The 62,338-nt window shown below is 39.7% G+C and overlaps 2 protein-coding genes and 1 long non-coding RNA gene across 7 annotated transcripts in view; 1 reads left to right on the top strand and 2 right to left on the bottom strand.

The window, feature by feature from the left end:
* Window positions 1-22,661: 22,661 nt before the first annotated feature.
* On the bottom strand, window positions 22,662-30,722 carry LOC133270003 (uncharacterized). Of its 3 annotated transcripts, XR_009743640.1 has the most exons (5): window positions 30,592-30,722; window positions 29,105-29,209; window positions 27,321-27,559; window positions 25,923-25,954; window positions 22,662-22,759 (listed from the first exon to the last, which is right to left on the bottom strand). It is a non-coding gene; the product is annotated as an uncharacterized LOC133270003 (long non-coding RNA). The 3 variants fall into 3 exon arrangements; XR_009743639.1 differs by lacking the exons at window positions 22,662-22,759; window positions 25,923-25,954 and adding an exon at window positions 26,007-26,739; XR_009743638.1 differs by lacking the exons at window positions 22,662-22,759; window positions 25,923-25,954 and having other exon boundaries at window positions 26,779-27,559.
* A 2,189-nt stretch (window positions 30,723-32,911) lies between these two features.
* METAP2 (methionyl aminopeptidase 2) lies at window positions 32,912-50,168 on the top strand. The gene is made up of 11 exons (XM_061454576.1): window positions 32,912-33,130; window positions 33,984-34,085; window positions 37,404-37,469; window positions 37,813-37,915; window positions 42,430-42,591; window positions 44,317-44,498; window positions 44,583-44,677; window positions 44,759-44,855; window positions 45,344-45,447; window positions 47,913-48,028; window positions 49,375-50,168. Exons 1-11 carry the CDS (start codon window positions 32,950-32,952, stop codon window positions 49,625-49,627), a joined length of 1,461 nt encoding a protein of 486 aa, XP_061310560.1. The 5' UTR covers window positions 32,912-32,949; the 3' UTR covers window positions 49,628-50,168.
* A 6,900-nt stretch (window positions 50,169-57,068) lies between these two features.
* Window positions 57,069-62,338, bottom strand: part of USP44 (ubiquitin specific peptidase 44) — a 20,986-nt gene continuing 15,716 nt past the window's right edge. For 2 of the 3 annotated variants that reach the window (XM_061454574.1, XM_061454573.1), the window contains exons 3-6: window positions 60,416-60,614; window positions 59,840-59,948; window positions 58,843-59,048; window positions 57,069-58,460 (exon numbers count right to left, since the gene is read on the bottom strand). In XM_061454574.1, the coding sequence (XP_061310558.1) occupies window positions 58,261-58,460; window positions 58,843-59,048; window positions 59,840-59,948; window positions 60,416-60,614 (714 nt within the window). In that variant the 3' untranslated portion in view covers window positions 57,069-58,260. The remainder of the gene's footprint in view (window positions 58,461-58,842; window positions 59,049-59,839; window positions 59,949-60,415; window positions 60,615-62,338) is intronic. The other variant, XM_061454575.1, reaches the window with a different exon arrangement.

Genomic DNA, 62,338 nt, shown 5'->3' with positions numbered 1-62,338 from the left:
TGCTCTTCATCCTAGGCCTTGCATCTATGCTTGAATGGCTGATTTCTCCACAGGTGTCTGTTGATAGGTGTGTATGACTTTCACCACTAATGGCAAATGCAGCAGGTGTTACTGAGGGCAAGCCTTCTCACCTTCCCACTTGGTTTCCTTCTTATTTTTCCTCTTCTAGCTTTCTCGTGTATTTGGGGGACTTCTGTCTGTGTTTCATGCTTAACAGGCTAGCAGTGGCACAAGCCAGGCTCACGGCTGCTTGCTGGAGAGGCCAGTTACCTTTGCTGTTGGTTTGGATAAACAGAGAATCTGGACTAATGAACTGGAATCTAAACCTACTGCTTTCCATCTGTGACTACATGTCCAGGCCGCAAGTGAGAGCTAAGTAAATGTATCTTTCACAGCTCAGGTTGCATTCTTTAAGCGCAGGAACACATTTCCAGACCCATGGCTCTGGTTTTGACTTTAAGTTGCCTTCTCCTCTCCATTGCATCCCAGTGTCAGTCTGACACTTAAAAATGCAATTGTTAAGAACTGTGCTGTTAGTGCTCAGTCACATCCAGAGATGATTATAGATCTAGAAATGTAATCATTCAATGGCAGTTGCTCTCAGCCAGCTCGCATGATATTTAACCATCAGTCATAGATGAAAACAAGTATATTGGCTTCATTCTTAGACTGGAACAGCAGTGTGTTTGCGTGTGTGTATATGTAAGCACACCATGCTTTGTTATTGTTAGGTTCATATGTTTGTTATCCTAGTAATTTCTTCACAAATAATGTATGATTATAAGTTTGTAAACTACATAGAAAATACATCCACATTGGAAGAAAAAGGAATGAAAATCCTATGGGAAAGAGAACAGCAAGAATGTTTGGTGTTTGGTGGTTTTATTCTTTTAACTCAGCACAAACAACGCTTTTGAAAAGCCACTTCTTCCAAATAAAATAAAACCTTTGGTTCCCTTCTGCCTCCTGCCCTCAAACACACAGCTCCCTAACGTTTTGAAGGCACAGGCATTAAGTCCTGGCTGAAGATCTTTAGATGGGGGGCAGGGGGAGAGAGTGGGATTGTCCATATGGCAGGAAGTACATGCCACAATCAGAGAGAAGCAACTGCCCTAGGAGCAACTAAGTTATTGTAATGCTTCTGTAAAACCACTTCTTTGAGGCATCTAAAATACCATACAGAAAGCTGTCTAAAAGCAAATGTTTAATATCATACAACATTTCCTTCTTACCAAATATGTTCATTAAATCTTGAACTTTAAGGCCGTGAATTCTTTCTCTTCAACTCGCTTGTATTTGTTTAGCTGAACAACAGTTATTTTAATAGGAAATTAAGGATGGACTCTGTCCTTCTAAGGGTACTAAGGGTAGTGTTTTGATTCACTAGACACAGAGGATAATTGTGCTTCATTTTGAAGTTCTTTTCCCTGATCATCTGAGGAAATTCCCACGGACCAGAGGAAATCATTTATCTGCCTCAAGAAGAGAGCATGTAAAATTAAGTGACATTTTAATCCTACTTTAACACAGTTTGAGGAGACCTTACCTTCCTGGGAATATTGATTTTGCTTTATTGAAGCTTTACTAATTAAAATATATACAAAACTGTTTGATATATGCAGCTGAGGCAAAGAACCTTCTTCTCATGAACTCTCTGCATTTCCCCCCCTAATCCTTCTATTAAAGTTTAACCCTGATAAAAGCAACAACCTTGCACATACTTGTGTCAAAGCAGCTGTGCAGGATTATTCCAAAGGCTCATCTAACCCATCCAGAATCCTGTTCCTGTGAGTGGCTGGTGGCTGGGGGAGGAGTGCAAGAGCATTTATGAGAAAACCCTACTCTTTGTGACCTGTATTAACCATAAGCAGTTAAAAATTCAGGGATTTCCTCAACCAAATGGCCAGCTGTATCTGGGCTATCATGTTTGATAGCTGCCAATGGAGCCAGCGTTCAGGAATGCATCTAATGCCACTTTGAACATATTTATGCTTTTGGCCTCCACAACATCCTGTGGCAAAGAGTTCCACAATTTAATGATGTGCGTGAGAAAAAGAACTTCCTTTTGTTTTAAATCTGCTGCTTATCTCTTCATTAGTGTCCGATCATTCCTGTGTTTTAATAAATAGTGAGTAACTATTTCATATTCCTTTGCCACACCATTTTTGCTTTATAAAAAATCTCAGATTAGTCTTTTTTGTAAGTTACCCTATTTAGTCCTTCCTTACAGAGACAGCCATTCCATATATATATATCCTTTTTTGAGGTGTGGTGAAGACAGTCATGTGCTGAGTCCCAGAAACTCAGGAATGTTTTATTTACCCTTTAACTAACTTCGTGCTTGCATTATGATCATCGCAGAGCACTGATACAGAAGCTTTCAGGGATGTATCAATGAATGAGTCTTAGATCTTACTTCAGTGTTAGAAGTTATTGTATCTGTCTTTGCATCTGTATAAATGATTCTTTTTCCCTATGTAAATTACTCTGCACGTATTGACAGTGAATAAGACAGTTGTATTCCACCCTGAATGTAGTTACTTCGTTCTCATTGATTACTGCTTCTGAATGGCAATCAGGCCAATCCCAGTTCTTCAGCAGAAGTCATGCTGTTGTCCAACATAAGAGAACCATAGCCTATTTTAGGTTCCAGAACTTCTGAATATTATTCAGTTAAGCTCCTCTGGAAATTACTGTGGCCCTTTCCAATTTGTGACTTCTGGTAGAGATGCATTTGACAGCTTCTTATCTTTCTCTTGGACCTTGCAAGTCACTTGTGCATGCAGATAACATAAGGAGAGCTGGAACTGCTGGCAGTTTTGAACTGTTTGAAATTGGTTTGAATTTCTACTGCTTTAGGTAGATAAAGCTGTTCTAATTGAGCATGGTAACAGCTGCATGAGTCTGAGTAGGAATTGCCTGAGGATGGGAAAACAGCAAAGGAAAACAGGTCCTGAAAACAGCAAAGAAGGCTCCAGCTGCATCTTGTATAGGATGTTAACTGTATCATTTGAAAGGTCATTAGGGATTGTAACCAGATGAAATAGGCTCATACCTTGGGGACTTTTTGTTTGCTTGGATTGATTATTTACCATCTGAGACACATTGATAGAAAGGGCTATTAACACATTCTTTTTTTAAACCAAACTTCATTCTTCCTTAAACAATGGTTAGTTTCTTGTTCAAGCAAAAGAACTAGCCACCTTGCCTTTACCATTCAGTTTTTGAGAGCAGGAATTAAGACCATGCTGACAGGCTAATTAGGTTTCAGGTTTTACTCCTCATGGGTCTTTTGTTTCTATTTCTCTGTATCTGGCTACTGACCAAAACTGAACTTGTACTGGTGGTTAATCTTTGTAGCAGTGAATTACAGGTGAAGAAAATAAACCCCAACAAACTAAACCAAAACACTGCACACAAACCACAGAATGTCTTTACATTAGTTTTGAAACAGAAGTAGTTTGTGAGCTGTTCTAAGGGTTCATCACTTCACCAGCCACAACAATTGCTTGTTATGATGATTTTTCTTGCAAAAATAATAAATTATTTCCATATGGGAATGAAAAAATGTAACCTGGAACAGAATCAGACTGCACCTCTGTAACTGGTTACCTGAGTCCTTAACTGTGGTAACCACTAACTGGGGGGCATTCATACTAAAGCATGTCAACTTCATCTTTTTCCACATGCCCTCGGTTCAGCATGTATTTTGCAGAGGGTCTTCTCACTTTGTCTTCTTCAGCTTTGTAAACTACATGTAGTAGGTTTGGAAGAAGTTTTGGGTTTTCTGCATTTTGTTTTTCCTAATGTTTTATATCCCTTTGCCACCGGAGAAGAAAGAAAATGTTATTAATATTACCAGAGAAAAAAGAAGCTGTGTGGTTAAGAATTTCATCTTCAGGCATGCATTCTGTGGTGCTATAGGCAGCTAAGTGATGTCAGATAGGCTGATGGTGTCACCCAGTGGACAGACAAGTTGATCACATATAGCTAAGTGTCATGTACAGAAATCTGCCTTTCTGCAGGAATAGCTCATTCCTAACTGACAGAAATAGCCTTAATTTTACAGTAGCTAAAATGAGAGGATATTTGAAAGCTCCTCTGTTCTAATGCCATGTCCCGTACTAAAAATGTACAGAGCAAACACAGGAAACAGTACTGGTTCCTTACTGTTATTAGGAAGTGAACAAAGAACAGTGAAACAACAATCAGTAGGTGCTCTCCCCTGCTGAGAGAAAGTAACTAAAATAACCAAACAGAACAGTGTTTGTGTCAGTGTTTATGGAAGGATGTGAGGATTATTATAAACCAATCATAACGCAATTCTGTGCAATGGAAAACAAGACTGCATTTTCTTAGCCTAATGGCAGCTTGTAACAGAGGGAACAACTTGTTGTCACAAGAGGTGAACAAGACCTGGAGAATCTTCTCTTTACAGTGTTATAACAAAAATGTATTTCAAAACACAAAACATATTCTTGTATGCAAAACATCAATAGAATAAATTACCTCTGAAATAATCTCTTACAAGAAATTCTAATGTTCCCAGACCACAAATGAAAACTATACATGTACTTAAAACTAACCTCAGTGCATGTTTCACCTTAGACTTCTTCCTGATTTGCAAAGAGTACTTCTCAGAATGCTGGAAAACACATGACTTTTCTTTTCTTTCTTTTTTCTTTTCTTTCTCTTTTTTTATTTTCTCTTTTCTTCTTTTCTTCTTTTCTTTCTTTTCTTTCTTTTTTTCTTTTTTCTTTTTTTCTTTTCTTTCACAGGTTTCTGCCCCCAACGTGCTGCAAAAAATTATGGTGGTTACTAATCCTTGGGTTTTATTAATTATTTATCCTTTTAACTATCCATTTATAATTATATAATTATATGTAAATTATAAATTGTTATAATTTATTAATTATTAGTCCTTGCACAGTAGTCACACATGTATCCCACAGGGTTTCCTGGTACTGTGCCACAGAGGTAGAAAGCCCCCACAAAACTCAAATCTAGGGATTTTCAGTCAAGGTTTGACCTTTTTGTTCTAGCATTTCTGAACTTTTTTTCCACTTTGGAAATATTTCTTTAATATTAAATTTCCCATAGAGCACATATTTGGAGTTGGTGCCAAATAGACACTTCTGATGAGGCAACTTTTCAGATAGGTTAGAAATCAGATAAACAGAAAATTATGCCAAAAAGACTCTTTGAAGTTTGAAACGTGTTGGAAAAACTATCTACTGCTTGATAAAACCCACCTGAGCCCAAGGCATACTTCTGTTCTTGTTGTTTCTTTCATACAGCTGTCTTCACTAGGATCCTTGTTTGTTTATGAAGATGAGACACAGACCACTATAATGTGCTCCTTAAAGGACATCTGATTGTTCACGAGGTGATCATACTCCAGGTCTGACACATGGGGAATCCAGTGATTACTGCACCTGCACGTTTTTCCTTCCTCCCCCATCATAATTCTTTGAAGCACAGCAGGAGAAGCAGCCTGGGATGTGACCCACAGCTTGGCCCTGCCAGGAGGAATAGAAAACATAGGGGAAAGTGTTGACAAGTTAGATTGTCAAATAAGTCAAGTACAGATTGAAGAATAATTTAAAATCATCTCTATAAATGACAGGCCTAGGGTCAGTCAACCCCTGTTATCTATGGCGTTCAGTCATCTAAATGTTTCAGGTGTTTCTTAAGGTCTGATGTAACCATAAGTGCTGTGGAGCTCAGCCAAAACACAGCCTCTGAAATCAAGACAACAGGAGAAAGAGAGCAGTGCTTTAACTAGATGAGCCAGCCAGGCAGGCTGTGGTAACAGCCAGGAGCAGACTTCAGTCTACTCCCTAATAATTTGAAGGTCTCATAGGCACCTCTTATCTCGGACAGCTGATTGTAGTATACTGCATTTATATTCATGTGTATGTACTGTCTGTGTTGGTCTTTCAGGAGTGTGGTGAAGACTAATTTGTTTGAGAAGTCCTTTGACATTTTGGGGGGCATTCTGTAGGTGGGTTGATCCTGCAAAGCAGGCAGGAGTGCCAGGTTCCAGAGCCTTATGTTCACATCTCTAGTGCAGACATCATGTCATCATTAAGAACCTGCCACACTGCTCTACATGATGGTATCTTTTGAATATAACTTCCTCACAGTGACAGCAAATCCTACGAAAGGTTTGGACCAGGAAAAAAAAAAGAAAATAGGAGACTCTATAGCCCACAGGCCTTCCTGGTGGCCTTCTGAAGTTAATGGGGAGTTTGCTGCTGTATTTGGGGACGTTGGATCAATCCCTAAATGGCTGTGCCAAGAGAAAAGCATTAAAACAGAGAGAGCTATGAGAAGCATTGGCCTGAATTAGATGTTTGCTGAGGGTATATTGTGCTGGAGGCTGCAGAAATCAAAAGGAAAGAAAGGAAAAATAAATGGATCAGGGAAAAGAGACCATAAGTGAATTCAGTGATTCTCTCTCAGCAAGAGAATGCACAAAATTTTGGTTCTCAGTTCCGGATGTATGTAAAACAAGATTATAGTTTTAGCATTCTAGGAGCACTAATAAAATACTTGAGATTTACAGTGTATTTACTTAATCAGTTGAGCTACAGAGAGTCAAATGAAATTAAAAGTACTTTGTTCCTTTAATTTTGCTCATTTTTAGACATAATTGCGCCTGTAAACAAACAGTGTTGCTATTGACCCATAGAAAATGTATCAATAAAAGCAAATGACTCAAAGTCACAAAGGAACCTTGCACCACCAAAGCTGCAGTGAGAAACCATGTCAGCTTGTTTTCCTCTTATGAGAAACTGCAGGCACAGCATGAATGACAGCTGTGGATTACGTAGGTTTGAAAAGTTACTACTGCTTTTGATCCACATGCAATGCATCCTGTGCAACGGTGTAATGGCTTGGAGGCATAGGTAAACTACTTCATCATATCCAGAAATTAACTGCTAGTAAACTACTACCATCAATGTTTACAATTGAGTCATCACTGTCCAATCTTAGCTTAGATTTCCCTTCTGTGAATTAATGGCATACAGTACATTCCTTCTTTTAGTCATTGAAGTGATTCATATGCAGCTTCTCTGATCTGGTATTACTATCTAGTAAAACAGAAGCCCTGTATGAGAAAATAAGTGCAAGTAAGTAAAAGTTCGACAAGACAAAACAAAACAGACAAGCCTCTTACATTAGCAAGATGTGCCATGGATGGTTGAAATCAAGTTTCAGAGAATTGCTAAGGATATTGCAAGCATCTTAGCTTTAATGGATTGAATAGAAAGACATTTATCTGAGACTAGCAGACAATTTGCAATCAAATACAGACCATCTTGCACTTGAAAAGGAAAGGACTCAGGAAAGATGATGAAAACAATATTCCCTCCATTCCTCTGACTTCCCTTACACATTCTTAAGAAGTGAAGCAAAATAGCATGACTACAACTCTAAACAAATTCATAGAAAGCAAGCTCAAATTTCCTACATATACTTGGAAGATAGTGGCACTTGGAAGAGCAGAGCATCATTCAAGAGCAAGATACACTGGGCTTGCATCTTCATAAATCTGGTATGGAGAAGCATACCAGAGAGTTTTGTGGATGTTACTATCACAAATTTAGATGATAATAAGAAAAAATTAACCTTATTTGCTGAAATAATATTTAAAGATCTAACCTGGGCATTTTTCCAAACATTCGCAATTGCTGCTTCATTTTTGTTGCTGCTTTTAGAGTATCACACAGGGATATAGGAAATATCTGAGGTATTGATAGTCACATCTAATGGAAAAAGATTGTATATTCTTACTGTGTGGCATAAGTAAGCAATCATAAAAGGAACAGTCACCTGGGGGAAAAGTAGTCCTTTCATCTGCTCCCCTTCTCCCCATCATTTACCTGAGAGGATAAGAGCACAGTTACTGCTGCATGCTGTAAGGAGGAGCCTACTGCATTTGACCGAAAAGGAGAAGAGTTTCTGACTTTGAAACTTGGCTGTTCTCCTTCCTCTTCCTTCGTGATCTCTGCATACCTGAGGCAACTGGGAGAGATTCTGCAGGCTGAATTATGCCCTTCTTTAAGGGTCACAGAGGAAAGCCAGATAATTTCTGGAGGTGTACACGGTCCATTCCTGAAATATACCACCACTGCTGGAATCAGTGACAAAATAGGCATTGATTTGGCAACTGATGGTGGTTTTGCACTTCTAACTCATCTGCTACGTGATCCAAACTGGAAAATTAATAGTGCAAATTAATCACACAGTCACAGACTGGCTGAGGTTGGAAGGGACTTCTAGTCATCTAGAGGTCATTTAGTCCAACCCCTTTGCTCGGTCACCCTCACAGTGAAAAAGTGTTTCCAGATGTTCAGAGGGAACCTCCCGTGTTTCAGTTTGTGCCCATTGTCTCTGATCCTGTCACTGTGCACCACTGAAGAGAGCCTGGCTCTACCCTCCATGTACCCTTCCTTCACGTATTTACACACATTGATGAGAGGTCCCTGAGCCTTCTCTTCTCCAAGCTGAACAGACCCAACTCTCTCAGCCTTTCCTCATAGAAGATATGCTCCAGTCCCTTAGTCATCTTCACGGCCCTTCACTGGACTGTCTCCAGTATGTCTATGTCTCTCTTGTGTTGGGCAGTCCAGAAATGGACACAGTACTCCAGGTATGACCCCACTAGTCCTAACCAGAGGCGAAGGATCACCTCCCCTGACCTGCTATGGACAAAGTCTTAACTCAGGCGGTAGATCTTAAATCTTATCCTCACTCTTTTATACCTCCCTTTTCCCGCCCAGAACCAGTTCCCTACTGTTGGATGAAGTATAACTAATTGGCAGGTTGGCAGGTTTTTCTGGTGGCTAGATTATAATCCAGATGAAAACATTGTCAGTGTTGGCAAAGATGTTTACAAGGTAGAAGGTAAATTAATCTCACTAAAGGAACATGGGATTCTCAAGCTGTCTTCCCCATAAGAGGATTTCAATATAGCCACAATGTATCTTATGCTAAATTAATCAGCAAAGATACAGAATTCAGGCAGTGCAAATTTTATCAAGCCATGTTCAGTAAACCAGAGCATGTTCTTATCTCTTTTGTTAGTATTATTAAGGAGGCTTTTACATCCTAAGCACTCAGAATGATTCCCATGGCATGTAATGAACCAGCATGAGCTCTCTAAATCAATTTAATTTCATTCAAGGCTGAAATCAAGTTTATATTAGGCTTCTGGCCAGACCTAGCTTTCATGCTGTCGGGTGTTATATGAACTCACAGTGGATTACCTTATCAGATAGTTAATTTAAATGTTATAGCTAATGCATATAAAGCAAGAGTCTTCAAAAAAGGCTTTCCTTTACTACACACTTTTTTTCTTCCTCTTTTCCAACCATTTCTTCCTCCACCTCCACAGTCTCAGTTTATCAAAAGCTGCACTAAGAGCAGTAGGGAATCAGGCAGGTCATTACCTGTCCCATTGTCCCCAGTAGTTTCCTCAGTGTAGGACTGGAATCCACTGTCTGTTCAGCCCAAGTATATCTCAAGGATCTACACAGGGCAAGTCTGTACTGTGCAGTGTACCTCACTGCAGTGATCCCTGACCAAGTCAATGTGCTTGGCTTGTTGCAGTACCATGCAGAGCTGTTAGCCTGGCCCTGGGAACAGTACAGTGTGTTGACATGCTGCTATGTCTGCACTAAATGACCCAATCCTTGTAGAACTGGTCAGTCCAAGTGTGGTGAGACTGATGCAGCTCTACTGCTACCAGTTGTGGAGTGGGCTTCTTTGGTACTTGCCTGGCAATATTAAAACCATGCTGTATGGAAACACTCAGCACAGAAATATCTGCTGACCTCAGAGGAACCATGCATCCCAAGTACCTGCTCAACAATTTGAGTAACACGTTGCCCATTGATCTCATGTCTTGTTCAATGTTCAGGACAGCAGTGTCTGCATTTTCTGGTGGTCGTTTGGGGGCTGACTTTCAGAGGACTATTTAGTCTACTTTGGTACCTGCTGACATAGAAACAAGTTCATAAACTACAGCCCCAACTGTTTTGTGACTATGCCTGACCCAAGGCTATGCAATAATATTGCAGCCGATCATCTACAGTGCTCCAGATCTTCCTCTGCAAATTCCTCAGTTCTCTGGCTGCAGCGATGTTATTTATGTGGCTTTCAGTTGCATCTGGAGCTTCATTTTTCACCAACAGCTCTGTCAACCTTGGCTTTAAAAAATAACAATAGAAAAACAAATTAAAGAACTTAATGATCCCATCTGGTGTTTAATGGTGCTGACACTGACATAACACTATCAAACGCCTCAGGGATATGAATACCATCCCAACACAAGTTATTGATAGAAAGAGGTGTAACTCACGAAGAGAATTTTTATCCAGCTCAGCCACCACTGGGAGAATAGTTGTAATAGTAAATCCTGCTCTGTTGTAGCACTGGAAAAGGAGACGACAAATACAAAAAAGCAGAGCAAATGCTCTTGCTATTTGTCTGCTTGGCTGGGCTCATGAAAACTCAAATGGCCAAAAAGACAGCACTTTGTGCTATGCAGTAAAAAAAAAGCATGAAGCAGATATAAATGCTAGATTTTTCACTGCATCTAGAACCATTTAAATCTTTGCATTCCAAACAAATGCTCTACAGTTAATTTGTTCTGAACATACACAGTAACAGTGTGATACATGTAATAACATTTTACAAACAACAAGACATACATCAATATATGTTTGAAAGAGCCCTTGATAACTATGGAAAATGAAAATTAACAGCTAACAAAGGCTGTTTTGAAAAATATTAATGTAACTTCAAAATAATGTATCTACTTCATACCTTAAATGAAATACTTTCAAATAAAAAATACATATTTTAAACATTGTGCCCCTTGAGACTCCTTTTTTTTTTGTTCCAGACAGAAAGTAGCTATGGCAGGACTGCTGTGGTGATATTTTTGTTTCCCTAATTCTTTAAATTGGAGTAGATACCACATAACCCCCATTTCTGCTTGCACAGGATTCTCTCCAGTTAAGATTGAAGTGTGCTTTTCATTCTATGCAGATTTTGTTCTTGTTGATTTCTTGCATCAATCAAAATCAGCCTAGTGTTTCCTCTTTACTTGCAGTTTGTCAGTTTGCCCACTGAACTATTTTTATTTCTTTTTAACAAAATCTTGGTTTGCATGCCAACATTCTGTATTCCCTAAAACTGTTACAGATTCTACCATGCCACTGTGTGACTATTAGTTTAAATCTCTCTGAAAATACTCATTTTGCAGATTTGCCCCTGTGAATTAGATCTTAGGTAATCCTCCCAGAAGACATTAATACAAAGTCTCTGTGTTTAAACATATTTAAGGGCTAGAGAGACAAGGCTCAGAAGAGCTTTCTCTGAATGAACTTTAATCTCTAAATTTCAGGTCTTTCCTATAGCTTGTCCAAATTATCTCTGCTTTGAAGAGAAGAATTTTCTGCTGGCAAGGGAACTACTAAATGACAGGTAGTGGCAATATGTCTGAGTTTAATGAGCTCTGATTATGTTATGCTTACTTAAGACAGAAGGAACTAAAAGGATTAACTGTCTTCTAAAGTTGTAGCCAGGAGCAGGATATGAATTTTCTACTATTCGGCTCCTTGTAATGAAGACCACGTCTAGTGCAAGAGTGTGCTTGGGGCAAAGAACCCTCATAGAGACCATAGACCTATGTGAAACTGGACACTAATGGGACTCCAAAAATAATGGTATTAAGTCTTGGAATCTACCACTTGAAGAAAGACAAATACTCTATATGCTTAACTGGCTGTAGACAGTATTCATCACATCTGCTAGGATGATCCATAGTTTTCTTCGTGTGGCATTTAAATATTTGTTGGTTTATGGGGTTTTAGTGTGCACTGTAATTATTTAGATTGCTGACAACTGAAAAAAAAACTAGAGCTATTTTAATTGCTATAAAAGGAGATTATTTGATTTTTGGAAGAGATAAAGATTAGTTGAGATAGATTCTCACTGACTATAAGTAAGAAGCACTGTTTAAAATTCAGAGGAAAGATAATTTTCATAAATAAGAAACTAAGGGCAAAGTTCAGACAAATGCTGATTTACTGGGAAGTTTAGACCATTTTTGGTGTTGTCAGGTAATCTATGATGAAATAACAAGTATTTCAAAGGCCACTAACTAAAGCTGATGTTCTGATGTAAGCAAAGGCCACCTTCTCATACCCATTTTCAAAAAAGTCTGGCCTTTTGAAATAATTGGTTCATTTGGACCAGAAGTGTTCAAAATTACGTGACTCTGCTTGGAAGAGGGAGGGCAATCAGATTGCAGAGTACCATATTCATCTGGTGTGTGCTGCTGGAGTATCCCTTAATGAGTCATTGTGGAGTCTTAGAGAGCAGATCTATAATCAAGTTAAAATGACTCAATAAAAGCTTCTGGTCCTACCTTCTTCATAGGTTTTTACTGACACACCCTCTGCCATTAGAGTAAGTGAAGACACAGGTTCTTTCTGATTCAGACCTTAGCTGTCCGCCATATATTTGCCTTACTTTTCCCAGATGGAATTTGCTGTCAGTTATTTAAAGTCAAATCCTCTGAAAGTCAAATTCCCCACCTCAGTGCTGTGTCAAGGAAAATTTTGTGTGTAAAGAAGTAGGTCTGAACTGAGAACTGTATAAATTCTAAACACCTGCTCAAGGGTGTAAATGAGCCAAAAGACTTATTCCTGCTAGACCATTTCTCCCTGTTCCCTTGTAGTCCCTCAGAACAGTGACTCTTCCAATTCCACCAGGGGAAGATAGCCAGTGAATGACATTTCATCTTCTCTAGTTCTATTTTGAAGGAGGCTCAAATTCTCCTTTTTTCCGTACAGGAAGCCTTGTTCTGGTGACATTTCAGATGGCAGTCTTAGAGGGACTCGGGAGTAGCTCTGTTATTATTATGGCCTAGTGATTTTCAGAATTAGAAGGAATAAGGTGTTGTTTCTCATCCCAGTATTACAGAGGGATTACAGTTTATTCAGGAGGTATTCAAAGCTTCTCAATCTTTAATCAACAAACTACCAAACTGTTTAAAAAAACCTAAGGTTTATCTTATGAAAGATTAATTTTTTGTTTCCAAACAAGTAAAAAATAGGTTAGATTTTGAATACATTAATTTACTATTTTTATCTTTCCTCATTTAGAATGTTTCCTTGCCTGTGCAAGCAGAAATGTGGGGTTTTCTGTCAATGATGGTTGTGTTAGTTGTAGTAGTTTCATGGATTGTGTTCTAACATCTAATCCTATGAGCTACACATTGTGAAACCCTTACAAAATGTCACTTCATAACTCTGACAAATGTACTTTCTCAAGTCCAGGAGTTAATCTAAATTTCTCTTGAAATCAGTCAGACATGTATACATGCCTTTTACAGACCTGCAGTGTGTATTTTACATTTCCTAGGCTAAATGTTTTCATATATAAGAGGAAGACGGAAGGAAGAATTCTGAAGAAACAGAATTTTATTTTAGCTTTACTTGGATCACAGATTTCTTCTGTTTTTCCAACAACTGTTTTGTAACTGTCACTTTCCTGACCCCCCAAACCACACAGACAAAAACCCCCTGTTATACCAACAGTATATTTCAATTCTACTGTAAGGCAGCATTTGCCACAAAGATGTAGGGGTTTGGCTGGGTGATTAACCTAGCTGGACAGCAGATCACTGCACAGAACTGCAGACCAGAAAGATTTGGATCAGGATTTCTTGGGGCTTCATCCAGTACCTACCACCTACAGCATAACAAATTATACCAACCTCAGAATGGGCTGCCGATGCACTTACTAGTCTATCTGGTAGAACAGAGAATCCTAGGTAAATTATAGGTAATATTTAACTATCCTTTCTGAGCAAAACATAAGATTCATCCGTGTTCTAGCTGCACCTATAAAGAAAACATTGGATGTAGGGCAGTAGTGACTTACCCACCAAGAACTGCGAACAGGGAATGCATTAAATAATTAAGGAAATAAGCTGGGGGGTGGGGGAGAAGTAGAAATAGGAATCTAAGTACTTAGAAATAATTGTCCCTTTGGCCCAGACCCATAGTAGGTGGACATTTGCATAAATCCACTTACGTCTCTATTTAATCTCTAGAAGCTCTTACTTGATCACTCTGTGCCGCTGCACTTAGCACAGCCAAAAGGAAACAAATTTGATAAGTGTGTTTTGTGGGAAAGCTCAGCAATTCCATAGTTCACAGAGCAAACAGGGCTTTTAAAGGGCTTTCATGAAATGCACTGATGTAGCAGTTACAACACACCGATCCTCCTAACTGTGGAAGAGCCACACCCTGCAGCAGTGACAAAGACAAGCGCACACTTTCATGTTGCCACTTGCAGACCAAGCTAATTGCATGAGCACCCTGCAATCCTCCCTGTGATGTGTTCATTAACCTGAAAGAGTGAAAAAGGAGATTTACTAATGCCAACAAGTTTTCATACTTCTGTTTGGATGGAAGAGGCTGACTGAAGACTCAGAGGGTTATCCAAGACAGTTGGTCATAGATGAGCAAATGATCAGTTTCTCCAGGATTAAGTTTTAGTGCTATCACGCATCTGAATACTGCAAAGTTAGCTCGTAACATAAGAACTGTGGACGGAGGCAGCTTCCAGCCCTTTGTCTGGGCGACTCCTGCCCAAAGTAAATGTACTGAGACTGTGCATGTTTTGGAAGGTGATGCTGTGTAGCAGGAAGACCTGAGAAACACTCTCACCTCTCAAACTGCTCAGGAAAGCATGTGTACTTCTGAGGCAGAGGCTGTGGAGTCAGCCACAGACAGACTTGGGAAGCTCTAGTCCTTGCTTGCCCTTTAAATACTGTTGTTGGCGAGAATAAGCAGGATTTGGGTATTTAGGTCTCAAGTAAAGAATTAGCATTTTGACACATATAAAGTATTTCCTTAAAATCGGGGTCACTAAAGGCTTTAGAATTTTCTGTGCACACAGACCATGAAGAATGTCCTGGTGACACCAAGCAGGGGACTTGGAACCACTTCCACTTAATCCAAAAGCCAGTTTACACAATCCTCTTCCAGCCTCTGACACTCCTACCCATTCAAATATTACACTGCAAAAACAAACAGCTTTACTAAACTCATCACTGTTTTCATATGGCTGTTGAGGAACATCAAACTGATCTAATATAGCACATCATTCATGGTCTATAATCTGTATTTGATAACCCAAACTGCTTCAATAATTATCTGCTTCAATTTTATAGACTTTGTAAAAAACAACACTGCAGATACAGCATGGTATTTGGAAATCTCAAACTCCTGAGATTTTACAGGGCAAACAAAAGTCAGTTTACAGAAAAAAATCTATCTCCAAGTAAGAATGTCAAATACATGAAAGTCATGGCAGTGTAAGTATTTTATTGCCATTTGTTCAAAGTTATTCTTTCATGTCAGCTGCCAGCCTGTTAGTATGAACCAAGTAAAGAAAACCCGGTACAGTTTGGCGACCTGACATTCTCTCGGGGCATTATGTATGCCTTGTATAAAATGCTAAGCATGATGCCAGTACCTCTATATTAGGTAGCAAGGAATAAAAAAATCATCTGATCAAACCCCTGTAAATAATGGGTGTCTTTACAAACTCTGTGCCTGAAGGCACACTTACTGACTTGGGTCACAAAGGTTTTACCTTTGTTTCTGGTATTTTTGCGGCATGCTAGGGCCAGCTGTGGTAAGTATAAAGCAGTGGGAGACTTCTCATGAACTCTATGTAAAACCGATCAGGCTTGAAGTAAGGCAAACAACTGCTTGCCACTGAACATTCCCAAAAGAAAAATGAGGACTGGCTTGTTCATATTCCCAAGCTCAGAAAAGATGTTTCCAAGCTGTTTCCAGCAGGGAAGATGGAACTCTGATTTACTGAAATTTTGACTTACAACAGTTCCACACAATTTTCCTTCTTCTCCCTAAAATACCGCATGAATAAAGCAGACTTAAAAGTGCCCATTCATGTAGAGGCTGTTGGGAGAGCCATACTTCATAGAGAATGTGTTAAAGAAGAAATGTAAGCACCATCTTCCTTGCAATTAAGACACCTCACAGAGACCAGAATACTTGAAATATAAAAAAAAAGAAAAACAAACAGAGGCAAGAACAACAGTGAGAAAAGTAACGCAATTAGTATTACCTGTGCTATAACAGGATGGGCAAGCTTGCCATCCCTAGGCCATTTCCATTTTCTGACCATTTCTTCACCCTTATTAGTCAGCAGACCTCCTTCCTGATTAAACATCACTGTTATAATGTTGCTGTAAACAAGCAAAAATATGAAACCTGTTTTTCCTGGTGCATCTCGGTAAAGCCTAAGTAATACAAGCAGATCTCTCTGATCTACGAGTCTTTAATTAAAAAGCCACTTTGCATATATGCTCCTTCATCAAGCTTTTCGCACGCTACAGGCCTGTGAGGCAGGTATAATTATCCGGGTGATAAAGAGTCAGGTTAAATTCTTGGCTTTATCATTCAAATTTAAAAGGAACTGGTATCAAATGGTGTGATTTTAATGCTATTTCCACTTACTAGTACATTCCTAGGAGCAATGAACCACTTCACTGTAAATTTAAAGGAAGAAACAGATGCAGTGAAATGGCATGTAAATGCCATTCACCTATAAGCCTTCAGCAGACAGTTTCAGGAACATTTTAATGTTCCTATCCTTAATATTTCTTAAGAATAATATGTATTCTGATGCTTATTTTATCTACCCATAAGTAAATAACTCTTGGTGACCTGCAGAGAGACATAAATTTTGAACACAGAAAAGTCCTCAGATCATCAAAAAAGTGGGGTTTCTAAAGTGGATTCTGTGTGTTGATGGTCTTCCCTGAACATAGGGGATTGGAGAATTTGGGTGTTTATTGTTTGAACTACCAGGGATAGTACTGGGTTTGCTAGTTTTTTCTCACAACTTCATTGAGTTTTGAATAAAAGATACATTTTTCTTGAGTTTCCACTGTGTTTTGAAAAGTAAATACATACACATTAAAAAGGACAAAGCAAGAAGGACCAGGAATCCTGAGATTTAATATTTGCACTTCTTATTTTCATGTGGTTTACTTGCATTTTCATAATGTAAAATTAGCCAGTGTAGGTAAATCTGCTTGGTTTTGGTGCAGAAAAAATATGGACTCAGTCAGAGATTCGTGTGATCAGACAAAAGCCATTTATTACAGAGCATCAATCCTTTTTATACTGTTTCTCTGTATCTGCTTACAATAGCTTGCTGTATTATAATCGGATACATTTATTATAATAGGATACATTTCCTTGTAACACAGAGCAACTATGGTTACATTTACAATAGCTTGCTGTATAATATTTGGATACATCTACAATAGCTCGCTGTAGTATAATTAGATACATGTTCAATAGTTTGTTGCATTATGACTGGATACATATACAATAGCTTAGTATATTATACTTTGATACATATTCTTGCAGCACACAGCAACAAGTAACAATTAATCAAATAAGCATATGAGAACTTAACCTTTAAAACTTGCTAACAGTCCACTATTTTGTATCTTAGCACAGCCCAGTTTCTTCTTATCTTGCTTGTACTGTTACTTTTGCTTTTTTACCCATGTCTTCCTTCATCCTCGGTTCATGTCGAGCTCCATGTAGGCACTTGCTGACTTGGGAACGTGGCCATTCTTTGCTAAAAATCCGTCCACATGGTTTGATTTCATATCCTAATTGAGAATTGTTTAAAATGTTGGGGGGTATTTTGGACTCCTAGGTTATTTTTACTTTTTCAATAAACAAGGGATGACTCCTTCACTAGCTATGATGGCACTGAACTCCATTTAAAGTCATTTTATGCAAAAGCTGAACAATCCTTCTCTGCACAGCTCCAGTCAAGCATATTCCTCCAATCCCAAGAGCTCGCTCAGGATGGTAAGCCAATCAATGTGACTTCTTTAAAAATGAAGGCAGATGCGAGTTAATGTGTCCCTCATTTACCTACCTTTCCTCTCTTCAGGGCGTGACATTCTGATCCCAGATGTCTTGGGTACTCCAAAGTCACTGAAGGAGCATTAAAGCGGAAAAATAAAAAGACGGTGCTGTAAGCAGGAATCAATGATAATCTTTGTGCACATCATGTAAAGGTGCAGAGACATACATGGAGAGATATAAACAGATAGTAACATTATCCAGAAAAGAACTGTTGATGTTCAGTTTACATGGTCCTGTGGGCCTGAAACTTCAGAGGACATCACTTGTATGCTTGCTTTTCCCCCACAAGTGGGGATCTGCTCTGTACAACTGCATTTGAGTTATTGAGAAAATCAGTGTCCATCCTGCAGCTTTTGTTAGACAGGTTTTTAACAACAGATGTTATCTATGCTCCTTTAGATAGGAGACCCACCCACAAAAGAAAGAAAGCTGTATAGAAGGATAAGTATCCAAGCAAATACTTGCAATTGTTTCAACAAGATGGTGTAACACAAACCTGGGAGAATAAATGAAACCCAGTGAAAGAAACAGAACCAAGATGAAAATGTAAAACCATGAGCAACACTTTCCTTACATTTTTTCTTAAAAGATTTTCCTTAAAACATGCATCTAACTATGACCTAATGAAGACAATTACTGTCTTCATTTCTATCCTTATTAAAAACAGATCACAGAAAATGGAGCTGGAAGGGACTTGCAGAAGTCACTCAGATACATTTAAATAGAGGAAGAGGCCAAGCAACTGCAAATACTTGGTGGTGGCGAGGCACAGTGATCTCAGGTCTTTGTTGTGTGTAAATTATTCCGGATTAGGTTGGTAGCTCCACTATCTACATAAAGTCACACCAAAATTATTTTTAATACAGAAAATAATAATGATGATCAGACAGTACATAGAACAAATGGCATCTAATCTTTTTTACAACCAGTATAATGCACTGCATTGTGAGGCACTAAGAAGTGGCAGGAATGAAAGGAGGAAGAGGGTATCTGCATTTTTTCTGTGTGGAGTATTTATTTGGAGCTCGTCACACATTCAAGGCAGCCAGAAGGCTGGCTCCCAATTGCCTGCTGTCTCCTTTGCAAATTTTCTAGTAAGCCAAAGTGCATCCTGTCCTCACAGCATGGGTTTTACAAATGGGAAATTCAAATTTCAAAGTGATGTCTGTCTAGCTTAGCAATTTAGATAACAGTGCTTTGGGGTTGCTTGAAAAAATGGTGACATTTGATTTCCTAGAGGGGATTTGTAGAGGCAACAAGTTCCTTCACCTCCACCTGACCTGCAAACAAGATGGAAGGGGTGTTTTTCATCTTCCCACACATGTAGATGTCAATCTCCTCCATCTACCTACCTGTCAGGAAGACAAATGCTACCATGTCCAAAAGGGGTGAAAGTTCCGATAACAGAGTGATCTGGAGAAGGGCTAAATATGTTGGTATAAACCCCCTCACATGGGAGATTGCACTGGCTTTGGCAAACAGCAAGATACTCAGAAGGATAGCTAAAATGAGAGTCAAGGAGTTAACTTATTATCATTCTCCAGTTATGCAGCTTCTGTTAAATTCCCCTGCAGAGAACATGGGCACTATCAGCTCTATATCCTGGGTATTATGTCCAGGTGCATGTGGGTAATTGAAGCTACTAACCCAGCCATCTCCTTCCTTGAATAAGTGGGCTGGGAGGGATGGAGGATGGGCAGAGCTCTCAGGACCAAATCCACTCACTTGACTAAGCTAACATGGCTGGTACATGCCAAAAGTGACCTTTGTGGGAGCAACATATGAATTAGAAACAAGTTCATGAAGCACAGTATCTTTGGTGTTTTTCACTGTGCTGAACCTAGAGCTGTTCCTAATCCAGTCTGATGACTGATAAAGTGATACTGTTCAAGACAAGATTATACTTTAAATGGATTCCAGTGTGACACCATGAACTTGTAATTGCATTTTTCATTCCAGAATATTTCTTTCTGAGGCACGTCCACCCACCTGACATATACTGGGCTTTGTTGTTATAATCTGACTACCTAGCTATACCTCTGGTACTATAAAGTCTGACAAGAAATTAACATTTTCATGTAGCCAAGTCTTGGAAGCTGTTCAGCTACACATTAAGTCTGAGTCTTTCCTCTGTAGAAGTCCTCCCCCTACCTCTCACACTCCTGCCAGAATTCACACTCTTGCTAGAATTCACATGTGTTCCGTAAACAAAAAGCATATTAAATGAAAGATGAGCCGTCGTTCAGCCCGTAGTGCAGTTTTCCCCATACTGTGCCTGCTTTCTTGACCACTGGGATCTGAGGTTTGCCATATGTCAGCCCTGGTGCAACAGTCATGCTAGTCTGAAACTTCGGTGTCTTGGAGAAAGCTTCTTCTCTGTGATTACCATAATGCCAGAGAATAATTGATTTGTCAAACTGCACTTCTTTCAGCGTGGATGTCTGCTCTTCTCTGTTCACGAGGGAGAAAAAATTTACACCTCTGATTAGTCTTTATAAGCAGAATCCTCAGGCAAGACTTCCATTAATTTAGACTGAAGTTAGACCTAAGCAGAAAACATGCTTTGATTTGTGAGCTTCTCAGCTGAGATATAAATGATCAAGGTTACTGATTTAGATAGGAATTCAGGCAGCCTCACAAACACCAGAGAACAGCCCCTCGCTTGTTGAATTTGCTACATACATTTCAATGCTTTGTCACTGGACTCAGCCCATGAGTTGCAGTAGAGTGTGGAGGTTCACACTCCTTATCGACCAACATGGCCAGTGTGAGTGACTGAAAATTTCTGATAGAAATCAAGGCAATATTTTTGTCTTCAAGCCAATATTTCTTGCTGTTTCAACTTTGCCATAAAATATTACACATTATAAACTTTTTGCTCACTAGGCTAAGCATAAATATTCAAGAACACTAAGCCAATTCTCATGGCACTGACACAGGAGTCTGGCGACAGCATCAGGGGATAAGCAGCAGCATTTTACCTCCAACCTGATGGGCCAACAGGGTCTGCAAATCCTGCAAACATGCTCAGGTCCTGTGAAAGGGAGCACTTTCTTTGTAGTGAGACCCTATGACCCTATTTCTGGCATAAAGGTTATGCCAGAAATTAAATAAGATGACTGCAAAGCTTTTGGGAACAGTAATACGGTAGACCTCAGAATATTTGCACCACAGAGAACCACAGCTATCCCCACTGTTTGAAAGAACTCTATCCAGTTCTTAACAATTGCAGGCTGGGGTGTAACAAAACCCAGAATCCAGGAAGACAAATAACAGATACATTTCACAGTGTTCTCTAAAATAGGCAATTCTAAGACATGGTATGTCTCATGGGTGAGGAGACAACAGCACTCATTCAAATAATCAGAAAATGTTATTTTTCCAGTATAAGATCAAATATTAAGCTTTTTCATTGCTTTTCTTTTTCTTGACTTCACAAGTTATATAGCTAGTGGAGGGTGACATACAGAACTTGGTCAAAAAATGCAAACTCCAGTTTTAGCTGCAGCATCAGTTATTTTAGATTTTGGGCTACTCAGCTCCTCAAGGAATAAAGCAGTGATAATAAACCATTCCACAATGAAGAATATGCTAGGGTACTATATTGTACAATGCACAATACATTGTAGCATATACACTCTTACACACTGAAAACTGCTTGATTTTATACAGCCACTAGCTCCTAAGCCTTTCATTATGAATCACAATTCTTCACCTTAGCTACAATACTGATCTTATTAAATCTGAGTATGTTTATAATTTTGCCAGTGTACAGGAACTGTCAGTTAAATAGCAGGATACTTAACAGGATGAAATTCAGAAACTGTGCTGCAGATATCAAATTATGCAGGTTAACTTTAATAACTGTCCTTGTAAGTAATTAATGCTTATAATTAGTTACCAGAGATGTTTTTTTCATTTAAACCTAGCCTGCTTTATGAATTCCAGTACTTCTTCCTCAGAGAATTGACCAGGCAGAGTAAATCCTACCTATTTCTGACATCTTCTTCATCCCTTGAACTATTTTAGCACTAGAGTTGGTACTCAGCGGATGGCTGATGTATTTTGAAGCTACCATACATTTTAAACACAGGGCCAGTTCTCCATGAGAAGCCTCAGGGATGTTAAGGCTATCTTGTGCTATGTAAAAATAGAAGGCTTAAGTATAAGCAGCATAAAGAAGTATAAAAGCCTGACTCTTTCTGATTGCCAATATATTATGGCAATCCTCCTTCAAGCCCTGGCAGGGCAACAGGCTACAGATCACAGCAAAATATCAGAATGCAAAATAGTTTTCATAGACCACGGTTTCTTTTGCAAAAGATATTCAAACAGTTTTTTGCAACTAATGAAAGTTTATCTATTGGCAGACTAAACATTATCAGAAAATATGATCTCACCACTGGTCCCTGAAAAAGTCTCTGTTGAGATAATTCTTATCTTCCAGTGGCTAAAATAAAAGTGTATGTTTCTCTTTCATGAATAGTGAAATGTCAAACAGAACTCCAGGAGTTTCCAAAGCAATAATGCACTGCAGACTAGCGTGTTGGTTTGGTTAAGTGGTCTCACATAATCTATCTGTTTTCTACATCATTAAAACATTTATTGTAATTTTGCTTATGGAAGTAGAAACCTCTGATTGTTAACTTCGCTGTGAATTTGTTCTAACCTCTCCAGTGTCTGCACAGAAAGCAGCTTCTGGTGAAGATCTTCAGAATTTGATTCAGAATGTTGGAGAATCCAACCTAGAGAAAAAGAATGAGAGATTAGAATTAGCTGCATAAGTAAACACTGATGTTAATGTCAGTCCTGGTCTACGGCATCTGCCAATATAAAGTAAGGTTCATTCATACGAATACAAAGTACTGAAGCTTTCAAAATATCCTTCTAAAATGAACAGATTCTCTGCCGTAAAAAATACAATGGGAGAAAGAGGGAATGTGCATTTTAGGTGTCTTCAACGGAAAAATAGAAAATTATGTTTAGGAAGAAGATGGGCATCCAGAAAAATGGATTATTGGTTTGAACTAGATGATCTTACGGTCCTTTCCAAGCCTAACTATTCTATGATTCTATGATAGACACTCATATGAACTACTTCTCACATCAGCCACAGGCACTGTTTGATTTGTGTACAGCCCAGGATCACTGCTGAGAAAAGATGCAGGTAACACAGTCTCTAATTATTCTCAGCAGCACTCTGGAGAAGTAGCTGAAAAATTAAGCCATGCATCACTTTCAGAAACAGGAGCACAGAATTCTTTTAGCATGCATTTCTGTAAGATGCCTATTGTTGCAGTTGCAGCTGCACTACAGCAGGTAGATTTTACTTAGATTCACATTTGCAGCATTTGTGGATGATTTCAGAAGTCTTGGGGAAGCATGGAGGAAGGCGTTTCTTAACTTCTGGGGATCCTCAATTATTCTCAGTCCATTTTCTAAAAAGGTGAGAAGGCCCAAGATGAATGGTCAGGATGTGACCTCTATACAGTTTGAACACTTTCTGATTATTATCAAGAAATCAGATTACTTGATAAGAAAGTGAAAAAGAGGTGATAAAAAATGGCTACAGACATAGACTGCTAGAGAATGGCCCAAACAATTGTTAAAATTAATGCAAGGAATCTCAGATTACTTAGATTTATTGCTTCACTATGAACAAATTGAAGAGCAAGTTGGTCAGAAACAAGAACTCAGTGGGTTAGAATTGCACTCAGAGAAATGCATAACCTATTGCTTGGTATTCCCTTCACCAAATAAATAATAAACCTGTGATGACAGACTGAACAAATGGAAGCTCTCAAGAAAGGGCAGGGACAGTTCGGTGAAAGCTGGTTGTCTCAACCCTTTAGGTGTCCATCTGTGACTAAGGAAACTCCAACTGCGGCCTGACAATAGAGTGCACTAGCAGAGTCACTGGTGGAGTGATGAAGGGAAGTGTGCATGATCTTGAGATCACTGAGACTGCAGAATAAAAGGGCTGCCTGTGAGCACAAGAGCTAAAGGTGGAATCAATACTCTTCCAAACTTAATAGCTCAGAGACATCAAGAGCATGCAGCTCTACAGCAAAGCATTTCAGAGATGCTGTTGCTTTGTTACAAGCATAAGAAATCGACTGGCACATTTTCAGAAGACAACAAAAGAGATTGGCCATTCAGTGCTTATATATTTGTTTGTAGAGCTAATCCTCCATGCTAGGATGCTGGCTGTCTCTGCAGCACTTTTAACCTTCACCAGCCAAGGAACTTGCAGTCCTTGTGGCACCTGACCAACTTCATAGCCAGGATTAGCAAAAAAATGCACAAATGTGCTGCCTTTTTTTTTTTCTCCCACATGGCAATGTTCTTAAAGAAATCCAAAAAGAGGTGCAAACTAAGCAGTTCTTCCCTTTAGATCATTAAATTTGTCCATGTTTTAGGCAGAACTGGTATAATGCCTTATGAAGAACTTTTCAGTTAGTGCATTAGAGTTCCCATTCAGAGCAAAATTTATTAAGTCAAATATATGTGGTCCGAGAATTTCCAGCAGGGAAAGGCTTAAAATAATAACCCAAAGCAGTTATTCACCCTGTGTTCTGCTAGCAAAGACCAGTGGACCTGCAGTGGCTATGTAGAAAACCTTGTTGGCAGATGATCAGAGATAATCAGAGAAAGACAGGGCATTTAAAACCAGATTCTATCCAAAATCAAGGGCAGTTATTGCTTGACAGTTACTTCCTCCTCATGCTAATACATACTTTAGTTAATTCAGGCATTCGGAACAGCTGTCAAGGTACTGCATCATTCTAACCACCTCTGCTACAAGCCATCCAGCTCAGCTGCCTGCTACTGTTACCTCTTTCCTCACAAATGTTGGATGAGAGTGAGAAGCCAATTGTGATGGGTGACTGGCCAGCATCATTTTGCACAGTAGGAGCTAGACAGGAAGAAAGCAGAGTGCAATGCTTATGATCATACATGCAAAGGTAAGTCAGCTTTCAAAAACATAAACCCAAAGATTATTCTTTTTTTAAAAAGAGGGAGACTGCAGTAGCACCTGGACACCTGAAAAAGGCTTGACTCAAACCTATGGTTCTGCACTGAGATTAATGACACTTGCTTAACGAAATGCTCTGGATGCAAGTTTTTTTTTTACTGGTGCAATATGTTCTGACTATATCACTCACCTTGAAAGAGGAGACTAAAAATGCTTTGATAAATGGTTTGAAACATTGCCCAGTTTCACCGGCTTTGTTCTTCTAAGTGTTTTTACCTCTTGCTTCAGCTGCAAAGCTATTTCATCATGTCTTAAAAGGATGCTTTGCAGAGAGCTGCAATATAACAAGCTATAAAGTGGAGCATGCGGCCTACCCATACGAGAGAGTAGTCTTAACAGAAAGTGCTTTTTTCCCTTTTGTGGCCAAACATTACAACATAGCACATTTACCCAGCACAAAGTTACCCTTACTTCCTAAAGGCGTGTTTGATGCTGTCTCAAGTTTTCTTTTTTCCTTTCTAGTGCAGGCTGGTAGAGCAGAGGCTTGTTTTCTCCTGGATCTCATACTTTTTTACACTAGTGACTTCTGGTGCCATTTATGGTAATCAACCTCCTCAGCAAGTTCTCTCCAGCTACAGGTTAGCACATTCACAAGCCTCTGAGGGAAACCAGCCTCATACCTAGCAAGGAGCTACAACTTCTCTCCCAAGTTCTTGTAACACTTTGTCAGCCACAGATTTATTCAACATGTTCAGTGGCGAGTCCTCATCTGCTTGTGGGATCAAAGATGTTTGGGAGATCTTTGGGTTTGAGTCCTCTGTAGTGGTTTTACACATGGAGTGACAAGACACTTGTCACAAAACTGGGTGGGTTTTTGTTTTCTTGTAATTTTATTGTTTAAGAAACTGTCTTCATGCCTTTTTCACACTCACCTGTACAGATGGCACTATTGCCTTCAATTGGGCTGAGGAGAAAGAAAAGCTGTATCAAGCGAGAGCAGTGACAGTTGAAGAACAGAGACCTGTTAGCTTTGCTGCCTGAAACATACATGGACAGGCTGGCAGTGCTCCCTTTCACAGCTGAGACTGAGCTACATTTTTTCCCAAGAAGACTCCCAGCTCAAGCTCAGAAATACCTGTGCAGAGCAGCACCAGGAGATTTAGTGCAGCCACTGCCAAACCAGTGAGCCTCTGCACTGACAGTGTATGCTTTAGATTATGCCTGCTGAAGTGCAATGTAATGTAATGTAACATGCTGATTGGTTTCTTCTCTCCTATGTAAAACCATTTTCTCTTGCCTCCATAAAATGGCAATCAAATAAATCCGAAGCTTTGCCTTTTTAGACATGACATGCAAAAGACCTTTAGGTGTAATGAAATTTTTAAGTGTCTAAAGAAGTCTTCTCCAGCAACTGCTGATTCTACATACCCATTTTCTGTTTTGGGAGGGTGTTTTTTTCAGTTTGAGAACACTGATCTTCCATAATTGTGAGAGGGCAATCTTTATTTTAGTTTAATTGGAGGACTGCCAATGTGGAAAATTTATTAACAAGTTTTTTAGGAGTTTTAAAATCTAAAATACAAAGAAATTTTACCAAAAAGAAGTCTTAGTCCTCAAGTCTTTAACCACACACAAGTTTAGCTGTAACCGCATGGTTACCCTGCTCCAGTTTCAGTGGTAGCTTCTTACACTCTTGAAGTAATGTGCACACAAACATGTTCATAGATGGAAACAACCTGGAGTAAACTTCTGAAATTCTAAAGCAAGGTAGGCAAAAGAAACAAACAAACAAATCAAAACAAAAAAAACCAACAAAAACCAAACCAGTTTAAAGCAAACGGGATGAAACCTGAATTTAAAACCCAGCTATCCAGAGACGACCCACCCCAGAGGAATGCTGTGAACACCAGTTCCAAATTCATTAGTCAGTAGACATGAACTTCATGAAATACACAGACCTCTGCACCTGCCAATGTTGCCGTTGTTCAGTTCACACCAAAACAGTGAACAAGGTTATTATGTGGCATTCTTTAACTAACTGCTCACGGTTTTTATGTTAAATATATTAAACTCATAAAATGCTGACAGCAGAAGTGAACATCAGGTTCTACACCTCAGAGAATTAGGTATAGGACATTGTCACCTTCTCACTTGTCTCCCTCTGCTCTTACTGCATGGCAGGGTGCCAGTTCTGGTCATGTGCCTCCCCCATCTCTCCTGTTCTGCCTTGGCCACATCTACCGTGGGACTCCTTTTTGTACCTTCTCTGGAAAACTAGTTGACAGAATCTTCCCTGCTCTCACCACTACTGGTGTCACACTATTTATCACCTGGGAGTAAAGCCAGCAAGAAGATCTGCAGTGAAATATGAAGACAATTCTGGTATCTTCTTGCCTTTCTCTTTAATCCTACATCTACAAAAAAATGAATGTTTCCAATGTAAGATTGGAAGAGGTGTTCAGGGAAAGAGGAAAGTAGAATGCACTGTATATAAAAGAAATACCTGGTCAAAGAAATACACAGGTCCTGCCCCCAGTGCTGCAGCTGTAAGCATTGCTTCTATTACTCCCTAGAATTAAGAAGGGGTGGAAGACCCCACAGGAAAATAGTTATGTCAGCAGGCTCTGAGAAAGAAACAGTCTATGTTTTTTTATACTAACAGTGAAGCTGAGGAATTACTTTCTGCATGAGGCCTTGAAAATCTGCTTCAAATAATACAAGAACCAGCACTACATGAACGGGAATACATTAATGCATCTGAGGATTAGATTATATGAAGTTGATTACAAACCTGAAGACCAAAATACCAGGTTTTGATATTTTAGGTTCATACTACTCTAAACTAGTATTTTCATGAGATAAGGCCTGCAATTATTTCTGAGAATAGGCAATGTCTCAGTTTGCTATCTGAAAAAGACCACTGCTTTCATCTGCAGTTACAATTCAGTGAGTACACCAATAAATGTGCTTTTACTTAAAAAAAAAAAGGAGGTTTTATGACTATGATAAATATAAAAAATTTGTTTGAAAGATACCAGTGTGGGGACCTTTGTGCAACCTTCCACCCCCTACCAAGACTGCACACAGGCACAGAGGTATACTATGAGAGAGATGCTCACTGTAGCACATCCTCCTGCACATATCTGCATACACGCCTAATGCACTAGTTCCTAATCACAGAAATACAGAGTCTTTTTGAAGCACTAGTCCAGATAATGGTTTGCTCAGTTTATGTGAACCTTGTAACTTAAAAGCAATCTTAAAAATGAGCTTCAGAGGACTTACTTTTCTATTTCACAGCATGAATCTATTCATGTGAACTGAAAAGCACTTGCTTTGTCCCAGTCTGAATGCCCAAACAGCAGTCTGTGCTTCTCAAGGTGACTTTCAGAAGCAAGAGAGATGAAATTTGCTTCTTTCTGGAAGCACTCATTGCATCCTTTGAAAACCTGTCCTCCAAAGGGCACAGATGTTGTGACACTAGCTGATAAGAGCCAGTATGCTTGGTTTATGTCTGACAGGGTGTAATCAAACTAGTGTTTAGTTAAAAAAAAAAAAAAAAAAAATTGCTAAGGAGTGTGGAAAGAAGTTCACAGCGAATAGGGTTAAATGTGGATTTTTTGGCTGCTTTTGTCACCTCTTAACTTCAATTTAGCTACTTCATCTAGATTTTAAATATCATCTTAAAGAAGGTTTCAGAATTAGGGAAACCTTTACCCTGCTCATGTTAATGAAGATACTTTTCGGTTACAGCTATCATTCCCACAGTAAATGGTATGGGTGTTGACGGCTGAGGAAATACAAATGTCCTCTGCTCTCAGCAATTGGTGAGGCGGAATATTTCTTCTTCTAGAGTTCATAAGACATATCTGCTCTCACGCAAGAAACATTTTCTTTGTCTACATCCAGGTTTTAGGCCTGATATTCTAGTCACAGAAATTGTCCTATTGACTTCAGTGGATTTTCAGAGCTCAGTACGGGCTATGAGATTTAGCCCTAAGCTAGGAAAAAAAGAGTATTAAAGTGTCATAAACACACAAACAATGGCATCAGTCCCAGAAATAAAACCAGAAACAAATACAATATCCCTCTGATCAACTTGGGACTCATACACCCCTTACTCCCTGGTCATCCTTCCTCCCCTTCTTTCCAGGATAAAACTGCAGCTGTCAGAAACAGCTCCTTCACTCTGTTCCATGCCATTTCTTGATGCATACAGCTTGATAAGAAAACAGAAAACATAACATACCCTAAAAAAGTCTTTTCCTGAAGATCGTAAGTTCTTATGCTAGGAACACCGCGCAATGGGAGCTGCCTCCTTGGAAAAAAATACGAGGTGAATCTCTGTGTTAAGAGTTTTAAGTCCTGCTGCTTAGTTACCAAGTTGTGGACTGCATTCAGCTCTTCCCTCAACTCCCCAGCTACTGCCTGCCTTTGTCCAGGAGGCTGCTTAGGAAATAGGAATAATCACTGTGAGAAAACAAAAAAACCCAGTATTACTCTCCAGCTAAAAATGGTATTCACATGTCTCTTCTGGCCTATGGCCTGTCTGATACTGTCTTCTTATCATGCTGCCTAGTATAGCATGAAATTGAAAAACCTAGCATTCATTAATGTAATGTGTATTAAGTGCTAGGAACAGCTGACTGGCAATAACAGAAGAAGGACAAAATGATCTGAACTGGTAAGGGCATGCTACGAGGTGTGACTCTCTCTCTGCTTCTAAGAGACCAGATACTCTTAAAGGCAGGCAGGTGGGGAACGTGGAATCCAGATGTCAGGCTGCTGATGTTACTGTTTGCTTTGTTAATACAGTCAGTCCAGCTTTTTACTCCCACTTTTTTTTTCACACAGCATTCCTATTTTTGCATCTTAGTTACCATGCTATTACCCTGTTAGCTACCTGTACTCTCTTATATTGAGCATAAAGCTAATTCCAGGTCTAGAAGTAGTGTAACCTGGAAGGTGCTTAACTTTGCTCCATCCAATGTGACGTCTTCTCTGCAAAACTAATGAACAGCTTACATAATGCTTCTGGGTTCAGCTAACAGCACCTCAAACTGCAGAGACACATTGTTAATCCTGCCTCTTCTATCTCACTGCTGGTCTTCTTTTCACTCTGCTAGGTTTCATACATATTCTTTGTTAAGTGAAATGTGACCCCTGTCCACAATTTCTTTACAGGCTACTTTTTTAAGGAAAGGAGGCTTACATAAATGTTAAATTTCAGCCATATTTGCCAGAATAGCACACCCAAAGATAATTATGCCTGAACACACTTTGTGAAAATACGCAGCTGGGTATACGACAGAGGCCCAAGGAAGAGAGACAGACCAAACTCCACTGAACTGTGTGGTAGCAGTCAGCTGGCCAACTGCACACATATTAATACAGTACAAGCCATATCTCTCTCTCCATTGAGCTATCACAGTGATTACAAATGGTGCTGGAGTCATTCTGGGGAAGAAAGAAACAACCCTCTGAGAAAAATGGATTCATTAATTCAGCTGATTACAGATATATTTGTTCTGCTTGTTGCCCTTTTTCCTCTGATGCCCTTATTTCTCATGTCTGCAATCTCTGCACCACATGTATTCTTACCTGCCTTATTTTTCCTTTATCTATTTCTGGTCAGTATTTCTCCTTCCATGTCCCCTTGAGGTTCTGTAGACTTTATGCCCTACTTTATCTATGACTTCAGTTCTAGAGTCAACAAAATCCATAGCCTGGCAACTTGTCTGTTTTGGCACACAGCAGAGCGAAAGGACCAGGAACACAAGCTTGTAGCTCTCCAATCTGTCAAAGGCATCAAATATAGTGAGTGGTAAGAACAGGCTGGTATATGAGAGGCTAACAGATTAAAATCAAACACAGAAGTAGAAACACTGCTATAGAATCTCTCTAGACCATTACAGTGCCCAGTTACAATAAACGTACAACAAAATGGTCGAAGATGACTCAAAACGGAGAATTCAGGGAATATGCTCCATGATGTATTGTCATCCTTGCCTCTGCCAACCACAGAAAAAATCCAAACCAAACAGGTTTTTATATTCCTCTTCTACTTAATTACAAAACTGGAATGGAAAGGAATAAAGAAAAAGTGTCCCAGGCAACCTTAATGCACATACCTTTGTGTCATCCGTTCTCAGTATGAGAAGGGTTATTTCTCCATGGCTCTCTTCAGCAGCTTCAGACAACATCAATTCTGACTGGAGTAAGGGCAACAGAACAGCAGAAAAAAGCAGTTAAAAGAGTTAAATGGCTCACCTGTTCTATTGTGAAAAGTTTATTCTGCTTTACACATAGTAATAGGACCCTCCTACAGGTGGTCCAGTAGCATTAATTGACACTAGCATATAAAAAACATGGTTTAAAGGAGGAATAAGTGGTAATACTGCAATTCCCAACTGCTGGGGCATGTCTCACTGCTCTGAACATGCCTTAAACCCAGAGGAGTCCCACTACCATGAAAGGCACAGCTGGATGTTTCCATGTTTGATTGTTCTTAGAAGCCAAAGCACTGGAGAACATACCATTGTGACACCTGCACAAAGCAGGATGGAGTTTGTTTGATCGGTACTAGAGCATGAGCTTAGTCTTCTGAAGTCTTGTGCTTGCTGAGAACTGTTTGAGGGGGCAGAATTTGAACCTCGGTGAGGTACAATGCATCTTACCCAAGGTACAAAGCACCTTTCCCAAGCAAAGATCTGGCTGCAGAAGCATTTTAAAACATGGCTATGCAGGATAAGGCCCATTTATAACTGGTGTATATTACAAACTATCATGACACTATATTATACTATATACTATAAATACATCTCAGGCAAGAGTTGTTAAAATATGCCAGTAAGGAAGGGGAGGGGAAAAAAAAAGTATTTTTAGCCATCATGATTATATATATAGTAGAAGGCCTGTGAAAAGTGTGAACTTGGTAGAGGAACTTTAAGAATTAAGCTGATTTAATGAACCATTAGTGGATGCTGGTAATACTGGTATTTCCCCTTGGTTTTCTAGGTAGTGGTGGAAACAGGACAAGGAAGAGCCATTTGCCATGTATTAGAATCTTCTGGTTTTTGCTCCATGAGACGTGGAACAAATTCTTTTTTTCTGGTACTATTTTCCTTCTGTGCAAGTTACCTCACACAGAACCACAGAACGGTTTGGGTTGTAAGGGACATCAAAGATCATGCAGTTCCAACCCCCCTGCCATGGGCATGCGACTGTTCATTTGTTCAGCGTTCTCTATCTGTAAAATCTGAAACGGTGTAAGAATTTCACGGCAGCTGTTCCTGCTGGAAGAATATACTTGCTGATGAAGAAAGAGCAAGTCTCTGCCTGCATTTCTGAAACCTCCCTTTGCAATGGCTACCAGCGTGCCATCTTACTTCACTGACTCTCCAAACTGAAACCCAGCCGTGTGGGTGTGCGTTTTGGGTCACCCAAGCAGTTTGAACCCCTCCGATTCCAGCCAGGCTGCACTATGCAGGTGACTGCAGAGGTCCTCGCACACTCAGGGGCGCAAGCTAAAACCCACACCCCCAAAACGCCATGTGGTCACAGCTCTGGGTGTCCGTTGGGACTACAAACAGAAAGCACCGCACGACCGCGCTTAGGACAGAGGCTGACAACAGCGATGGCGGCGGCGCGCAGCAGACAAGCGACGTGGGAGTAGGCTGCGGTTACAGCAGAGACCGCAGCCGGGGAAGAGGCCGGATCCGCGAGCTACCGGGAGCACCCGGCACCGCAACCGCCGACACCCTCCACCGGCTGCCGGGACCCAGCGCGCGTGCGCGCCTGAGTGGGCGGTGCGCGAGGAGGCCTCCAGCCTTCCCGGCGTGCCCCGCGCTCACCATAGAGTGGAGGAGTGGCTCAGCCGCTCTCTTGCTCTTTTCCAGCGCCGCGCCGCGCAGCGCACCGTACCCTACCGTGTGTGGGAGGCGGCGCGGCCGCGGCGACATGGCGGGCGTGGGGCAGGCGGGTAGTGCCGCCGCCGAGGCGGAGCAGCACCTCAACGGCGAGCTGCCGCCGGAGCCTGAGGACAAGGACGGCGCGGAGGGCGGCGCGGCAGGGCTGGGCGCGGAGGATGGTGCCAAGAAGAAGCGCAAGAAGAAAAAGAAGGGCAAAGCGGGCCCCGCGGGTAGGGGCCGGGTCGGGTCGCGCCGGGACTCTCCGCTGACAGGGCTGTTGGGCGGCCTGAGGGGGTTGCAAGCCGGCAGAAGGGGCTTTGCACGCGGCAGCGGGTGGCTGTAGGTGGCCAGAAGGTCCTGCCGTGCAGGGCACGGGTGGCGTGATGGGCGCCGCCGTCTCGGCCCGCGGCGGCTGTGTTGGCTGAGGGGGATCCCTGGGCGAGGAGGGGGCTGGCGGGGCCGGGAGGATGCTGCAGCCGTTGCTGCTGCCGTTCAGCACCGGGGGAGCTGGGGTGAGGGAAGTCCTACCTGCTCCTGTGCACGCAGGAGAAGCAACTCCTTGTCTTCTCACCTCCTATGCCCTGAGGGGGAGAAGGGCGTAAGGCGGCTGCTGTAAAAGTCATCACGCGTGATGGAGTCTTGGTACTCCTCCCTGCTTCTCTTGAGAGGGCTGGAGCAAGTCTGGGCAACTAGTGTAGAGGAACTACGGTTTGGGTTTGTTTTAGCATGCTAGCAGTTTGTGATGATCGTGCTGTGCTTTTATAATTATCTACTTCACGCCCATATTATCTCACAAGAGCACGCGGCTGCGATGGCAGAAGGAGTTTGTTATCCAGGCAGGAAAAAAAAGTAATTGGAAGCGTCTGGGTAATGTCTGAGTAATGCACAAGTTTCAGTAACAGTACCTGTCACTGTAATGCACTACAATCTTAGACATTGGATCTGCTTTAGAAATGAAAAAAAAAGTGCCATATGCTCAGGTCTCTATAGAATGACTGCAGCATAATAGTTTATAAGTTTTGGGGGTATTGTTTACTAATACGGAGCTATCCTTTTGCTGTAAGTCATACTTTAATTTTACAGGACAAGAAACAGATAAAGAAGTGGAAGGTGCACTTAATGACATAGCAAAACAGTTGGATAAGCAAGCACTGGAGGAGAAAGAAAAAGATGATGATGATGAAGGCAAGTGCATCTTTTCCCTTGACATTTCCAGTTTCAGCTTCTTCCTAGACTTCTACTTAAACCTTTCACAGATGCCTTTTTTATTTTCTTCCCTCATGGGAGAGGCAAGATGCAACTGTATATACTTGTCACTGTTTTGGCAACAGTTTAGCTGTCACACATGCATATGCGTGAAAAATAGTAGGTATAAAAGCTTTGTTAAATCTTGTTTTCAAGGATCTTCCGACTGAAGGGAATGTTTAGTTACCTTTAGTTTAAGGTAAAGTAAGCTATAAATCACCTTCACTCGGGTTACCATGGTCAGTATCAATTTATGGTCCAAATTACATCTCTTATTCTTGGCTTTGAACAAAATATACACTGAAAGCTTTAATGGAAAATTTCAGTTAATAGAAGGTCTTAGAATCTTAAGCTGTGACTTAAAACCTGTTCATCCATAGTCCTAATTTTTCATTAAAACTGAACTGGGGAGAGATTAATACATAAGCAAGGCATACACCTTGTATGTTGCTTTTGCTGTGCAGCTGGCGTTCTAAGCGGGTGCTTTGGAAGTGCCCAGTATTGTAGTACAGGCTGGATACATCTTTTCAGTAGGAATATCAGATTAAGATTCTGTATTTGCTTTGTTTTGATAGACGGTCCTCAATAGGAATGGACACTTAAGAAAATACATTTATTGTTAGTAATTTAGTTTGCTTCTTGTGAATTAGCATTTAAAGTTGGCTGAGCACCCTAAAGTGTTTCTTATTGTTCTGCTAAGAAGTCTTCTTAGTTGACTATTGCTGGAACTAGTAATTCCAGAATTTAATGAATGAGATGTAGAATTAAAAAACAAAACAAAACCAAGAAAAAAACCCAACCAACCAAATTGTGGTGGGATTGATTTATATATGGCATCCAGTTTTATGCAGTTACTTTTACTAGAAGTATATTCTGATGCTTCATTTGTTTTGTGGTATATTTCAGGTTATGGAGTTCAAATGTAATTTATACAACGTGTGCTTTGCCATCACTGCAGCTGGAGCAATAGGTATTGAAGAGGATAGTGAAAACTTTATACCATGAAAAGAGTTCTTTGAAGTAATCAGAACAGTTATAGTTCCATCTCAGGAGAAATAACATTGTTAGTCACAGATCAAGTTGTGTGCTCTTTTAACCTTTTTACAGTATTATCAATTACTATTACAGTATTAGAAAGTAGAGAAAAAAAATGTGGTGCTATGGCTGAAATAATAATCTTGCTTATTTTCCACACATTGGACTTGGATATGTTCTTAGAAAAACAGTGATATTTTTGCAGCTCCATAAAAATTGCTGGAAGTTGTTTTTTTTTTTTATGCAACTGTCTATTCTTGCCTGTATTGGTTCTTACCACTTGCCATCTTAATTGTGTAGTTTCAGATGTGTTGCTTGAGATATGGTTCTGCATTAGATTAAAACAATAAAATACCTACACCTCCGCACATCCCCCCCTTTATTTTTTCCTTGTTAAGCCTATAACTGAGTGGTTTCAGAGGTGAGATTGTGTATACCTTTTGAAATCTGGGAGAGATTAGGAAGGACTTTTCAGATTTCCATTGCAGTGTTAAAGCATGCTGATAGATAGCTTAATATCAGGTAAAAATGTTAAGTTATTAAACAGCTATATCAAAATGGCATAAGGTTGGGCTTCAGTTTTGCAAAGATCTGAAATTGCTGTTCTGGTGCATATTTTTTTCATTAACAGCTAAATAACCTGAAGACAAACAGGGTATTGCTAAGATGCAGTAGTTTTGTTTCTGGCAGCACAGTTAGTCTGCAGCAGTCTTCAAGGACATGAAAGTGTAGGCCTGGCTAGTTTGGCTTGCGATTGGCAGATTCATGTGCAGTGGTGTATGAAAAATCCATGATAAGCAAATAGTAACAGCAATAATATTTAAGAAATGCTATACCTCTTTTTGTGTGTGTGTGTGTTTAGGCCTAGTGTTAAGGAAAAAAAAAGGCAAAATATGACTTGGTGAATGAACTGGAGTTACTTCTAACTCATTTCTTGATGATTGTTTGAGCACAGTTGAAGGTCAAGAGAAATGTGGCAAAATTACCACATTTTAAAGAATTTTATATGCATTGCCAAGAATTTTTGGCTGCCTGTGGAATATGGATTGATGGAGGGTCTGTTAGGCTGGACTATGTTGCAGTTACAAAGTACTTGTGATTATTTTTATTATTTTTTTTTTACAATGTTTTAAATAAAGATGCTCAATGTCAAAATGAGCTGTGCTGGGGCAGTGGTGAGACATTACTGAAATTTGCCCCAGCTGCAGGGTTACAGCATTCACCACGGCATAAAAATATAGATGACACTGACCATCATGGGAGGTTTAAAATCTAGTGACTGGAACAGCTGGTCAGTGTTATGGTTAGGTTTTGGTTTTATACAAATGAGGAAATACAAGTGTCTGTATAAATTCATTCAAAACGGTAATGCTTTGACTGGATTCGAAAATTTCTTTCAGTATTACTTTTTGCTTCAGATAAAAATGAATGTTGTGAGTGTAGTTGACTGGTATTTATCCATTTTGAAATTAACTTGTGTTTAGGTCCAGAAGGTTTAGTTAAATGGTATCACATTAGATAAATACTTCATTGTTTATAAAGCATTAGATGTAGCCAAATATGAAATCCACAGTGTTATTGTTAACTCTCAAATATGAGTGTTAACAATGGTGTGGATTTGTATGTAACATGGTGTGGATGATTCTTGCTGTGTTCTGTGAACGCTTCTGCTGGTGCCTTCCACCTGCAGTGTTTTTGCTCAGTGCTGGTTGTGACTTTCCCTGTTATCTCCAGATAAAACTTATCCTGACCTAAGTGCTGTCATCTTTACTTGTTTGGGTTTTTTATCTTTCCAGATACATTATCTTTCCAGATAGCTAAAGCATCAGAAGATGGGTTTGAAGCAGTAGTTCCTAGCTTTTTGCTAGCTGTTGTCTAACAGTTCTTGCTCACACCCTTCTCCTCCAACCTCAGACATCTTGTTGAATGGAGAAGAGAAGAATTTGAAGTAGGACTTTCTGAAAACTCTTCCCTGAGCTGCTTTTTTTTTTTTTTTTTTTCCTATTTGGTGGTATGTTTAAGTCATCAGCTTTAGTACTTTCTGTTTGGTATAGGAACTGAAAATGCTAATGGCTTGGTGGCACCTCTGTCCGTTGTCTTTTACTCCATTAAATTCTGCTGTGAAGGTGTTTCCAAATAGTCCAGATGGTTTTGTGTTTCATTCAGAATTCTTTGGTTCTTTAAGGTTATTTTATGTTTACTTGAGAACTTTCTTTCCTGTAGATGGAGATGGTGAAGGAGATGGAGCAACAGGGAAAAAGAAGAAGAAGAAGAAAAAGAAGAAAGGACGTAGGTATCACGCACAAAATAAAGACAGACTGCATGAATATTTGGTATAAGCATGTGTAAGTGCTGTTCTTGGCAGTTGAAACAAATTCTGGGGTGCAGTTTGGGTTTGTAGGTTATGTCTGGCTGAGTTCTCTTCTTACTCATATGCCTGAATGCCACCTTGAGCGTTGGCCAAATAAAAGTTAAACAAGGGTATCGTGATACGATGTTGTCTTCGTAGAAGCCCAGATTCTAGGAAGGGGATCTTAAATAACTTGTGTGGTTTTAACTTTTATGTTTGAAAAAAGGTACTAGTATTTTTCAGTGTACCATGTGTAAAACTTTCTTAAATTATACTCAACAGCTAAGGTGCAGACAGATCCACCTTCTATTCCAATATGTGATCTATTTCCCAGCAACGTATTCCCAAAGGGAGAAGAATGTGAATACCCATCAACACAAGATGGGTGAGTGTTTTAAGCTTAAAAAATAAATGCTGTCATCTGGATGTGCTGAATTGTGAAACTGTTAATATACAACTAAATGGACAAAGTGAGTTACGTGCTTTTTTTTCCTTTCTTTTTAAATAATTTTTCAACTGGATTGTTTAAGAGCTTAATGAATAGAAGTCTTCAGGCCAGAAATGTTCCCCCTTCTGTATCCTTTTAATTAAAGTATGGCCTGCATGAGCAGAATTGCCATGAAGCAGGGGATCATGAGACTCAGGGGACCAACAGGATTTCAATAGACAGTTTGTAAGGAAAATATAGTCTGAATTAAAACTGAGAGGTTTAAAATTTAGGGAGATGAGACACTGTTATGCAGCAGTTTTAGGGGCATGTAGGTGTCAACTTCTTGTTATTTTTATCAGCATTTCGGTAGAGACATGTCCGTCTTGAGCTGATAGTTAAATTTAAAAGCTTAAGTGGTATATTCTGCACATTGCTTCTCTCTATTTGTATGAATCTATAGTTACTATAACCTAAACTGCTTTTTATAATTCATACTGATGTGGGAATAATGTGCAATTTTAGTAAACTAGCAACAGCTCCTAGTGATTTACTGGCTCAGAGATTTGCATCCTTATGTTTTCATGGGGTACTAGTATTTCCTTATGCTTTGTTAGGAATTGGGGTATACCAGCTTGACTGAGTTTCTGGATTTTTATTCCAACATGAAGATTTGTTGAATGTCATGCTTGGCAGGGAACCCACCAGGACATGGAATTACCTTGAATTTCATGAAAATCTAAATGAAAAAACCCGAAGTATTACTGAAAACTTCTCAGGAAATTTTGAATCTGAACTCTGAAAACATAGTATAAACCAAAAGGAGTAGTTGGACTAGATAAATATTTACATTTCTAAAAGCACTGTTTAGTTTTGTCATGTTTTTTCCAGAATCAAATTGCTTCAAAACATTTATTGGTTGATGAAAGTCAATGCCTGTTTGTCATAGTGTAAGCAACATAGTTAAGAGTCTAATATGTCCTATAAATTTTATTCAGATATTCACAGATAGTGCAGTTTCAGCTTTATGGGATTCAAATTTGGGGTTTAGGCAGCCTTTTTTTTAATTACCTCAGTTTGATCACAAGGTGTGCTTGTATTTATAAACGACTGCTTTGTTTGTATGTGCAGTATTAGCATGCTAATGAAGGATTTTCACAGGGTAGTCCTCACAGGCTGATCCAGAAGTGATTCTTTTATTAAGGCTTAAGTGTTCATGTGTGCATACGCCATGGTCACAGGGATGTGATTTAAGCAATCCAGGAAATTAGATTATACACGTTTTAAGCATGCACATAGTTTATTAACAAATAACACACTATTTTTACATCTATTGTGTATCCAGCTATTGAAGTTTAAATGTCTTCCTCTAGGTTTGCTACTATTCATTTGAAAAGGAAAAAAAAGAAAACAGAAAAACAAACAAAGAAGAGGGGGGTGGAGGGTTAGAAACAACCAACCAACCAATCCACCTCTTCTAGTAGGACTGAAGTGGGACACCTTTTCTGTGCGAAGAGTTTTCTGGCATGGAAGAATGTACTCTAAGGAACCTGAAATAGTTTCTTTATATAATTTGCTTAAGCAAATATATGCCTGGTTTTCTTCCTAATTTAAATATTTAAATCTTACGATGCTACTTTAGCATTTCCTAGCATAAGTAGCTACTTAAATTAGTAGCTGATCTGAATGCCAGGATACTTCCTATTCCGAATAATAGTTTCATTTGACGTATCGGTGAAGTGTTTTTGTGCTGCTGCTTATGTATGCTGAGGTCAGTAGGGTTTTGTCTTTATTTTGTTTTTAAAGAGTTTTCTTCTATTCTTAACTCTTGATGTCACATGCTTTCTAACGTTGGCTGTTATCAACGTAAAATTGTGTATTTTGTGCAGGAAGTTGAATTTGAAGTGGGAATAATTCCATTTTCAGGGCAAAAAATAGCAGAGAATCAATTCTTTGATAAAAACCAGACTAACAGGTTTGGTATTTTTATATCTCAATTATTTGGTTTTTTGGAAGGCTTGCATTTTTTGTTGAAGACACTTGAATTTGAGATGATGTGATGAGAAGGGTGGAGAAGCTATAGGCAATATTTTGTGATATGCCGATTTAGTTAAAGTGGGATTAAGGAATTCTTGTCACTGCCTGCTTGTTTCTGCCCATGTGCTGTTATCTGATTTATATCTGAAATAATCTGGGGATTTGTTTTCTGGAATTCTTGTGTTTGATCACTAAAATCTGGTTTACAGCACAATCCTAAAAAGGTTTGTTCTAATGAAAACTGGGGGCTGTGGACTGGACTGAAAAGATGGGAATAAATGGCTTGGAGGAAGACATGAACTTCTTAAGCTGGTATGTGGTAGCCAGCATATTAGTTAAAATATATCCTTGGGAAGGCTTGTTAGCTCTTGCACCTGTGCGAGGACATGATGTTTGGTGAGACATTTATCTCATCTATTGTTTTCTTTCACGTCCTGCAGTGCTTAGGCCTCAGCAGGAGTTTTCGTCGCCTCCTTTCGTGAGCACCAGGGTGGCAGTGGTGCTGCTTTGGCAGCAAAGTGCTTTGGGTCTGATGCAGTATTTTTAAGTGTAGAGGTTATTTTGTCCCCCAGTTGTCTTGCATGGAGTGACTATATGCTGAAATACAGAAGTATAGAGTGAGGATGGCTTCCTGCCAGTTTGCTGGAGTTCGCACTTAAGACTGTGACTGATGGCAGAGCAGCTGCCCAGACTCTGTCAGCAGCTCTTGTTACCAGAGGGTGTTCCTTGCTGGAATCCAGAACAGTCTGAAAGGATCCTCGAGTCTCTTCCCCCGCTGTTTCTCTGCAGTACACCTTTTCCATCTTCTTGTGCCATGACTGCTGTGCTGGCAGTAATCCAGTTTCCAAGTGCAGGAAAACACTCAGGTATTGTAACCTGCTATTTTTTTGGTTGAATTTTCCAGTGTTAAGGCATATTCTAAGAGTAGCATGTGTGATGCTTGCTATTGGAGCAAGAAAACTGCTCTGGAAAGTAAGTGTGGGATTTCTCCTTTGCACTGGTGTTGCTTTATCTAAAAAGAAGCCGGAAGTTCAAGGGAAACAAGCAAAAGGGTCTCAAGACATTTGGTTCCTCTGGTCATCCTGAGAAAAAAATTTATAGAATAGCCTGTTATCCTCCTTTGTCTTTTCAGATCTGCTTTAGGGTTGCAGGCCTCTATTTAAATACTTCAAAATGCAGCAGAATTGCAGGGCATAGTCTCTTGGCTCACTCATACCTGGTTTTGGCTGTGAAGGAAACTCTTTGAGTTGAGCCAAATTATGTATCTATGAAACAGGTAAGTAGCTCACCTGTGGATTTGAAAAAGTAATCCTTTAACTCTGCATTCTCAGTTGTTTGCTTAGAATCAGCTCACATAAAGGTGAAAATTTCTGAATGTGCAGACTTTAGCATAGTTCATCATCTTTGGTCCATCTTGTCCATCATCCCTTTCCTTTTATGATCCGCCTGCCAGGATGTACAGCCATGTATTGTTCTTAGTAGTATTTGTCCTGCAGAGCATGTGTGGCGTTCTAAGTGTTGGGTTTTTTTCCATTGTTACGGGGCTTCAGCTTCACCATTTAAAGGGTATCTCTAAGAGTAGTCTTTTAAGTTCTGACAGTTGCTGGAGTGCTTGAATTAGTTTTTTGTTTGTTTTCTTGGAACCTTAGTTGTATGGGTTCTTGCACAGTAATAAGAAAAGGAAAATATACTCAAACCTGGTGTTGTATTCAGTGTTGTATCTTCCAAGGAACCAAAATGAGTGATACCGTCCTGGAACAAATGTTAATTCACCATCCAGCAAATTTAGAAAGTAACTTCCTGGCATGTCATAGTTACTATCCACTGAGTTAGCTGTTATTACTTAAATAACTCTGAGGACGAGTCAAAGTAATACTAGAACTGTGAGATCTTAAATTGTAAAGGAGCTTGTTGTGTCTCGTGTCAGTGACAATTTCTGGGCCAAGCAGCTACTCTGCAGTGCTGAGGTTCTTCTCCATACAGGAGGAGCACTGTCTGTATGAGTAAGACTGTGCAAAAACATACGTCTTTTTGCATGAGCAGAGCATGTTGCAGTGATTTGCTGTGCTAAACTAAAGGTAGCATTGCAGGCACTGAAAAGTATGCTGCTTCTCTGGGCTTTTGGGAGGGTTGGGAGGTAAGACTTTTGAAAACATAAAGGGAATAATATAGTTCATGGTCTAATCGAGTTTAATTTCTATGTATACATGATTTATTTTTCTGCAGTGTTTTTCACAGGTCTCAGTCTGTGGTAGATTATTTTTTCCCTTCTTTTACAGGCTTTCCTTATTCTGAAAGTTTTCTAAATAAGGATCTTTTCTGTTGCACAGGGGGATGTAGACCTGACTGGTTAATAAGCACTGCAGGCTTTAGACAGAAGTTGTAATGACTACTGTGATTACGGTAACTTTTCATGACACACTTTTATTTTGAAGGCGAACTGCTGCTTGGAGAATAACTAGTGAAGAAAAGAAAGCTCTAGACCAAGCCAGCGAGGAAATCTGGAATGATTTTCGGGAGGCTGCGGAGGCACACAGACAAGTGAGGAAATATGTTATGAGCTGGATAAAACCTGGAATGACAATGATAGAAATCTGGTGAGGACGCAGATCTTCTCAAAGACCTCTGCTGTAGATTTTGCTTCGTTTCCAGAGGGGGAGGGGTTTGGTGTCAATTTTGTGTGCTTAATTCATTGTGTCACAAGTGTTGGATATTTCTGTCTGAAACACCCAACCAGTATCACCAATAATTTCCTTAAAGTTTCCTCTTACAACATATTCTTAGCTTTACAGGGCCTGGGATCATACTGAATTTCAAACTAAGCTTTTAGTTATGCACACTCATTTTGAGCATATGCTTGATCTGTAATGCTCAGTGCCTTGGCTACTCTTGCACACTCTGCAGTCCTTAGAGAAGTAGCAATAGCACTAGTAAACATCCTGGCTCGTGACAGAATTGTCAGGACAGTGCTCTGTGGATGAGTGATGCAGGTGGAGTCTGTCCCTAGGGGTGGGCAAAGAGACATAAAAATGGTATGGCTGTGTACTCCGTCTGGGACGGGAAGATTTTGTCTATATTTAGTCTTCACTAACTGATGTTTCTGGAGAAATGCAATGTTTCTTTGTGTTATCTTCAGTTAATGAGAAATAGCTGAGCAAATGGATTAAAATAAACATGAGTTAAGGTAAAGCTTAAAGAAATAATTAACCTGGGCTGATTCTCTTGATTCTTCCAACTATTCTTTAACATCCTTTAGTTTGTCTAGAGTAAATGTCTACTGTCCAAGTACTGCACTGGTCCAGGACAGTTTCGCTTCCAAAATCAGGTGTTTTCAGCCTGATATCACTGAGGCCTGTGCAGACTAGATTTAGGATCGTAAGAGAGCTGATTCCCAAGGTAGCTGTGTGAGGATAATGGAAAGAAGTAATATACCGTCAGGGAAAGCGGAAGAAAGACAGCTGCCTTAATAATCACTAGTCTAGCTGAAACAAGCCTGTCATACTGAATTATACAGTTTGACTGTTACAGTTATAAGCAATAATTTTCTCAAAACATGACTTTGCTTTGTAAAGTATCTCAGGCTATGGATACTTGCCTATTAAAATACATTCTCTTCTTATCCCAGATTGCTCTGAGTCAACAGCTTTTTTAAATAAAACCAGAGTGTGGTGAACTAATGTGAGCTGCAGTTTACAGCATTCACTGCCACTATGGGAGTGCGCACCAGTGGGCATGGATCTGTAGCTTGCCAGTAGCTAACAGCTTGAGAGTAGACAAAAATCAAGAGCAAAACCTAATCTGATAAGGTTTTATTTTATCATGGTTATCACTTGAATTAAAAACAAACAGAAATGTAAAACAAAAAAAATTACTGTCCTCCTTTAATTGAATTTTTTTTAATGGAGAGAGGCGTATACTATTGCCTTTCCTCCTCCCTTAAATCCCTGTAATTGTAAAGAATTCATTTAATTTCCCTAAACTTCAGTTGTATAACCTCTGCTGCTCAGGAAGAATGGATTAAATGTAGCTTGTAGAGGATGGATATTTTAAATTTAGAGTAAAAACACTGAAGTACTTAGTGTTGCTCAAGAAGGGGTAGAAGAAACAGCACAAAGAACTGAAGATTGTTGTGTTGTATTTATCTCCTAAAGTCTAGGTCTCCTCTTAGTTACCATACAAGTAGTTTAAGATTTCACATTAAAACATTCGCTTGCGTATTTTTCTGAGGGTTTGTTCTTGCATTGATTTATGTGACATCATCGTAAGAAATATTAATTCAACTGTTCTTCTTTTTTTTTCCTTCTCCCTCTCCTGCCTTTTAGTGAAAAACTAGAAGACTGCTCACGTAAGCTGATAAAGGAAAATGGTTTAAATGCAGGGCTTGCATTTCCTACTGGATGCTCTCTGAATAATTGCGCTGCCCACTACACTCCCAATGCTGGCGACCCAACAGTCCTGCAGTATGATGATATTTGCAAAATAGATTTTGGAACACATATTAGTGGTTAGTTTTCATTTATGAATTAAAACTATGAGAATATTCTTCAGCGCAAAGGCTGTGACACTAATTAACTTCTGCTTGTTTCAGGTCGTATTATTGACTGTGCCTTTACAGTCACATTCAATCCAAAATATGACAGACTATTAGAAGCTGTAAAGGATGCCACAAATACTGGAATAAAGGTATGAGCATTATGGAACTCATTTACCAAGTCTTTTACAGTAAACTCTGCATTTATATTTATATTTGCACTTCATTTTCAGTGTGCTGGAATAGATGTACGCCTCTGTGATGTGGGGGAGGCCATACAAGAAGTTATGGAGTCTTATGAGGTTGAAATTGATGGCAAAACATACCAAGGCAAGTTCTTTTCTGTATATATGGATAGTTGTTCTTAGAGTATGTGTATATGTACAAATTGGAAAGACCTCTATAGAAGTAGAGTATGTGTCTTGCATAAATACATGTTTCTGGTGGGCTTTAAGTATTCCTCTGAAATATTCTTGGCTTATCCTTCCAAGTATTTTATATTCAACAATAAGATGATGGCTAAACAACTGTTTTAAAATGTACAAATAATCTGATACCTGCTGCTTGGTTTTATTAATGAACTTTTTGCTACTGTTGGAGTTGCTAGTCCTAAATAACGAGGTTTTGATACAGCATACAAAACTAATTTGTGTCTTGGCTGGAATTTGTACAAGATGCATGGATAGTTTTGTGTTTAGCTCCTCTGCAGTATAATGAGTCACTAGTGTACATTCAGTATGGGCTAACAAACCAAATTGCCTTGAAAGTTTAAGCATTTGTTAGGAAATTTCCAGTAATATTGATGTTTTCTTCAAAAGTGAAACCGATTAGGAATTTGAATGGACACTCAATTGGGCCATATAGGATACATGCCGGAAAAACGGTGCCCATTGTGAAAGGAGGAGAAGCCACAAGAATGGAGGTAAATGGAGTTCTTAAATCTTTAAATTTCCCCAGCTGTCACTGAATATTTACTGTGCACTCCTTTAATGTGTAGTATTCGTGATCCTAGTGGATAATAGCAGCAGAGGAAAAACTTTGCTGTACTTTAGTGTTCTTTTTAGAGGAGTGATCACTCTTACTGTGAGTAGCTTCTCCATTTAGCCCTGGAGTACTTTGGTATCTAGAGCTTTCTAAAATTGAAGCATTGGAAGTCTGCTATTTAAAAAACAAACCACCAAACAACAAATAAACTGTTGAAATTAAAATGGCCTTAGTGATGCTTAAACTCTTGCATATTTATTTCACAGTGTGTATACGTTTCTTAAATGCAGCATTGGACTGTTGCACTTTGGAACAGGGAAAAGGACAGGAACTCAGATTTTGGGGTAGCCTTGAGGGACATTTTTCCTGAAAGGTGTTTCAACTTGCCAGTTATTCACACTTTCCTTGTTTGGTCACTCTGTAATTAAAATAACCCAACAACCAAACACCACCACCACCACCACCTGCTCCCCAAACCCAAAACAATCTTCTCTTGCTCAGGTAATTCTTGAAGTATCTCTGTAGTGTAGTAGCTTTGGATGACTTTTTGCAAGTACAATTAGATGTAATATCTATCTTGAAAAGCTTCCAGTGCAATTTTTCTTTGCAGATACAAGATAATTAAGCATATTTGTAGTTAACGATAATTAAGCATATTTGTAGTTAACGTGAGAGGCTAGGTGAAAGATGTTGGGGATAGCATTTTGGAGCAGGGGAAGAGAAATCACTGTACATGATGTGACAAACTGCCAATCGGAGTGTTAAAATATGTAACGTGAGATTTAGCCACCATTTTGCTGTAAGCTTGTGTTCTAACAAGATAAGAAGGCCAATTTAAAAGATTGGTAATGAGATAAGATGCTTTTAATTTCCTTCTGAGCCTGATCACTGATCAGCAGTAAGCCTATCAGAGTAACTTAGACTTGTAAGAGCTGAATAGGGATAGGTGTGGTCTGGACAGGACTGTTTCTTGAGGTAGGCTTATTTTCATCACCCAGAACTTGATCATAATTGTTGGTCACCTTAATGATGTGAGCAAAAAGACAAAAGTTTTCATCATCCTCTTACCCATAGGAGTGTGCAGTGGGATTAAGGAGTATTGGAAGGTAGAAAAAGCTTGTGTGCCCCTCTTGTTTCAGCTTAGTGAATGGTTAGGTCTTGTGTATCATCCATCATCAGTATACTAGTACAAAAGTTGTGTTCTCTAAGCAAATCATATTTAAAGATTTCAGAGCTTTGATTTTGTTTTGATTGAATATCCAGACACTGGGGAGAAGAACTTGTTTATTTCCTTCAGCTTCTGTAGGTTACTTGGGACATGATCCTGCATCATTAAAGACATTGAGGTTTGCCAGTGAAGAACATGGAGCATAGCCAAGCTCTTACTGTGCTGTGCTAATTATAGTATCAAACTGCAATCCAGTGAGTGTTTTGTGACTGAGAGAAGTATAGTCTCTGATGATTCTTATTCTGAAAAAGTGGGTGTAAAGTGCAATTATTACTTTTTTTTTTGTGGCATTGGGGGGGTGGCGGCGGCTTTGCATTTTGTCTTTTTTAAATTAAATCGGCTGAATGTTCAGGGGAATCTTTAGGAGTTTTTTCTTGAGTTTGAAGCCAGCATTACTGCTTTTCACATGGCTTCTTCTTTTTGGGTTGTGACTTTCAAAATAGCTTAGTAAACTGAAAAATCCAGCTCCTGCTGCCTGTTCATGTTTGATGCTCTAAGTCCTTCTCACAGTCCTGCCATTAAGGTTATGTGAATACACTTAGCAGAAATGAGTTTATATAATGGCTTTTTGGCATGATCTTGGCTAGAATTTTGATAATGCCCTTGTAGATATACTCACCTTCATTTCTTGGAGAAATTAATCTTGTGGAGTGGAAGTGAGCAGGTTAAGGGTTTATGCTAGCAGCTGTAACCAGAAAATTCTTGCAGAAATTGGGCAGAAAGTTCTTCAGTGCCGTAAGTCTCTGTAATCAACATGTTTGCTGTGACTAAACTATACATTTCCTAGGACTTCTACGTGAATAGCAAAGGAAGGTTACTTCCAGTTAGCAAATACTTTGCAGCAGACTGTAGTTTCCTGGCTATGTTAGATGTATTGTGTTTAACAATGTTTTAACTGCAGTGCCTTTAAGAAACTGTGACTAGAAATGTGATTATATGTATGTCTTGAAATGGATAAAGTGATACTAACATAAACAGCTGAGATTTGGAGGTGTCTGCAGCCTCACTGTGTGAGATCTCCATATTGAATTTTTCTCTACATTGGTTTGGTGATTGTTCATATTCACTGACTTATTCAGAAGCTGTTATACTGGTATTGTTGTATCAGAATGGCCCACTATTACTTATTTTCATACTGCAGTGCGTTACCTGTTGTTTTTTTTTTTCTCTCCTAGGAAGGTGAAGTATATGCTATAGAAACCTTTGGTAGCACAGGAAAAGGCATTGTTCATGATGATATGGAGTGTTCTCATTATATGAAGAACTTTGATGTTGGGCATGTGCCAATAAGGTTGGATTTTTTTGCTATATTCTACTAGAGTGACCACTCCCTTAGGGGTCAAATTTGATACAATGCAGGTTCTTCACTGATTAATAAGGCTGTCAGAGCACTCAAAGGGTGATGTTAGCAATGTTCTTACTATGAAATACAGAATCATAGAATGGTTTGGGTTGGAAAGGACCTTAAGATCATCTAGTTCCAGTTCTGCTGCCATGAGCACGGGTGCTTCATACTAGACCATGTTATCCAAGGCTCTCTCCAGCCTGGCCTTGAACACTGCCAGGGATGAAGGATTTACCACTTCTTTGGGCAGCCTCTTCCAGTGCCTCACCACCCTCACAGTAAAGAACTTCTTCCTTATATATCTAACCTGAACTTCCCCTGTTTTAGTTTGAACCCATTCCCCCTTGTCCTATCACTACAGTCCTCGATGAAAAGTCCCTCTCTGGCATCCTTATGAACCCCTTTGTGCTCTAACTGGAATAATTCCATATTGTTACAGATTTACAAAGAACCTGGAAATTACAAAAATATGTTATGCCCTCAGAAATGTAGATTGTTTTTAATAATCTTCCCATCATTGGTAATTTTTATGAATAATAATATATAGGTAATGTTTGTATATTAGTCTATATATTAAATGTATAGATTTTTAAATCAACATCTGTATCATGATTGTGTGCCACAACCTTTTGTCTTAGTGCTGGTCCCAGAATATGTCAGGCTATTCATGTCACCTGTTTTGTTCGTAAGGATTTTTTTTTTTGTGGGTTTTAAGTTCTTGGTTTAGTGCATTGCTGCTTATGTTTGGAAATAAGTTTACTTCTTAGCAGATGTCTAAATTGCTGATCTTTATTACTATATATTGCAAGAAGCATAAATAAAAAGCTTAGTGAGTAGTTGACTTCAGCAGTAAACAGTGTTCTCAATCACAGGCTTATGCCTAAATCAGTTCAGATTAAGTGCTCTGTATCAGGAAGAATTCTGGTTTTCTTTATGAAATTAATAGTCCTTTTATTATGTAAGAGAATAATTCCTGTCACTACATTTACTTTTGCTTGTGTAGCTAGGTGCAGATATGTTCACATTTACCTTCCCCTTTTTGTAATGGATGGCCAAGGTGTTTGGCAGCATTCAGGTTTGTTTTGAAGGGTATCTTTTTCAGGAGGAAAATGCACTTTCTTTTGTGAATGGAACACCTGATAGGTATATACAGATATCCCATGACTGGGCATTCTTAAAATACCTTGAAATCTAACCCTTTTCTTAATAGGTGTGTTCTGTTTCTGCAGAGAATGCTTACTGGTGATAGCTCTCCCTTCTCAAACGTGTTCTTCTCTTTTTTTTTTTTTCAGGCTTCCAAGAGCAAAACACTTGCTAAACGTTATCAATGAAAACTTTGGTACTCTTGCCTTCTGCCGCAGATGGCTTGACCGTCTGGGGGAGAGTAAATACCTAATGGCGTTGAAGAACCTGTGCGACTTGGGAATAGTGGATCCATATCCTCCCCTGTGTGACATCAAAGGCTCCTACACAGCACAGTTTGAGCATACTATACTGCTGCGCCCAACGTGCAAGGAGGTTGTCAGCAGAGGAGATGACTACTAACCTCAAAGCCACCTCAGCACCTTTATACTCTAGGCTTTGTTGGAACATACTATACCAGAATTAATTCGCAACATATTGTCTGTTTTAACAGTGGACTGATGTAATACTTTCCGTATTTGGAAAGGAAGGAATTTAATCAAAGGCAAGTCTTCTAATGTAACTAACCAAGGAAAAAGCTTTCAGGCCTTTAGAAATATTTCAAAAGTTACTTATTTTTTCTGTTCAGGGAAACATGTGCTATAAGGTTCAGTTTTTAGTTTGGAATGAGTTATACATTTTGTTTTGGACATTTATGAGAAAAGATGCTTTTCAAATATTTATATTACCATATTCCTACTTGAATGCTTTGAATGACTACACCTGATTTCTGCGCCCAAGTCCTCTATGATATTGCCTTTTAAACTTCCTGGAATACGTTTTGTAAAAAATAAAGACAAATTTTCAGATCTAAAAAAAATATATATACTTTTTAGAAGTCTGGTTATGATTCTGGTCAGGAGTCTGCTGGGAAACTGCTCTATTAAATATTTTACAAACTTGATTTGCCATGTCTTGTCTTGATACAGGACCTGTCTTACCCTAAGTATGAAACTTTGCCTTTCAGTGCTTGTTTAAACAGTTTGTCAGTGCTGGGATACAGGGCAAGAAGTTGTCAGCTCTTTGCTGAGCAGAATGTGGCAACATCAGTAGAGATGGGTGGTACGATCTGGTTTTGAATGTGCCAGTGTTCGGTTTAGACGTCATCTGTGTTAGAACATGTAAAATGTATTTGGTGGTCTCTGTTGCTGTTACCAGCAGCAGGCAGCTTTGGGCTGCTCAGTGTGAATATTTGTCTCTATCCCTACTTACTCTTTGCTGTTGATATGCCATGATATGCATGGAGTGAAATTTTCCTCCATGTGATTCCCAGCTCCTTAAAGTTCACGTTCAACTGTAGGCAAACTAACCTGGAGTATCTGATGTGTTCTTGGTGTTAAAGGTCATTCATTATCTGCCTTCCTGTTGCAGTGAACCTGACTGTTGAATCTCATTTGTTAAAGGTAAATTGAATCCCATGGCTCTTCGGGCCTGTTTGCGGTATGGTTTCCTTTGCTGTATATCTACCTCATGACTTACATATTAACATTTTACATAGTTATTAGTAACAAAAATGACAGCTTCTTCAGTAGGACAGCAACAGTGCCTTAAATGTAACTGCTTAGGAAATGGAGACACTTCACCTGCTCCTCTATAGTGACAGCTTGTTTTTATTTATAGAGGAGTTCATATTAATTTAGAAATGTCAATTCTTGCCCTCTCTGTCTTTGCATAAAAGCTGCCTTTTTGTCATTTAAAACCCAGGTATGTGAGCCCCACATTTTAGAGGGGAGCAGTGTCATGTACTGCTTGCCGTTTTAAAATAAGAGACGGGTGGTTTTGTTCCTCTGATTGTAAGTATTGTTTAAAATAAGTACTGCTTAAACTTGTAGAAATGGCTGAAATGGGATACTGGAACGTATTTCTGTTGCTGTTTGGGAGTCTTGGCATCCCAGCAATGTATTTTCAGTAATGTATGCAGCTGTGTGGGTATGTGTGTCTTGGCTTCCAAACAAACAGTAGCTGGTGTATACACTTCTACATGGCAGAGTGAAAACTGGCACTTGAAGTGGATGTGTGGTGTAGACAATTGCTGGGTACATCAGCTGCTGCTGTTTTTATTGATGCAAACAGGACTGTACTGCTGATGCACTTTTGGACTTGATAGGAACAGATTCTGGCAGAACGGATGGCTTCCACTCATTGCTTGTTGTTGTAACAAGCCTGGTTGTGACAAGTTCTGCTAGAGACAAGTAACGAATACCTGCTTCCGTTCTTAGCCCCTCATCTGCTAATCCCAGACTTTTCTCTCTAAAGAGATGGTCATCTAGCAGCTCAGTAGTGCTTGATGCTGTTCCTACAGCTTAAGGCTTTTTAACCTTCACTGATAGGTTACCTCAAGAGCTATCAGTATTACAGATCAGTAGTTTATTTTCCTTTGTTTGTCATTTACTTGAACATAATGGGAGGATCCAGGCTGGCAGAGCTGCTTTGGACTATGCACTATTCTTTTAACTTCTTACTGACTGTTTACTAATTCCCCGTGGAAGTTGATAATCACACATAACAAGTTGCAGAGGAAATGCCTCAGAAAAATACTTGCAGAACATGATGTTTATTTGTTGTCATTAGATTCAGTTGGATTTGTTTGGATACAGCTTCCTGTGCTGCTTGCTGACTGTCCTGCAACTACACCTGTTAGTATAGAAGGCAAGCCCCACGTCTGCCTATGCATTGAAAAAATAAAAAATCCAGTTTGTCAGAGACTTTTGATCCAGATATTAAAATCTGTTGTCTTCAGATACCCAGAAGTTGGAGATATCTTGTTTCTTGACTGTGTGCAGCACCAGAAATGGTAAGTTTTTGTAGAGTATGTTTATTAGAGGTGCCAGAGAGCTCAGAACTGACTTTGCAGGGTTTTTTCTTCATGCAGACCTTGGGAGATGCCTATTGTTTGAGAACAGAGAACAGACAGCTTGACCTTGTGTGATCTGTCCTTTAAATGAAGGTATGGCCAAAGATTTTCCTAACCAGGAGACTAATTTTAGATTTGACACATTGCTTCTCTTGTTTTATTTGGGTTGGGTTTTTTGTGGTTTTTGATCACCTGCTTAGGTCCTCAACCTGAGTAAGTCTTCATTTCATAGAGCCTTGTATTTATGTCTGTAAATAGCAAAGCTAGGTTGTCATGTGTTGCACTGGTCAGCAGCCCTTCGTGCACACTGTGCGGGCAGCAGGCACTGCCAGCTTGAAGTAGTCTTCACCAGTGGTCGAAAAGTTTCAAGCATGCCGTCCTCCACCTGTGTGAAACAAGCAGGTTTGGGCCAGAAAGCAAGCAAAGCGAATGTGGCTTTGTCTTAGTGTTTAGGTGACAGCCTCGCGCTGTTGACAAAAAAGCAGCTGCCTGCTGCAAAGGGTGAGCACTGGAACTGCCCTGGTGCTTTTTCTTGAAAGTGTGCCTCTTGGCTGAGCTGGGCCTGGGATCGCTCTGTGTTGTGGCCCATGTCAGATGGCTCTTACAGTATGGAACAGGGAAAATGGGGCTGGTGGGTACAAATAGCACCCATGAGGTGGGAGTCTTGCACACAGGGACGGGTTTGGTTGTCTTCGTCTCTCAACACTCCTGCAGCTTGGGTACTTCATAGAAAACAAATCTGTTCTAACTGCAGGAGCCTTCCATCTAAAAGCCAGATTCTACTGATTTTACTTGAACTGAGGAGGTATCAATATTCAGAATCATTAAGTCTCCTATATATAAAAGTTACTTTTCTGCTTGTGTGTTGATGGTAGGTTTCCTTGGAGCTACGTGCCTAAGTTTTGGCTTAAAACTCAAGTGTGTCAGAATGGTTTGTGTTAGAAAGGGCCTTAAAGATCACTTACTTCCAACCCCCCTGCCATGGGCAGGGACACCTTCCTCTTAGACCAGGCTGCTCCAAGCCCTGTCCAACCTGCCCTTGAACATTGCCAGGGATGGGGCAGCCAGAGCTTATCTGGGCAACCTGTGCCAGTGTCTCACCACCCTCGTAGTGAAGAATATCTAATCTAACCCTACCCTCTTTCAGTTTAAAACCATTCTGCCTTGTCCTATCACTACATGCCCTTGAAAAAAGTCCCTCCCACCTTACAAGATCAGGGTTCTCACTTTCTAGTGGCAGATTGTATTAAAAATTGAAATAAACTTGGCACTAGGTAGCACCTGTAAAATGTACTCCATGGGTCATGCTCTTCTTCACACTGAAACATTTCAGACTCTTGAAATAATGAACCACTTCTAGCACCTGGCTACTTCAAAGTTGCTGTCAGCCACTTGGCTTGCAAGGGCACAGGTATTTTCAAGGTGAGTAGCTATGACTCCTTAAAGGTGGAAACAGGGGATCTAGGGAAGGAAGTAGTTACTGTTACAGTGAGAACTGCTGTTTCCTCCAGCTTCATTGTGTCATGTTGCCTTCAGTATATCAAAGGAATATCCATATTATGTAATGGTACAGCACCAGAGTAAAGGTGGGATCATGGAAACTTGTGATGTGTAAACATGACTGTAACTTGTTAGTTTCATTTTTACAGGTGCTCTTTGGAGAAAAGGAACTTTGCTAGGTTCCACTTATTTAATATGTGTATATTTATTTTCTACGGGAAGACAGGTGTTAGGCTTTTTATAGTTAATCATTTGCTAGGATTTTGCACTTCCATGGAATGTTGAGTACCAACAAATTGGAACACCAATCAGCTGGCCATAAACAAAGGCAGGCAGTGTGTTTTCTGAAGTCATTCACAAAATAATGTGTTTGCCAAATGGTTTATGAAGGTGTGTTTGGAGAGAAAGGCCATGTAACTTGAAAAAAAGCATAGCAGGCTTTAAAGCAGGATGTTATTTTTATATGAATTATATAGAGAATGTTTGTTTTTTTTTCCTGCAAGGATTCAGAGGCAGTTCTGTTTTCATTATTTTGAATGTTTTGAGTAACTTTTAAAGTAAAAGAAAAAATAATTAGGTACCTGTGTTATGACGGCCACCCAAGTCTTAGAACTAAGGTTGAAGGTCATCTAGATTTTAGCTTTGCTTCGCTTTTATACTGGTGCTACAAAGCTACAGTGCTCAATAAACCCCAAAACTGCATAGGCTGGCCAGCAGTTAAGAGTAAGCCTTTTGCCCAGTCGTTTTTGAGCATTAGATGTATGCTGCTCCAGCTTTTGAAATTACTATTTTTCTTTTCTCAGTAAGGCCAAATCTCTGAATCCCTTAAACTGTGGAAAGAGCTGCATAGAAGCCTTATTTCCCATTAGATAAAAGTGAAGGCACACAATCCCACTGCGTGCTGTCCGAATGCACTTACCTGTTACCACCTGGAAAGAGAAAATAGTTATTTTTTTGGTTTAAGAAGGTGTTGTGTGATGTGTCAGTTTGGAAGTTTGCAGCTGACACAAACCTAGGCAGCGTCTGATTCACCGGTGCCTCTTGCTGCCACCCAAGGGAGCAGGACAGGCTGGGAAATGGGCCACCAGGAACCTCATGCAGCTCAACAAAGGGAAGCTCCACATCCTGCGCCTGGGCAGGAATAACCCCGGGCACCTGCACAGGCTGGGAAGCAGATCCCCATAGAAGGGCCTGGGGTACAACCTCCCATGAGCCAGCAACACTGCATTGGGCAGAGTATCCCAGGTCAAGGGAGGTGAGCCCTTCTCTCTCCTCAGCCCTGGTGAGACACAGGCTTGCTGGGATGAGGTAACCAAAGGGCTAGGAAGATGATGAACAGGCCTGGAGCACCTGGCCTGTGAGGAGAGGCCAAGCGAAGTGGTAGTGTTCAGCCTGGAGAGGGGAAGTTCAGGGCAGATTTTAACCTTGTATTTATACACCTGATGGGAGGAGTAAAGAAGACTGAGCCAGGTGCCCATGTCAGGACAAGAGGAAACTGGCACAAACTGAAACACAGGAGGTTCTTTCCATTCAGGCAGAAGAAACTGGTTTTACTGTGAGGATGGTCTAGCAGTGACACAGGCTGTTAGCAGAGGTTGTGACGTCCCTACCCTTGGTGCTATTGAAGACCTGACTGCCCACAGGCCTGAGCAACCTGTTCTGGCTGACCCTGTTTTAAGCAGAGTTGGACTCTGCAATCTCCAGAGGCCCCTTCCACTGTCAGCCACTGTGTGCACTCTTTCCAAATGAACATGATACAGACTAGTGACAGCACAGTGCTGCTTCCCTTGTCTGTCCAGGGAAACAACCCGACCACTCCCCTGAAGGGCTGAGGGAGTAGACAAGTGACCTCACAAATGCATGTAAAACTAATTACTGGTAATGCTTCTGTCATCTTGTGTGATACTCTGTGCGCATGTGTGCACTGTGCTTGGCTGCCAAATTACTAATCATAGAGCATTGCCATGTGTCTGGGGTGGTCCTGAATCCGTCGTTAAAAATAATTACTACAGAATTGCTTTACAAAGTTCCTGCAAGCACTGATTGCTTGTGCAGTGAGAGGAAATTCAGCAAGAATGGACTCCACTTAACCAGGCAGCAGGTACCTAAGCTGGAGACAGCTCTTCACAAGGTGGAAAATGGAGTTGCACCAGCAACCTTAACCTGGTTTTCTGAATGTAGATTAAAATGAAGGTGGAGAGTGGATGCCTTCACAAGATTAGTCTTTCATGCAAGTAACTTTGCTACCAGACCAGCTTCCTCCTGATAAAGGAGGGAGCTCTGAAGGTATCAGGTGGGTTTGCCCACCTTATCAGCTACACCCCTGTTGCTGATTACAGGTGCTGAGCTGCTGCACTCTTGGCTTTACTGCTCTGCTGAGTTCCTGCAAGTGAGTTGTGGAAGCCTGACTCCAGAGCAGCTGCTGCTAAAACATGAGGGTGGCCAAATAGCTGTCTGGTTTCCCAAGACCTACAGCAGTGTACAGGCATTTCTGAAGATTCTGCCACTAGCCACTTCCTTGTCTCCTTTTAAATACTTACTTGAGTGAAGCAAGACAGAACCTAAGCACATACTCACACTGTGCTTAAGCCTTAGTCTAGATAAAGGGCACAGAGCTGGCTACATGAACCAGTGAATTTAAAGAACCAAAGCAGCTACAGACAAGCACACCTGAATTAGCCCACCCTTATGCTGGACTGCAGTAATTCTCTCTATACTCCCCGTGCCTGGACTGGGACCAGAGCTCTCAGTGTGAGGGTTCCTTTCTCCTCCCTCTTTTTCTACCCAGGAGAGCACCAATAAGAAGAAGCAGAATGTTCTTTTGCTAAGCTAATATTGTTTTTTACAGAAAGCTTTTGAGACTTGGCAATGCTTGCTGCAGGGAGAGAACAGCCCTCAGCACAGCCTAGGCAATCATGCCAGAAAAGATGGCAGGATAAGATTGTTTTTAAGCGGCTTGAGTATGTGCTTACAAATTATGATTGAGGATAATGAACTCACACAAGGCCCAAGACAGACTCTTCCATTAATGCTTGAGTCTCTTAGAATATCTGTGTATCTGGTTGAGATGCTCTTGGGGGAAGAAAATGCATCAGAAGTCAGAAAGGCAATCAGCAAAACTCCTTCCCCTTCCTTTCTCTTCCCCTCAACTACCTGTAAGTAGAAAGTGTTTAAACTACGGTATTTCCTCACCAGGAAGGACAGCAGAGAAGGAAAGTATCTGAAAGACTGCACAGCTGTAACCAAACTGTTTTGCACACCTAATTAGGATAAACACAAGGTGAAAAGTGTGTGATCTGAGGCCACCATGTGCTCACTGTAATAGGGCATCTTTTAGAAACAGATAGAAATGTTAAATAAATCCACTGCTGAATCAGTGACAGGTGACCCTGACCCACATTAGACAAAACTGTAACTTTAATGTAGGAATCAATTCCCGTGCACATACGGTTTTCTGTCCACATTGAGGCATTTTATTGAGGTATAAACTTTGCAGAAGATGAGGTAACAATTTGCATAGGACTTACACAAAATAACTTCACACTTCAAATTTACTTGGCATTAACTACTGTATGTAGAGGACTGATAATTCCTGCTTGTAAGAGTCTCCTCGATGCACAGCTGTGTTAATGCTAGTGGTAGGACCGTGGAGAAGGCACAGCAGCTGTAGGTAATGAAACCAGTCAGATTGAAAATGCTTTTGTACAATGGCTACAGCTTCTTTTCATTGGTTTGAGTAAGAAATGACTGAGACAGACAAGGCTTGCTACAGTTTAACCTTGTCCAGTGCTGAATGTTCTTGTAGCAGTGCCAGTGGGGTGGGTGAGTGTGGTTTTGTGTTTGGCTTTTTTTCTTTTTTTTTTTTTTTAAGAAAGCTTTATTGGAATAAAAATCCCCTGGTTGTCAAAGTAGTTCAAATTTGGCACTTGAGTTTTAAGTTGTCAGACTTCCTATGGCTAAAACATGGAAGTCTGGGTAAAAATACATTCTTGTGTTTTCAAACGTTTCTCTTAAATACTTACATAAGTTCATGTTCTACTTCCTCAATTTCAGATTCTAAGAAATTCCATACACCTGTCTTTAGCGTAGCTCCCCTGAAGCTTACCAAATAATTTCACTTTAGTAATGAAGCATATACAGGAAGTTTCCTATGAGAAGTTCAGTTACTATTTGATATGTAGAACATGAATGTTAATATTCTAAGACCCAGCAGTAATTCCTGCAGACAGTAAGAATTGTGATATTATTAGAACTATACTATAAAATGTACACAAGCATATACAGAAAATTAACCAGAGAAACATCAGTTGCTCGTTGAAAGTCCTTTTTCTAAACCAATTCAAAAAGATTATCAAAATACAAAACCAGCTTTAAAAAACAGCCTGAGGTAAGAGTTATATGCAAATAGCAATCTTTTTCTTAAAAAAATAGCTGTATTGAAATTCTAGGTACTTAGAAAGTTACTTACTGTCAATAAAAACTTTTACTAACAATTGTAAAGAGTACTTTAACTAATACAAAAGTATATAACATTGTACACAGATCCAAAGTAAAAAAAAGTACAATGCTGTACTTCCATTTCATTTAAAAATATATAGTTAGGACAATTCAACCTTTTACCATACAGTTAACTGGCTTTGGATTAGCTGATACTGTTGACCATGGAACAGTCAGCTAATTCTACGTGCTGCTGGCTTTCAGCTTTGCTAGGACAAGGTGCTTTACCGTGTCCGTTTGCCTGAGTACGTCGTTGGCTGTAAAATAAAATGTAGGCTTGAGCCTTGCATACTTCTTCCATAGTGCACCGGTTGAGTTTCGAATCGTTGCAGTGTACCCAAAATCCTGCAGTGAAGAAATACACCAGAAAGTCATCAGGACACTGATTTGAAGTCACTGCGTTTTATTTAATCATGAATTAGTGTTCAGTCCCATTTAACAAGTTGTGTACAAAGAGTACATTGTGTCAGTTGATCTAGTATATTTGCCTCTATGTTTTAAAAGCCCAGCTTAGCTTCCTCAGATTTACAAGAGAGTTTATAGCTGGAACACGTTTTAACAAGCCAACACAAAAATTGAACTGTTTTGGTCTACTGAACTGCAATTCTCATTCCAGGCACTTCAGCTACAAGTGGTTTCCTTTTCCTCTTGAGACAAGACAGTAAGCTTAGAAGTTGAGAATTAGGAACACTCCTTCTCCCACACTTACTTCACAGCTGGTTCCTACCTCCTTCTGAATTGTAGCAGTAGGCAGTGTAGTGCCCAGAGCCAAATCCTTTCCCATGATGCATTACCACAGCAGACAAGTCATAGATAAAGCAGTCGGGCAGGAGGGACTTGAGAGATTCTCTGCAGCAGTAGGGCTTCATGTTCAGCATTTGATCAAAATTAACATGTACACCAATCTTCTCACGATGATTGCGTCCTGACCACCTGCAAAGTTCAGTCAAATGAAAACTTATTTTTTTCTTAAAGAACACAGCCTTCTGAATTACGCTTTAACAGAACAAGTCTCATCTTCACTGTTGTCTTTGTGCATTAAATCAATGCTAATTTGCATGTGTTTTCCCTAAGCCCCTCCTTTATCTCTAGGCCTTTTAAAATTTAGTCTATTGGACCTACTGTTCTCATCTTCTGAAACATATGTCTTAACATCTTGGTAATGGTGAGTGGGATGTACTTCCCATGTACCATATCTCATTGGTATTTCTCATTTGTTCTATCTCATTTTCAGTTTCCTTTGTATTCAGGACAGACTCTGTACTACTGTGTGAACTAAAGAGTTCACAGAGATACAGTCTCCACTTCCTTACTCTCAGGCATTAATGTGTTTGGTTATATGAAGGTTATATGAGACGTCCACTGAATACAATCTCAGTTTGTACATTCGTGAATATGAGCATTTACGCTACCTGAAGGTAACAGAGTTCACAGCAAGGTTAGTAGGTTTTGACTAAACCCTAACTATTCTATGATTCCATGATTCTATGAAATAATTTTGGTATTAAAATAACAAATAGTTGGAATCTAAAAAGTCCATTTTCTACTTACAGTGTATCTTACTGAAGATTAAATTAAACAAGAAAAACAAGTTCCTAATAACTAATTCTCATCATACTAGTAAAGGGAACTGAAACTGATGCTGAAAAACATAAACCCCAAACAAGGGAAGAGCAGGACTACATTGGTCAGTTTGCAGTGCTGTTTGTTGTGATACTACTTACCTAAACCGTTTAAGGTGTAATCTGAGAACCCGAGGTAGTCGACACACCATAAGCTGCTTCTGAGCTTCTGTGAGTATAACTGGTTTAGAAGAAAACTTCCTTCGTTTTGCTGAGACCAAACACACAGATGCACAATACAAATCTTGATAACAGCCTTGTATTTCAATCTAAGGTTTTTCCACCAAATTTGCGTGGCTCTAAATAGGATGGTATGTGCCTCCTTAAAAAGGATACACTCAGAGCCATTTTGCAAGGATTATTTTATGCTACAAGTATAAAATACTTGTGGTCACTTAGGTTAGTCACCTTAATGTTCTTTGACTGGGAGTATCAGAATCCCCATTAGTGTCTGATCAGACTTTATCTAAGAGAAGCATCACACTTCAAAACATCCTTTGAATAATTCCATCTTCTAGGTGATAAGTAATAGCTGTCAAGTGACCATACCAGGAACATGAGAAGTTTGTTTGCAACATACTTTTAAGACTTTCAGTATTTTCCTTCTGTAATAACTGTCACTTTACTTTGTATTTTACACATAGAACGTATGTATGAGTACATACTGCCTTTACTCACTGTTGCACTGATCACATGCATAGATCTTTCCTTCCAAAGCTTCTGTTTCTGTAAACTTGGCCAGCATTTCTGTCAGCAGGCATGGGTACTGAGATGACATCTCCTTGCCGTTGCAGTGATACCTCTCAGGAAACTCCAGGGACAGGTCCCAGAAAGGTTCTATTGTATTTGATTTATTGTCACAGGTAAGGCATGTAACCTGTAAAATGATATTTCACCAGTTGCTCACTCAAAAACGTACTAAAAAGAAGTAAGTTTCCCTAGAGGTAACTGATGCAACCAAAGAAAAAACAGTAATTTAACAAAAGAAATGATACACCTAATTTCTTTTCTCTGAAGATCATGTCCAATACTGTTATCACGAACAGGTAAGTGTTCTTGTATTTGACTGAGAAACAAAAAGCAGAGTCAAAATGGTCTGTCCAAGAGAAAGCAGCTGGTGGAGTCTTGCGTGTCTTTTCTCTTTTCCAAAAAAGAAACACTCCAAAAGGAACGTTTACATGAGAAACTCTAGTTTAGGTTAATCAAAAAATAATAATAATAATAAATCAATAATAAAAAAAAGAAACCCAAACCAAAGCAAACAAAAAGAAACAGCTGGGGATTTTAAAGTCATATCCTTCTTACTTTGTAAGTCTTCCAGGGAAGCCTGGATTAGGAAGCACACTTCTTCAAATTAAAATTAACAGGTAAAAATAATTTATTTCTTCTTTCAGTAAGTGGATCCATCGTCACACTAGGGAAAGGACAAGCAGTAAGACAACATAAATAAAATGTCAAGAAGTGAAGTGAGTCAACCTGGAAAATGCAGGTAATAAAGCAGGGGACAATTAATTTATTATAACATTCAATAGTCAGGAAAATAGAAGAGCTGCTGCTTTTAACTAAAGCTGTAACTACAACATATTAGGTGTTGATTTGCAGTGCTGTCTTCTAAAAGACAGCTCCACTGCTTCTAGAAGAGCATCCCATCATTTATGTCTTCCTCCAAAGGGCCTTCACCCTTCCATGATTCATGTGGATGAGTAACTTCTGCTAACAGCTGAACCTGTGCAGTTGTGAATCTCCATTTAGACTGCAACAACCATAGTTCATAAAGGCTATAAAGAATTACCAGTAAATAACAAGCTTGTGTGTTTGAGGCTAAAATAACATTCACCTTGGTATGTGCAATAGAACAAAGTACAACACAAACCAGAAGAGCAAATACCTGAATTTTCTACTGTTAATGTATTTATTTGGCTTGTAAGCTGCAGTTGACTACTAACTCGAGCAGCTCTAACCTCACTGCTCTAGAAAAGACACATTCCTAAAGTAAGCTGAAGTTTAATAAGGCTCAGATAGGAATCTTTGACAGAACTTCCATAAGCATCCAGCATGCTGCCACCCTCTTCCCCAACAATTAATCTTTCCCACCAAAGGACTAAAGGAACACATACACCTGATATTTGCTAATACACAGGCTTAGTAATAAAGGAATAGAAATCCTGAGGTATCAAAATACTGTTATTTCACAGGCATGCCTTTATCTTGCTGTTCATCATAAATTCAGTGTATTCTCTTCAGTTAGATTAGTTAGTTTACACAACTGTGAAAATACACTCAGTTTTGTTCAAGAGCTCCTTCATTTTCCTCTGAAGGTTACCCTGCTTTGTCTGTTATTTTTGTCATGATTATTTGCATAGAGACAGATCTGTCACCTTGTCACACCTTCCTCCTTCTTGTGAGTCATTATTTAATGCATTCATCACTTACAACAGCTAATACACGATCTGTACATTAGCTACTTAATGCACAGGTGTATATTTGTGTACCAGTGCATGTGTTTAGCAGTGGAGTTAGGAAAGCTGATAGCTGCTTTATGTTCTTAGAAGGAAATGCCACTGTCTTGTTCTTAGAAAACCAAATTCAAACTTACATGGC

The sequence above is a fragment of the Pezoporus flaviventris genome, unplaced genomic scaffold (assembly GCF_033815535.1).
Source record: "Pezoporus flaviventris isolate CSIRO_AGI_PZ_B2104156 unplaced genomic scaffold, CSIRO_AGI_Pfla_v1 ptg000016l, whole genome shotgun sequence".
In the NCBI taxonomy this organism is placed as follows: Eukaryota; Metazoa; Chordata; class Aves; order Psittaciformes; family Psittacidae; genus Pezoporus; species Pezoporus flaviventris.
The sequence above is the reverse complement of the archived record's forward strand: the minus strand, read 5'-3'. Positions and strand labels throughout refer to the sequence as shown.

Excerpts from the sequence above, each read along its gene's own strand:
- METAP2 (XM_061454576.1), top strand. The coding sequence starts at position 32,950 with ATGGCGGGCGTGGGGCAGGCGGGTAGTGCCGCCGCCGAGGCGGAGCAG. Across the intron at positions 44,678-44,758 it reads CCACAAATACTGGAATAAAG|TGTGCTGGAATAGATGTACG; the intron begins GTATGAGCATTA and ends CTTCATTTTCAG. Across the intron at positions 44,856-45,343 it reads TGATGGCAAAACATACCAAG|TGAAACCGATTAGGAATTTG; the intron begins GCAAGTTCTTTT and ends TTTCTTCAAAAG.